Source organism: Sminthopsis crassicaudata, chromosome 2 (genome assembly GCF_048593235.1).
Source record: "Sminthopsis crassicaudata isolate SCR6 chromosome 2, ASM4859323v1, whole genome shotgun sequence".
NCBI lineage: Eukaryota > Metazoa > Chordata > Mammalia > Dasyuromorphia > Dasyuridae > Sminthopsis > Sminthopsis crassicaudata.
The window spans coordinates 45,977,562-46,049,650 of NC_133618.1; positions in this window are offsets into that span (position 1 = coordinate 45,977,562).

Consider the following 72,089-nt stretch of genomic DNA (forward strand, 5'->3'; position numbering starts at 1 on the left):
ATATGTATACATATATACACATATATATACATATGGTATTCAAATATAAGTGTTTATAAACATTGAGGAAGGACTGGGAGTACTGGATATTTCCAAGATCTCAGATATGAACTGTATTAACTGTATTTAAAGAAAATAATTGACATTAAGAAATTAAAGAAATAAAAAAAAGAAATTAAAGAAATAACAGATAATTTATTAAAGAAAATGACAATAAGAAAAAAGCATATTAAAACTTTAAAAATGTGACCAAAGTAGTTTTTAGAGACAAATCTATCTCCAAACATTTTCAATGACAAAAGATAAGACAGATGAATGAATTTGGTGACTTAAAAAAAAAAAAACTAGAAAAGCAACAAATATTTAAAAACTCACATAAATATGAAACCTCCCCCCCCAAAAAAAAAAAAAGAAAGAAAAGGAGGAAAAAAAAATCAAAACAAAAAAAACTCCTACTTAAATTTAAAATTTAAAACTAGCATTGTGTTATTGAGGGGAAGAAGACGAATATATTAGACAAACTATTATTTAATCTAATAAACAAAGAAACAAACAAATTACCAATAAAAAATTAAAATAGCAAAACTTACAACAAATAAACTCTTTGCTGTATGACAGGAAACATGATAATTTAAATAAAATAGATGCATACTTTGCAATATATAAAATGCACAGATTATCAGAAAAACAAATAGAGAGTTTAAATAACCTAATATCAAAGGAAAGATATTAAATTCCTAAAGAGTTATAAGGGGAGCAAATACATTTCTAAAGGGAAAAAAATCCTCCTTCTGTGACACAGTCTTGATATCTAAACCAGGGAGAAATGAGTCAGAGAAAGAAAACTGACAAAAATGATTTTTAAAAATACTGAATATTATCAAATTTTTCATATACTATATTCAGAATAGATTTATGTGAATAATAAAGCAATTGTTCAACATTAAGAAAAGTTATTAGGCCATATTAATAATGAAAACATTAAAATAATAGGATTATATCAATTAAACCTTTTAAAAATATGTATGATCACTGGCAGCTTGATAGAGCACTAGCCCTGAAGTTAGGAGGTCCTGAGTTCAAATTTGGTCTCAGACACTTAACACTTCCTAGCTGTGTGACCCTGGGCAAGTCACTTAATCCCAATTGCCTCAGAGGAAAAATGTGTGATCCTTTTATGTTACTATTATATAAATAAAGCAGAGGAATAATGAAACTTTCTTTAAGATACTAAACAGTATCCCTCCAAAATCTAGAGCAAACATCATCTGTGATGTAGAAATACTAGAGGACTGCCCAATCAGATTAGGGATAAAGGAAAGGTTTCAGTTTTTTCCCACTATTATATCTAAGAATAGGAAAAAAACAACAAAATAATTGCTCTTTATAAATGATACAATGGTTTACTTAAATTTCAACACAAACAGTAATTTCTGCAAAGTAGCAGTATGTAGAATAAACCAACAAAAATCATCAGTTTTTCTGTACATTGCCAAGAAAACCCAGAAAAAGAGGTACAAAAAGGAAATCCATTTAAAAGTACTATAGAATATATAAGATAGTTATTATTCACTTGCCAAAAGAAACACACAAGAATTATATGAATGCAACTTCAAAAAATTTTTGCAGAAATAAAAGATGACAGAGATCACTCACATTTTTAGACATTATTAGACATTCTAATATAATAAAAATGATAATGCTAACTAAATTAATTTATAGATTCAGTGTCATGCCAATCAAACTATCAAAAGGTAGTTTTATAGGACTGGATAAAAGTATAGCAAAATTCATCTTGGGTAACAAAATGTCAAATGTCTCAAGGGAAGTAATTAAACAAAATGTACAGGAAAGAGGGCAATTCCAGATCTCAAACTATTATTGTTCATCCTTCATTTTCAAAGGGGAACAATGACATCATAAGGGTATTTATCTTGACTTAAGAGTGAATTAGAATTCAGTGAGGCAGAGTTATACAAGGTCTTCAGTCTTTCTCTTCCAGAGTCATCAAAGTCCAGTGGCAAGATAAAAAAACAATGTTATTGGCCCAGGATTCAGTCTCCTTGATGTCTGACCAAGCTATTCTATAAAGCAGTAAGCATCTAAATAAGTTTATGCTGGTTTTCTTTTAAATAGAAAATTGATCAATGGAGCACATCAAGTATATAAGATCTAATTGAACACATTAAAATAGTTTGACAAGCCCAAGAACACAAATTCATGAATTAAGGACTCTCTTTTTGACTAAAATCTTTAGGGAATATTGAAAAGCAATCTGGCAGAAAATAGAATTAGATCAACATCTCACACAACATACTCAATAGACTGGTTCCATTTTGTAACCAATATAGATTTAAAAGATCACATCATAAATCAAAATAAAAAGGATTTGTTGCCTCACACAATTATAGTCAATAATCAATTAAACATTCATTAAACACCTACTGTGTCAAGTACTGAGCTAAGATCAGAAGATACAAGCACTAAGCTAACTTCAGAGGACACAACTATGAAAAAGAAAGAAAAAGAAAGTCCTTGGTTTACAGAGAGCTTATAGTCTAATGAGCGAAGATATCACATAAATGAAAGCAAAAAGGAGAAGTGGAGACTAAGCACAGGGGCATAGTAGAGAAGTTTAAAAGTCCATAATAAGAGCAATTGAAGAAGCAAAAGAAATCTAAAATGAGAATAGACAGAAGTCGAAAAAGTTCAAAACTAATGCAGCTGGTTGGAAAATGAGGAGATGCCTATCATATGCTTTCTCCATAAATTGGAAGCTGAGGTGTCCTTGAGGTAAATCAAGTCAGATTCACAGATAAGTATATCACCTGGGATTAGTCCAGCCTTAGTTTATGGAATTTAAGCAAATTTAGCAGACATTTATTGAGTATTTCCTCTATGCAAACACCAGCCTAGCCGCTCATGACACAAAATTAACTGGTCTAATAAAGGAGATTTGATATAGATATATAGAGTATAAAATAGAGGACAAAGTAGAATGTTGTAGAGATAAAAAGGAGGAAAGATAGGCAAAGTGTTTGGGGAAAATCTGAAGAGGAAGAGAACTACCTCCAATTATGGTCATCAGAGAAGGCTTTGTAAAGGATCAGAGGATGATAGCTCTAGGACTTTAGGAAACCTTAAGGCAGCTAACTCAATCTCCATGTTTTACTAAAGAAGAAACTAAGAAGTTAAAAGGCTTGCCCAGGGGTCACACAAGTAGAATATAGCCAGGTCCTCTGATTCAGGTGGTGAAACCAAAGGTGAACCTTTAAGAAAAGGGATTTTGACAGGTTTAAATGAGGAAGACATGCATTACAGAGAAAGATAATTTGCACAAATTCAAAGAAACAAAAGAAAATAGATGCAGTTTGGGAAATAGTGGTCCAGTTTGCCTGGAAGTTAAGATGATAATAATAATATAATATTCCTATAGTTCTTTATGTTATGCAAAGCACTTTACAAATAACATTGTATTTGATTCTCATAACAAACCTGTGGAGTGGATATTATTGTTATTATTCCTATTTCATAGGTAAGGAAACTGACACTGAGTGAGATTAAAGGGATAGGGAGGTGGAACAGATGTTTCCTATGTTATAGGATATAGAATAGATGTTTCCTATGTTATAGGAAAATCATTTGGCCAGTTGAGTAGTGGATAGATTAGAGAGAATTGAGGCAGGGAAATGAATTAGGAGGCTATTGCAATAGTCCAGGAAAGAAATAATAAATTAAATAAGGATGGTGACTATAAGTGGAAAGACCTGTAGAAATTAAAAGATTGGTTAACAGACTGGATATGAGTGAGAGGGAGGGGTCAAGGATGAAAGGGCTATGAATCTGGGTAATATAGTAACCTAGTTACTATATATTACCAGAGTCATCAAATTCTAGTGGCAAGACAAAAAGCAATGTGACTGGCAATGGCCCAGGATAGTGTCCTCAGTATCTGTCCAAAGCAGTAAACATCTAAATAATTTTAGATTAAATTTTTTAAAATTTAAATAGAAAAATGATAGTAACAGGGTAACTTGGAAGAGAGGTGAGGTACGAAGAGGGAGGACATATTCTAAATTTGACATGCCTACAAGGACATCCAAGTCAAGATGAGGTGGCCAAGTGGTACAATAGATAAGAGTCCTTAACATGAAACCAGAAAACTGTTGTTCAGTCATTCTCTTGTGTCCAGTTCTTCATGACGCTTTGGAACATAGTATACCAATGTTGTTCATTTTCTTGGCAAAGAGATTAGAGTGGCCATTTCCTTCTCCAGTGGATTAAGGCAAACAGGTTAAGTGACTTGCCCAGGGTGACCCAGCTAGTGTATCTGAAGCTACATTTGAACTCAGGTCTTCCTGACTCCAGACCCAACACTCTGTCCCCTGAGCCACCCAGCTACCTTGGAAGTCAAAAAGATCTGAATTCAGATCCAGTCATGGACATTTTTAGGATCCTGATCAAATCATTTCATCTCTCTCTGCTTCTGTTTCCTCATTTGTGAAATGGGAATGATAGTAGTACCTATCTCCTGGTGCTGTTTTGAAGATAAAAGAGATAATACTTGTAAAAATTCTTTGTGAACTTTAATGTCCTATGCAGATACTAGTTACTGCTATTATTATTTTATTATGTCTAAAAGTCATATAGTATTGCCTGTTACACAATAGGTGTTTAATAAATGTTTTGTGATTTGATCTTCCAAGAAGTACCAGTGACTTCTTATTGTTTCTAGCATCAAATGCAAGCTTTTCTGTCACCTTCCCACTCATCCTTCTTGACTGTTCAAAATTTTCCTCCATGGTCCACCTTGGAGATCTTTCCTCCTCACTTCCTACCCTCAACCACCACCACCAGCAGAAACTCATCTCCCTTCCATTCCCCCTTCAGAATATAAACTCTTTGAAGGCAAGAACTATTTTTTTGTTTGTATTTATATCTTCACAGTTTAGCATAGTGCCTGGCACATAATAAGTGCCTAATAAGTGCTTATTGACTAGTCTAGCCCTAGCCAGTGCCTGGCTCATAGTAAATGCTTAATAAAATCTTGTTAAGTGATGGATTCCTGAAGGAAAGGAGATCCCACTGTCTCCTGTCACATTTTCTGTAGTTCTAGTGTCCCATCCCCAACATTCCATAAGAGCTCCTCTTCTTTCCACCAGAACCTAGACAACCCTCTTTACCAAGGAGCCAATTAATTGGTTTGTGATAGAATATAGGAGACAGATATATACTGTTTTGATAGTGGCAAGGGAATATTTCTACAGATAAAATGTTTCAACACACACACAAAGATCTGTAAGAGTGCTTAGTAATAGTGAATTTATAGGAATAATGGATAAAATATCAGTTCATAGGAACTCACATAGTGATTGAAAGTTTGAAAACTCTTTACATGCATTTTGTCATTTTATTTGATCCTGAGGAACAATCCTGGAAAATAGCTGCTATTATTATCCCCATTTTACAGATGGGGAAAATGAAAATCAGAAAAAGTTGTTGATTCATCCAGGGTCACCCAGCAATTAAGTATTTGGGCCAGGCCTTTCTGATTCCAAAAACAGTACTCTTTCTACTATCCCACATTGCCTTTCAATATGGTTCTTACAACTAACTGTGTTGAAGTCTAAAGAGTGCAAGCAGTTGTGTGCAAATTTTGCCTACTTAAAACCTAATCCAACAAATTCCATTTAGAAAAAAAAAAACTTCAAGGTCACATAATTCCTTCCTCTGAAAATAGTTCCTAATGGTAGGAGTTTTAGATATAACAAGGATATCAAGTTGGACGTGGAGTCATTTCAATTCAACAACACACAAAAACATGAAATAATCCCTGCCCTCCAGGAGCTTACAATCTACTGAACTTCAGTGGATATGGACATCTCTATCCACCCAGTAGCAAGGAACATGTGGAATGGGAGTCTCATAAGCACAGAGCTCCCGGGATGACCTCCTTGTCAACACATGGTTAGCAGACTGGAACCAGTTACAGAATGTCTACATATGCTCCACACTTTTCCCAAGTCATTTCCCTTGTACATCACCATTATCTTCCCAGGAGCAAATTCCCATGTGGAAAGACCCATTGGCACCAGACCCTTATTACATAAGGAAGAACAGATCACAGGAAATTCCAAAGGGCAAATCAACCTTCCTGCAGTTAACATCCACAGTTTTACAGAGAGTGTTCTGAAGACTGCTCTTAAGAGATAACACTGAAACTTGAAAATGGTTTATTGTTTCTCCTTTTACAGAATGCATAAAAACCATCCTCTCTCCCCTTTCCCAGCAATGAAAAGTTGGAGACTATTTCCATGAGTAATTGAAGAGATCTGACTCTGCAGAAAGTTTGGCAGAAGCTACCCTGTGACCACCTAGAGTTGCTTCCCCTTAATAACACAGCCTTTAAAAAAAAAATCAAACAGCACACTTTAGAAAAAAATGTTAAGACTGACTTTATGGTATTTAAGAATGATTTCTACAATATGATATAGCAACTGCATTGCAAAGCATTAAAAAATGCATATCACTTTAATTTAACCTATATGGCAACCCTAATACCTTCAACTTGTATCTGCAGTGCCAAAAAACAAATCATTATCACTATATAATGGCTGTTTTCAACCAACTGGTAATTGGTGGGGGAGAAGGGAGGTGGTTGGAGAGGTTACATCTGAAAAACTTCATTTAGAAGTGCCCTGAAAATCTGGCACTATATATAAACATGATTATATTGCAGAGAGCATTCAATAAGCCATTTACCAGAGCTAATTACCAGAATACACATTTTAATGAGTTCTATGCTTCATCTTACAAGTCCTTGTATAGTTCTTCTTTCTATCCTTCTCCCAAATAATTTTATAAGATATTTAAAGGAATATTCAAGGATGTTATTGTAGTTATTCTACAGTGTCTAATTCTTTAACATATATTTTAACATATTTAACATATATTGGACTACCTGCCTTCTAGGGGAGGGAGTGGAGGGAAGGAAGGGAAAAGTTGGAACAGAAGGTTTTGCAAGGGTCAATGGTGAAAAAATCACGCATGCATATGTTTTGTAAATAAAAAGTTATAATAATAAAAAAAAATAGTGTCTAATTCTCCATGATCCCATTTGGGGACCTCCTTGGCAAATACTAGAATGGCTTGTTATTTCCTTCTGCAATTCATTTTACAGATGAGGAAACTGAGACAAAGAGGTTTAAGTGACTTGCCCAGAAAGTGCCTGAGGCTTGATTGGAACTCATAAGGATAATTATTCCTGATTCCTAGCCCACTTCTCTGTGTACTATGGCCACCTAGCAGTCTAGCATTCAGATATCCTCCTCATGAAAACATGGTAAAGGAAAGGAATACTTGGTTTCCACCCCAGTTAGGACATTTGCTGACTATGTAACCATTTCTGGGTTTCAATTTCTCTGTGTATAAAATAAAGGAGATGGAATAGAAAATCTCACAAACCCTTTCAAAATCAAAAGCCTATATTCCTAAATGCTCTAACAAAGGAAGGGCATGTTTTTCACACAAGTAGAGTTGCCTTTTTCCTAGACCTTTTATTCCTATGAGACTTCAAAAGTCAGTTTCATTTGACCTTGTCCACAGGTAGACCCAGGAAGATAGGAAAGATCTCATGTATTGCCAAAGATGTATATATATATATATATATATCAGTCAGTCTCTATTAAGCACCCACTATGTGCCAGAAACTGTAATAAATGATGGGGATAGAAAAAGAAGCAAAAGATAGTCCTTGAAGTCAAGAAGCTTACACCTTAATGGGAAAAATAAGATATAAAGAAATATGTAAAAATTAAGCTAAATACAAAATAAATAGGAAATAATGAAAAGAGAGAAGCACTAGAATTAAGAGAAGTCAGGAAAGGTTTCTTATAGAAGGTGGAATTTTAATTGATTTAAAGGAAGTCAAGGAGGACAGTGGACAGCATTTTAGGCATAGGGAATAGTAAAAAAAAAAAATGTCCAGAACCAAGAAAGTCAGGAGGCTTGTGGCACTGGAGTAGGATATGAGAAGACTGGAAAGTAACAGAGGACTAGGTTATGAAGGGCTTTGAATGCCAAACAGAGGGGAAGAAGGGTAACATGATTGATCTGCATTTTAAGAAAATCACTTAGTGACTGAATGGAAAATGAATTGGAATAGGAGATTTGAGGCAGGCAGACCCATTAGAAGGCTATTGCAATAGTCCAAAAGTACGATGAAGAGGACCTGTACTAGAGAGATAGCAGTCAGAGGAAAGAAGGGGACATATTCAGAAGATATTCTAAAAGTGAGATTATCAAACCTTGGAAACAAGGAAACTCTTGAGAGTGAGAGAGAGAGAAATATAGGATGTTTCCTGGGTTGTAAGCCTGAGAAACTAAGAAGATTCCCTCTCCCATAATAGGAAACAAAGGAGGGGGAAAATGAACTCAGTTTTGGAAATACTGAGTTTAAGACATGTGCTGGACATCCAGTTCAAAGTACCTGAAAGGCATTTAGAGATGCAAGATTGGAGGCCAGCAGAAAGGTTGGGGCAGGATAGGACTTCTCTATTGTTAGCATAGAGATGGGAAGAAGAGAAAGGAAGAGAAAGGAAGGGAAGAGAAGGGGAAAGGGAAAGGGAAAGGGAAAGGGAAAGGGAAAGGGAAAGGGAAAGGGAAAGGGAAAGGGAAAGGGAAAGGGAAAAGGAAAGGGAAAGGGAAAGGGAAAGGGAAAGGGGAAAGGAAAGGGAAAGGGAAAAGGAAAGGGAAAGGGAAAGGGAAAAGGAAAGGAAAGGGAAAGAGGGAAAGGAAAGAGGGAAAGGAAAGGGGGGAAAGAGAAAGGGAAAAGGGGGAAAAGGAAAGGGAAAGGGAAAGGGAAAAGGAAAGGGAAAGGGGGAAGGGGAAAGAAGGGGGAAGGAAGGGAGAAGGAAAGGGGAAGGGAGAGGAAGGGAGGGGAGGGAAAAATCGGATCAAGACAGAATTCTGAGGGACACATATGATTGCTGTCATGGGATGAGAGAGAAGAAAGTATTGAGGAGAGTATTGATTAACAGTGACCTGCAGAGAGATCAAAGAAAAGGAGGAGAGTGTAAAGGATCTGACAACTAAGAGATTATTATTAACCTTGGAAAGAGCAGTTTCATCTTCGGTGGAGTGATGAGACTAGAAGTTGTTTTATAAATATAATTGTGTCATTATTGCTACTTCTCTCTTCCATCTACTGTTTATAGGCAGTAAAAAAGAAAGTCTCGTGACTTCCTTGGTATTAAGTTCTAATTGCTTTCCACTTTTCCAATTATGGTCACACCATAACAGATCTGACAGGGCCTAGTACACAGGAGGCACTTAATAATTGTTTATTGATTGAATAACTGATTTAGTTTCTGCAAAAGACATAGAAAAATTCAATTAACATTGGATAGAAAATCAGTGAAACAGAGAAGAACAAATACCCTAAATACATACACACATATGAACATTTTCACATTCCTTACCTTTGGAGGAAAAAATGTCCATTTTTTTTTTCTTTAAAGATCCTTCTCCCTCCAAGAAGCAACTTGATGGGGGAGAAAATTCATCTACTATACAACACTGTCCACATGGATGTAGGATGTCACTTTTTAATGAAAGAGGCAGGATGACATATTGTATGAACTTGGCCTTCAGATTCCTCCTCTGACATTTACTGGTTCTGTAAACCTGGGCGAGTTATTTAACCTCTGGATCCCTCAGGCAACTTGCTAGGACTTATTTGCTCAGGCATTAACAAGTTGGATTCTGCTTTGGTGGAGAGAGTTTAACCTACACTATAAATATGTGTGCGTGCTTTTCATTTGGTCACATATTAAGACAGTATAAATGAGTGATTTTGAGAAATGAGAGGAGGGCATTCATACAGATGCAGTAGTTATATGTAACTGAGATTCAAATATAGAACAAATGATATCATTTGTCTACTTAGGATGATCTTGAAGGGTATTATCTTATGCACAATTAACAGGGTTTTGGAAAGTTGATCATAAAACATTATGATTTTCCTTGTCAACCTAAACTGGGAATTCTTATGAGACCAAAACACATAACCTGTAAGTTTACAAGCAACAATGAGACTTTCTTCTCATAAATATCCCATCTCTTCATAAAAAATTGTAAAGATCAAAATGAACCACATGAGAAACACATCATGACTGGGAATTGATTCTCTTTAAATGTGGCAACATCAACTGGTCTTAAAATATTGGAAATGAAATGATAACCACAACCACATAAACAGATAATACCACTATTAAACATCTTTCCAATGATCCTATTGACACATTTTGGTGTTAGGGAAAAAAAAACAGTCAGACATTTTATTTGCCCCAGTCATGAGTATCCCACTGATAATTATTATTTCAAGATTATAAAGCACTACTGGAGACATCCACATACACACATGACATATGCTCTGCTCTCACATCTGATCTACAGAAAAAAATATAATATCCTCTTTATAACTTTGAAAGCCCTTCACAGTCTGGGCATCCCTACCTTGGCAGTCTTCTTAGATCTTACTACAATGTACTGTGTGATCAAGTAACACTGTTTTCCTGGCTGTTTCTCACACAACACATTCAATCTCCTGAATCCATGCATTTTCACTGACTGTCCCTGTGTCTGAAACTCTCTTAATCTTCATATCCATCTCCTGGCTTCCATGGATTCCTTCCAGTTCAACATAAAGTTTTACCTTGTACATGGAGACTTTCCCAATTCCCCTTAATGCTAGTGCCTTAGCTCTTTGTTTATCTACAATTTATCCTATCTATATTTTCTTTGCACATAGACTTTTCATGTTGTCTCCTCCCCATTAGACTCTGTAAGCTCTTTGAGAGCAAGAACTCTCTTCCTTTCCCTCTCCTTTTTCTTTTCCCTACTCCTCTCTTTCTCTCCTCTTCCTTCTTCTTTTTCCTCTTCTTGTTCTTTTTCTTCTTCTTCCTCTTTCTCTCTATCTTTCTGTTTCACTTTATCTAACTTTTCTTTGAACCCATAATACTTAGTACAGTTCATGACATAGAGTAGGCATTTAAGAAGTGCTTGCTGACTTGACAATTTTAATAATCAATATCTGTATTATTAACATATCAACTGATAAATAGCAATATATTCTAATAGTATTTCTCATATCAACTCATTTGATCATATTTTGCATTCCATGGAAGGAAAATAACTTTTAGACATAAGAGAAAGTATAAGCTAAAGAACTGAATTAGGGAGGAAAAATCAGAAAATCAGATAAAGAGTAGTCTGGTCCAGTGAACCATAGAAATTCTTCTGTGTCTCTCCTGGGAAGTGATATAAAGCATTAATTGATTTGGGAAGACCATTTAGATAGGACATTTTTCCAATTGATTGGAGAGGAAGGCTTGGCAGCTAGGTAGTGCCATAGTGGATACAGTGCCAGGCCTGGAGTCAGGAAAATTTTTCTTCCTGAGTTCAAAATTGGCCCCAGATACATATAAGCTGTGTGACATTAGACAAGTCACATAACTCTATTTACTTCAGGGTTTTCATCAGTAAAATGAGCAGGGGAAGGAAATGGTAAATCATACGAGTATGTTGGCCAAGAAAATCCCAAACGGAGTCATAGAGAGCAAGACATGACTGAAACAACTGAACAATAATAACAATAAGTTCTATTAGGAATGAAAAGGAGAGAAATTGAAAGACATTGCCAAGATAGAATGGCAATAACTGATCAACAAAGAGTGAGGAAGAGAGAGAAAAAGTCAAAAATTATTTCAATGCTTGAATTTGAACTCAGGTCTTAACTCCTGGCTGAGTGATGCTCTATCCTTTGCACCATCTATAATGACATTTCTAAAGCACAGCATGGAAAGAGGCGATTTTCACAACTGAAAGGAGCCATTAGGACATCAAAGATGCATATGTCCAATAGTCAGAGCTTACAAAGAGAAGGACTAGTCCTTTGGAAAGCGGGAACATTTAGGTATGAAGTCTGAAGACTACCAATATCCTGTTCAATTTGAGGAAATAAAACAAGCTATTTTCTTAGGATAATCACAGTCCAGCTAGAGAAACCCTCCTTGGTGAAAGGCTGCATTTGTCTTCTAAACAATTGTTTGTTTATTAAAATAGGAATCCCTAAAGCACCCCACTGCAAAAAGGAACCTGAACCAATGGACAGCTGTTAGAAGTCTAATAGTCATTAAGCACGTGTTGATACCAGCTGTTTTCAGTAACATCAACCCTTGCATAACACAAGCTCCGCTCCCTCCCAAATCCCATCAGGCCAACTGAGAGAAGGACATTTTGTTCACTGCATACCAAAAGCAGGAGGGTATTGGGAAAGACTGCCTAAGACCAAACAGTTACCCAAATAAAAGCCAAGAAATTTCTTCTACTTCAGTGAGAAAACAACCATTTCTCTGGCACATATGCAGTAGTTTCATAATTGTTAGCATACACAAGGTAAATATGGTTGCCCTGTGCTTTTGGAAATGTCCCTTTAAAAAATTTAAAAGCCAGAGCTAGTCTATGGAAAGTACACAATAGGAAATAACACAGTAAGAATCTATTGATACTCCATATAAATCAGCCGGAGAGATCACTAACTCACTCCTTCTGTAAACCTTTCACAACATAATCTTTTTTTCTCATTTTATGAAGCCACACAAAATAAATTCCAGCCACTAACCACATAAAATGTGAGTTATTTGCTAGAGACTTGATAACATTGGGGAGAAAGTCAAACATCTTGCCGAGTGAAAGCATTAAGTAAAAAAACAAAGTCTGACTCTCACACTTACCTTCAAGGTAAAATTAATTATTAATTGGCAAAGCCTGGACATGGAATGATTGTTATCAATATTTTAATACTTTCAGTGCTAATTTCATTCCCACCATCAAGGTTTGGCTGCTGAAGAAGTGAGGAAGATCTATGCCTTTTCAATGAAGTGTGCTATTATGCTTTGAAAATATACCTTTGCTTCAAACAAACTTTTGAGCAATCTTTTTTAGAAATGCCTCTTTTCTTATTAACATTGGATTCAAATGCAGGATAGTTAGCATCTTAATATTAAACATAGAAAAAATTTATTTCTTCTATACAATCTAAAATGAATTCAATTACTGTTGCCTAAAGCTCGTTAGGGACAAGGTTATCAATTAAAAAATAGCACTTTTGTTTTTAATCTTTTCCACTTGTGTTGTCTATTGCACTGGATTCAAACCTGATTTTCATTGCTGATATTTTATTCTGGAGTTCCAGGTTCTGGTAGATGAGTTTTCTCTCTCTTTATCTTGCCTGAAACCAGATTCCCAGGTAATTTCCAAGACACCATATTTCCAGACCATGCTACTAGGTATTCCCCACTTTTCTAGCCCCTATAAGTATCATCTTCTCCCATTAGAACATAAATTCCTTGGGAACAAATACTAACTTGCTGCCATTTATACCTAGTCTCCAATTGGTGTCAATAGTGAATTTTCCTGATACATTTGCATTATTTGAATTCACATCACATATTTCCATTGGGCTAGACCTGATTATCATATTTTTAATTGTTGTTCAATTACTTCCAACTCTTTATAATCCCATTTGGTTTTTCTTAGCATAGATACTACAGTGGCTTGCCATTTTTTTCTCCAGCTCATTTTACAGATGAGGAACTAAAGATTAAGCAGAGTTAAGTGTGCCTGCGGACAAATTTGAACCCATGGAGATGAGACTTTCTGATTCTAAGCCACTGGGCTATTGACTATCCCACCTAGCTACTGTATACTCTATTTTACATAATTATAACTTTGAATAGTGAAAATTCAAATATATGGGTCCTTTTCAAGGGGTTCATTATTTGCACTAATCAGAATTTAGCTTTATTACCAGTACCTGCCACAAAAGATAATGCCTAATAAATAGTTTCTTTTGCTAATTAATTAGCTGGATTCAATACAGGTTGGTAGAGTAGACATTCACATACCCTATAAAAATTACCCTAAATATATATAGGTAACTTTATTAACAAGGAAAAAACTTCATACTTTAAGGGTTGAAAACTAGAGATTTATTCTATGAATATTGGATAATGTGTATAGTGAAGAACAAAAAATACCTAATTCTACAAACCAAGATGTTGTTTGCATTTCTTTATTTTAGGAAAGATGGCCTTTCTCACTCAATTCAATACTGACACTTCCTCACAGTGGGAAATGCAAAGACTGGTCTTCTTGTAATCTATGATTAATTCTATTAGTATATGTGACCAAATAAAGGAATAGTTGAATTTTATATTCTTACACAATCCAGATCTACCCCAATTTTTAATGTAATAAAGAAACATATAGGATCTCTTTAGCAGATAAACATTCTTTAAAATATGCAAGCTAGCTCTCCACAAATTTACTAATTGTTCTTCCCTTCACCAATGATGCCATCTCTGCTACTAATTACCACTATTTGTTTTACAAAGCAATTCCCACTGATTTTAATAGCAGCAGCCTCCACAAAAATTTAATTGTCAGAATATGCAATTTTATAAAACTTCAGCATAGTTAAAATTTTAAATGCTTAGCTTTTCACAAAAATTAGATGGCTGGGAGCATAAACTTCAAGGAAAAGAGCCAAAAAAGGCTTGCAATGAAGAAGAAAAGAGAAATGTGCCTCCCTAAACAGCCTGAGGTAGTTGCATATGGAACACACTGATAAACTCATGGTTTTGTTTGTTTTTAAAGACCTGCAGAAAACAATAGCAAGGGCAATATTTTAAGATGAATAGGAAAGAAGGGTACGATCCTATAAAAATGTTAGAAAGGTTAAATCTCAGAAAGAAAGGCTTACAATAAATGCCAAGGATAACTAAAAGAGCTTTTTCTTATTTTTAGCTGTATTCATTCCAAAGGAAAATGTAAGGAACGGAGAGGACCACTATTTAGGGTAAGTGGGATGGCAATAGGACAGAGATGGACAGATGAAAACAAAAGTGAAGGCCCTCGACTTAGGTTTTGCATTTCTATTCTTTATAAAGAAGAATTAAACTTCATTCTGGGAAGAGGAGATTTTTATAAAATGTTAGAAAGGAAACGGAAGCCAGGTAAAGAGATGACAAGAGAATACCAAGCCATCTCCAATCACATAAGTTCATCTGGCCATTTTGAATTATGTCCCTAGAAAATGAAAGAGTTTGTTGATATGATTGATGAACTGTTGTTCAAGATCAAAGAAAATTCACAGAGAGATGTCTCATTGCTGGTCATATACAAATGTCCTAATTTTCAACTTAGTATCAAGTCATGGCAAAAATGCTAGTAATGTGGTTGAGATACGAAATGATGTGATTGTAGGCTCAAGTCCTGGATGGTGTGTACCAAATGTTGGGGTTCAGTCATGTGAAGAATTCACAATGGCCATTCTCTTTAGCAAAAAGTAGGTTTATTTAGGAGAAGAGGTTCCAGACAAAAATGAAGAGGTACAACAGACACTAAGAGTGGTAAATATGAAATGGAATTGAGCGAGCATAGCATAGACAGGGGTTTTAATAATTAACGATGGAAAAGACAAGTTTCCTAGTGGAACTCACAATTAACAAGGAGAAAGGAAACTTCCCATGAGGTTGGGACATGCCCTTAGCTGGCAGCACCCTAAAAGAATTAGTTAGCTAGAAGGAGAAATACTCTGTAAGGCATGGGGGTAGTTGAGAGGAAATATACCAAATGGCATGGGGAGGAGTGAAGGGAAAAACATCACCTGGTAGACTGCCATGGTCAACTAACAGAAAGGAGTTCAGCAAAGATGGCATGGTCCAGAGGTAGATTTATAGGGGAACTTCAATCCCAAGGACATGGGTGGAGAGGAACTTCCACGGAGGATAAAGTCATTCCTATCAGTGCCTTGCTCCAGAGAGCAATTCTATCAATATTTCATTCTTTTTCTGCCAACCACACCCAGAACCTCATCACTAGTATACATACATTATTTTTAAATTAGCTATTTCATATTATAAGTGGATGTTTTTGAGCACTTAGAGAAAAAGTGCTCACTGTGAGGACATACAGTTTTGCTAGGCTAGCTTAATTTTCTTTTTTGACAAGATTAGCAGATTGGTTGACAATATCTAATATTTATATAACATTATGTTCTATAAAATGTACACACTCTTAGATTTAGAAATGGAAGGGAACTTCAAGATTATCTAATGCTTGGTTTCTTAACCTGGAGTCCACAAACCCTCCAATTCCTAAGGGAGTAACAGATTTCAGGAAATCTGTGATCTTGGATGAGAAAAAAAAAATGTATCTTTATTTCCACTTTGGCTTCTTTTGAAATTCTAGGTATTTTATTTTATGTTTTTAAAAGTATGTCAAAGAAGGAGTCCAGGATACACACACACACACACACACACATACACACAAAATGGTTAAGACTTCTGATTTCTAAAACCTGAATGCAGCCAGCATAATGTCATTTGAAAAGAAGTAGAAAACCTTGCCATCTATTAGGGAATTCCTTTTCCTTATGCAGAACATCCTAAGTAATGGTGGAAAAATCTTTCACAAGTATATGTCCTTCTGTTTTTGCCTCACTTTATATTGTGGCCAAAGAAAGACAAGTCATTTAAGTAAAGGCCTTTCTATGGTTGTATCTGTATATCAAGTAATCCTACAGGATCTTGGAACACCCTTACTCACCAACAGAATGGGATGGAGTAGATAGAGTTCCCTCACAATGATCATCCAGGAATAAGAAATCTGGCTCTAATTAAAATCTGAATTTGCAAGTGAATAGAGCTCTGGGCTTTGAATCAGAAAGAATCATCTTCATGAGTTCCCTAAATGTGTGACCTTGGACAAATCATTTAACCTTGTTTGCCTCAATTTCCTCACCTACAAAAAGAACTAGAGAACAAAATGGCAAATCACTCCAGTATCTTTGCCAAGAAAACCTCAAAATGAGGTATAAAGAATTAGTTAGGACTTAACTCAGCAACAACAAATTATTTGCTATTCGAAACCATGTAGGGAGATGAGAGGAAGATAAAATACATCAAGAGTAGATCAGGGTATTGGAGAAATAAGTAAAAAAAAAAAAAAAAACTGAACCAAGGCCATTGCAAAGAACCATAGGTGGTAAACAGCAGTGATATTAACTATTTGAATATCTTAATGACCAAACTTCTTCCAAAAAATTCAACTAAGTAGCTCATTTTATTTATTGGTAAAATTCTGGACAGTTTTCGTGTATTGTAGGGTTCAGGGTTTTTTATTTGACTTGGGTTCTTCCAAGAGCCTATGACAATTATTAGGTTTTCAATACCTATCCTATCTTCATGATGGGAGGGATCCTATCCCCAATCTTTGAGAGGTACCAATTCCCTTTTGTTTTGCCCCATTTCTTGCTGGATTCTGACTCCCCCCATCCCTAAAAGAGAATCCAGAGGCCCTACTCCACTCTAAATCTTAAATCCATTTCTCTTTCCCCAAATACCATTGATTGTATCTGTCTAGATCACACAGATGCAGAGTGGTTGGATCCATTCACACTATTTTCCTTTTTTCTTTTTCTTTATTAAAGCTTTTTTATTTTCGAAACATATATATAGATAGTTTTCAACATTCATTCTTGCAAAATATTGTGTTTCAATTTTTTCTCTCCCCCTTCCCTTCACCCCCTTCCCTAGATGGAAAATAATCCAATATATGTTAAACATGTGCAATTCTTCTATACATATTTTCACAATTATGATGCTCAAGAAAAATCAGATCAAAATAGGAAAAAATGAGAGAAACAACAAAATGCAAGCAAGCAACAACAGAAAAGTGAGAACACTATGTTGTGATCCATAGTCAGTTCCCACAGTTCTGCCTCTGGGTGCAGATGGGTCTCTCCATCACAAAACCATTGGCCTGAATCACCTTCTTATTGAAAAGAGCCACATCCATAAGAATTGATCATTGCATAAACTTATTGCTGTGTACAATGTTTTCTTGGTTCTATTCACTTCACTTAGCATCAGTTCATGTAAGTCTGTCCAGGTCTCTGAAATCATCCTGCTGATCATTTCTTATAGAACAATAATATTCCATTACATTCATATACTATAACTTACTCAGCCATTCCCCAACTGATGGACATTCACTTAGTTTCCAATTCCTTGCCACTATATAAAGGGCTTCTACAAACATTTATGCATATGTAGGTCCTTTTCCTTTTTTATGATCTTTTTGGGGTACAGGCTCAATAGTGACACTGCTGGATCAAAGGGTATGGACAGTTTTATAGTCCTTTGAGCATAATTCCAAATTGTTCTACAGAATGGTTGGATCCCTTCACAATTCCACCAACAATGCATCAGTGTCTCAGTTTTCCCACATCCCCTCCAACATTCATCATTATCTTTTCCTGTCATCTTAGACAATCTGAGATGTGTATTAGACCTGAGTTGTCTTAATTTGCATTTCTCTGATAAATATTGATTTAGAATGTTTTTATATGACTAGAAATGGTTTTAACTTCTTTATCTGAAAATTGTCTATTCATATTCTTTGACAATTTATCAATTTATCAATTGGAGAATGGCTTATATTCTCATTTGATTCAATTCTCTCTATATTTTAGAAAAGAGGGATTTATCAGAATCTTTGGATATAATTTTTTTCCAGTTTTCTGCTTCCTTTCTAATCTTGTCTGCATTGGTTTTTCTAGTACAAAAGCTTTTTAACTTAATATAATCAAAATTATCCATTTTGCATTCCATAATGTACACTAGTTCTTCTTTGGCCACAAATTCCTTCTTTCTTTATAGAACTTAGAGGTAGCATATCCTTTGTTCTTCTAATTTACCTGGGGTATCACTCTTTATGCTCTAAATCATGAATCCATTTTGACCTTATCTTGGTATAAGGTGTTAGATGTGGGTCCATGCCTAATTTTTGCCTTATTAATTTCCAATTTTCCCAACAATTTTTGTCAAATAGTGAATTCTTATCCTAGAATCTGGGATCTTCGGGTTTATCAAACACTAATTATGATAGTTATTGACTATTGTATCTTGTGAACCTAACCTGTTCCAATGATCAACTACACTATTTCTTAGCCAATACCAAATGGCTTTGATAACCACTGCTTTATAATATAGTTTTAGGTCTAGTACAGCTAGGCCACTTTCATTTGCATTTTTGTCATTAATTCTCTTGAAATCCTTGACTTTTTGTTCTTCCAATGAACTTTATTACTATTGTTTCTAGCTCTATAAAGTAATTTCTTGGGAGTTTGATTGGTATGGCACTGAATAAGTAGATTAATTTAGGTAGTCACACTATTTTCATAAGCAAGGAAATTGCGAATCATAATACTTCCAGCAAGATGGCAGACCATTGGGTTTTACCATCTGCCTTACCATTGTGCCCAAAGAATCATTACGCCAGTGTATTTGCCCTGAGCCTGAACTCTCCTATATGAATTGTCTCTCCCAATTCTAATATGTTTTCTTTGAGAATAGGAGCTGTCTTGCTTTTCTATTTATATTCTGGTGTTTAGCATAAGACTTGGCATTTAGCAAATACAATTAATAAATGCTTATTTATTCATTTGTTCATTCATTCAGATATATATTATATAATATATATATATAGAAAAAAAATATATATATATCTGCCTTTGGAGGCAGGAGATGGACTGTTATCCAGAAAAAGGTGCTATAGAAAGGCACTACTCAGTGACCCAGAAATAGAATACTAAGCCTGGGGTCAGGAAGATCTAAATTCCAATCTAGCCTCAGACTCTTATTAGCTATGTGGCTCTAGGTAGGTCATTTAATTCCTATTTGCCTCAGTTTTCTCATCTGTAAAATGGGCTTATAAAAAGTGTTTATTTCCCAGTATTGTTGGAGTATCAAATTAATGTCTGTAAAGTATCTGACACACAGCAAGCATTCAATAAATATGAGCTACTATTATTACTCAAAAAGGTCCATCTGTTTGTAAAAAGTAGAATAAGTCTACAAGGCAGGCTGAATCCAGTTTGCAGAGATTTATAAATGACAAAGTTTCTATTTTATTCTGAAGGCATTAGGTTCACTGAAGCATCTTGATTTCTTGTGGTTGTTGTTCAGTCATATCTGACTATCTGTGACCCCAGTTGGGGTTTTCTTGGCAGAGACACTGGAATGGCTTGCCATTTTCTTCTCCAGCTTATTTTACAGATGGGGAAACTGAGGCAAACAGAGTGAAGTGACTTGCTCAGACTCACGCAACTAGTAAGGGTCTAAAGCCAAATTTGAATGTAGGAAAATGTGCCTTTCTGACTCCAGGTCTGACACTCTATCCACTATGGCGCCACCTAGCTGCCTACAAGATTCCCTAAATCTTAAATTAGAAAGACTTGGGTCAAGAAACAGATTTTGCCTCTCCTGCAGGAATCAGGCAACCAAAGCTCAGAAAGAGGCAATACATGAAGTTAGAAATGCAGGTGAGGAATTTTTTCTTGGTCGCCTAACTATAAAGTACCTACCACTAGGACATGTAAGGAGGTATGTATAATGGGAAGTGATAATTGATAGGTTGAACGTTCACATTGATGAAATTAAAAATCTGGAAACACTGAAGAAGAAACCAGTCAAAGCAAACAAGCTCTGAAATGGTAATACGTCGAACAAAAGGATGACCAGAAAGATGGCTATTCCTTTTATTAATGTGACTTTTGATTTCATTAATACCTGTGATTTCACTGGAATGGGCCAATGGAATAAATCTCTCTTTTGTAACCTAGAGAAGAGTTACCTATGTTCCTGGTATAAATCATTGTTTTCTCTACAAGTTTGAGTCTTAGTTACAAGTGGGTGGATGAGGAAGAGGAAGAGAGTATATCAAACGTGAGACTTGAACCCAGGTCTTCTTGAGTTAATTGCCAAATCTGCTGCATTTGGCTTTGTTGATCAACTAGTCCTCTTGGATGTTTTCTCCCATGTAGGTTTTTAGGATGTTACTCTCTCGGTTCTCCTCCTTCATGAGTGACCTTACTCCTCCTCCTCCATATTATTTGCTAGTTCATTATCCATGCCATGTTCTTAACCATGGGTGTCTTTCACCTTTTCTCTCTCTTCATTCTTTTATAGCAACCTCATTAGCTCCCATGCTTTTTAACTATCATCCATGCAGAAAATCCACAAATCGATGTGTCTACCCAGGCTCCTACCCAAGCTGATTGAGTCCAGCTGGCATCACTAACTACCTGTAGACATTTCCAAATTGGTCATTCCAGAGACATCTAAAACTCAAAATGTCCAAAACTGGATCCACTATCTTTCCTCCCAAACCTTCCTCTCTTCCAAACTTCCCTATTTTTCTTAGAGAGCCACCATATTTTCAGTGTCCTATGTTCATAATTATAGCATCATCCTCACCTTCTCACTTTCCCTCACCCCACATAACTTATCAGTTACCAAATCTTGCCATTTCTACTATCCCATTTATCACATTTGACTTAGTCCCTCCACTCACCCAGCCCCACCTGCTTTTAGGTCCTTATCATCTCTCACCTATATTATCACAATAACTTCGCAATTAATCCTTCTTCCTCAAGTCTCTCATGATTCGGGTCAGTTCTGTGTATTGCTGCCAATGGTTAACTACAGATTAAATGTACCTATATACCTATTCACTTATGTTTATATGCATGTGTACATATATGAATATAGATAGTAGATACTTGTTGTCTCTCTGTCTTCCCTATTAGAATATAATTAGGAGTAGGGATTGCTAAATTGTGAATACTGTTTGATCTAGCACTGTCACTACTGGGTCTGTATCCCAAAGAGATCATAAAAAGAGGGGAACCACAAGTGCAAAAATGATTGTATCAACAAACAATATTCTTTGTAGTGTCAAGGAACTAGAAATTGAGTGGATGCCCATCAGTTGGGGAATGACTAAGTTATGGTATATGAATGTGATAGAATATTATTGTTCTATTAGAAATGATGAACAGGCTGATTTCAGAAAAGCCTGGAAAGATTTATGTGTATGATGCTGAGTAAAGTAAGCAGAACCACGAGAACATTGTACATAGTAACAGCAGGATTATTTCTCAGCCATGCAGTGACCCAAGATAATTCTAATAGAATTGGAAGGAAAATGTCATCTGCATCCAGAGAGAGAACTATGGAGATTGAATGTGGCTCAAAGCATAATATTTTCACTTTTTTGTTTGTATGTTTGCTTGCTTTTTCTTTCTTGTTGTTTTGTCTCTTTTAGTCCAATTTTTTCTTGCACAACATGACCAATAAGAAAATACATTTTAAATGATTATACATTATAACCTATATCAGATTGCTTACTTACTGTCTTGGGGAGGGGCAGAGGTAAGAGAGAGGAGGAAAAACTGAAACACCAAACCTTATAGAAATAAATGTTAAAAACTATCTTTACATGTATTGGAAAAATAAAATATTATTAAGGGGGGAGAGAAAGGACTATTTCACTGATTGAATTTGTATCCCCAGTACCTAGCACACTGCCTGGTACATAATAGGCATTTACTGAATTTTTGTTGATTAACTCTTGACCAGCTCTTCAGCCACCAGACTGGAATGGAGTAACAGCATTAAAGAGTGGAAAATTAATCACCAGGCCCCTGAAATTCTGGTTAAAGGGAGCAGTGATGGCCTAAGGAGATGCCTTTGCAAATCCTGAGTGACATCACAACACTGCAGAGTTCCTCTTCAGGGGATACATCAGTGATGCAGATACTTAGATATACCTAGCTTGCTGACAGCACCAGCAGGAAAAAATTCACATTATCTTACTATTTTAGAGCTGTAATTTGAGAAGTACTCAAGCTGGAATATGACACTACAGAGTTATGCTGCCTCCAAATGAAAGACATATGATTCTATAGAAAATGGGTTCCCAATGCTTTGAAATCTAACCTCTTTGTCAGTTTACCATTTATAGTTTATTAACAAAATTAGATACAGTCTTCTTTTTTATATCAGCTGTGCATTTTTCTGGTGTTAAATCAACACATTTCCCATTTTTCATTTTGCAGAAAGTAAGAAAATTAAATACACATTTTTCTCTTTGCCATACTCAGACAAATGGTCTTAATGGAAGCATAACATGAAATTTGACACACTAAGATTATTGTATTTATTTTACATGCATAATATTTGCATTCCCAAGCATTAAAATCCTATTTGGTCAGCAAGGATCCTATAGATACATTAAAATATGAATACAATAATTTCTAGTTTTACCTTCACAGATAAAAAGCTCAAGGGAAAGTTACAGGGAATGATTTGCTCAAATTAGGAAAATGTCCAGTTTGCCCAAGTAGTAAGTGACGAGGCTAGATTTGGATCCAGGTTGCCAAACTCTAAGTGCAACCTTCGGTTCTCTGCAGCACAATATCAGTCCCTCTACCACAACCCAATTTCTTAGGAGAAGGAGCAGACTTTAAAAGTACCTTAAAAGACCAAGAAAATTCTCACACCAGTTAAGGAATTTAGTCTTCCTAACATTTAGCCTGAAGTTGACAGACATCCCTCCCCCAAAAAATCTGTGCTTAGATTTCAGAGGATACATAGACTTAGATGGGAAATAAACATCTCTTTACTTCAATATAAATGCTTTCCTTTTAATCCTATATATTTTATTTTATACATTTAGTGCTTTTTCCTTCTTTTTAATTATTTATTTTAATACACATTGCTTTATGATCATGTTGGGAGAGAAAAATCAGATCAAAAGGGAAAAATGATGGGAAAGATTTTTTTAAAAAACAGAAAAAAAGAAGTGGACAAAGCATGCGTTGATTTGCATTCAGTCTCTTTAGTTCTTTTTTGGTATGCAGATGGAATTTTCTGTCCAAAATCTATTGGAATTGCTACTGAGAACTACTGAGAAGAACCAAGTCTTTCATAGCTGATCATTGTATGTTCTTGTTGTTATTGTGTATAATATATTCCTGGTTCTGCTTGTTTCACTCAGTATTAGTTTGTGTAAATTTTTCCAGGCCTTTCTAAAAATCAGTTTGTTCCATCATTTTTTATAGAACAATAATATTCCATTACCTTCATATACCACAACTTATTCATTCCTGAATTGATGGGCATCTACTTATTTTCCAATTCTTTGCTACTACAAAAAGAGCTGCTATAAACATTTTTGCACATATATTGTCTTTTCCCTTCTTTATGATTTCCTTGGTTTGCAGGCCCAGCAATACCACTGTATGGCCAAAAGATGTGCACAGTTTTAGAGCCCTTTAAACATAGTTCTAAATTGCTCTCCAGAATGATTGGATCATTTCACAACTCCACCAACAATGAAGGTATCCCAATTTTCCCATATCCCCTCCAATACTTATCATGATCTTTCCCTGTTGTCTTAGCCAATCTGAGGAGGTAACTTAGAGTTGTTTTAATTTGCATTTCTCTAATCAGTATTGGTTTAGAGCATTTTGTCATATGACTATAGACAGCTTTAATTTCTTCATCTGAAAATTGTCTGTGTAGAATGACTTGTATTCTTAAAAATGTGATAGTTTTTTATGTATTTTAGAAATGATACCTTTATCAGGAACACAGACTGTAAAAATTTTTCCGACTTTGTATTTTTTAATCTTATTTCTGTTGGTTTTGTTTGTGCAAAAACTTTGCAATTTAATGTAATTGCCTTTCATAATGTTCTCTAGTTTGTCTTTGGTCATAAATTTCTCCCTTCTCCAAAAAATCTGATGTCCCTTGCTTTCCTAATTTGTTTATGGTATCATCCTTTATGTTCAAATCATGTACCCATTTTGACCTTATTTGGGTATGGGGTGTGAGATGTAAATTTATGCCAAGTTTCTGACATTATTTTGCAGGTTTCCAAGCAATTTTTGTCAAATAGTGGAGTTTGGTGGTTATCAAATATTAGATTAGTATAGGCTTTGATTATTGTATTATGTGTATCTAATCTATTCCACTGATCTACCACTCTATTTCTTAGCTAGTGCCAAATGATTCTGAGGACTGCTGCTTTATAATACAGTTTTAGGTTTGGTACTGCTAAGCCACCATCCTTTGTATCTTTTTAATTTAATTCTCTTGATATTCTTGACCTTTTGTTTTTCCAGATGAATTTTGTTTTTATAGATCTATAAAATGATTTTTGGCAGTTTGATTGGTATGGCACAAAACAAGTAGACTAATTTAGACAGAATTGTCATTTTTATTATATTAGTTCAGCCTACCCATGAGCAATGGATATTTTTCCAATTCTTTAGATCTGACTTTATTTGTGTAAGAAATGTTTTATAATTGTGTTCATATAGTTCTTGTATTTGTCTTGGCAGATAGACACCCAAATATTTTATTTTGTCTACAGTTATTTTAAATGGAATTTCTCTGTCTTTCTCTGGCTGATGGACTTTGTCAGAAATATATAGAAACATTGATGTTTTGTGGGTTTATTTTATATCCTGCAACTTTGCTAAAGCTGTGAATTGTTTTAAATAGGTTTTTGGATGATTTTCTAGGATTTTTTAAGTAGACCATCATGTCATCTGCAAAGAGGGATAGTTTTATTTCATTGCCTATTCTAATTCCTTTAATATCTTTTTTCTTTTCTTATTGCTAAAGTCAACATTTCTAGTACAATGTTGAATAATAGTGGTGATAATGGGCATCCTTGTTTCGTCCCTGATCTTATTGGCAACGCATTCAGCTTCCCTCCATTAGAATAATGCTTGCTGTTGGTCTTAGATAAATACTGTTTATTATTTAAAGAAAGCTCCCTTTGTCCCTATGTTTTCTAATGTTTTTAATAGGGATGGGTGCTGTATTTTGTCAAAAAAAAATTCTGCATCTGTTGAGATTATCATATGATTTCTGTTGGTTTTGTTATTGATACAGTTGATTATGATAATAGCTTTCCTGATAGAGAACCAGCCCTGCATTCCTGATATAAATCCCACTTGATCAGAGTTTAGACTCTGACCATCATACTGCTCATAAGTTGCTTTACTCTCTTTGCTAATATTTTATTTAAAATTTTGCATCAATATTCATTAGAGAGGTGGGTCTATTATTTTCTTTTTTTGTTTTGAATTAGGTATCAGTACCATATTTGTGTCATAGAATTTTGCAGGATTCCTTCTTTCTATTTTTTCAAATAATTTACATAGTATTGGAATGAATTATTCTTTAAATGTTTGGTAGAATTCACTTATGAATTCATCTGACCTTGGAAATTTTTTTCCTTTTCTGTTAATCTGTGTAATTTATTTTTGTAAATATTCATTCATTTGGTTAGAATTTCAGATTTTCTGCCATACAATTGGGCAAAATAGCTCCTAATTATTGCTTTAATTTCTTTTTCGTTGGTAACCCTTTTCATTTTTCATGCTAGTGATTAGTGTTTTTTTTCCTTTTCTTTTTCTAATCAAATTAAGCAAACATTTATTTTGTTGGCTTTTTTGTAAAACAACTCAATTTTATTTATTGGCTCAATAGTTTTTTGTTTCAATTTTATTAATTTCTCCTTTGAATTTCAGAATTTCTAATTTGGTATTTAATTGAGGGTTTTTGATTTGTTCTTTTTTTAGAGTTTTTATTGACATGCCTAATTCATTGATCTCTTTCTCAATTTTATTCATGTAGCTATTTAGAGATATAAAGTTTCCCCTAAGAACTCTTTTGGCTGCATCCATAGTTTTTGGTATGTTGTCCCATTATTGCCATTTTTCTGTGGTTTGTTGTTTGACCCACTCACTTTCTACAGTTAGATTATTTAATTTCCAATTGGTTTTTAGTCTAGCTTTCCTTGCCCACTTATTGAATATAGTTTATTGAAAAGGAAGCATTTGCTATTTCTGCCTTTCTGCATTTGACTATGAGCTTTTCATGGCCTAATAAATTGTCAGTTTTGGGGTAGGTGCTATGTACTGCCAAGAAAAAGGTATATGCCTTTCTGTTCCTACTCAGTTTTTTTCAGAGGTCTATCTTGTCTAGGTTTTCTAAGATTCTATTAACCTCCCTAATTTCCTTTTTAGTTTGTGGTTAGATTTGTCTGATTTTAAAAGGGGAAGATTGACATCTTCCACTAGCATAGTTTTGCTGTCCTATTTCTTCCTATAACTGGCTTAAAATCTTCTCTAAGAATTTGGCTGCTCTACCACTTGATGCATATACATTTAGAGTCATTCTTTACGGTACCCTTTTTCAAGATGCACTTTCCTTTCTTATCTCTTTTAACAAGATCTATTTTTACTTTTGCTTTATCTGAGATCAGAATTGCCATTCCTGCCCTTTTTTACTTCAGCTGAAGCATAATAAATCCTGTTCCAGCCTTTTATCTTTACTCTGTGTGTGTCTCTCTATGTAGAATGTGTTTCTTGTTAAAAAAAAAAAATCATTTTGAGAAGGGCTTTATAAGTTGACCAAAGGGGTCCATGATGCTAAAAAGATTAAGAATTTCTACTCTAATTTCTGTTTATTTCAAACTTAATTAAAAGTCATTTGGGAGAGAGGCAGCTTCACCTAGCAGATAGAGAGCTGGTCTTGCTGTCAAGATGACTTGGATTAAAGTCACACCCCTGACTCAGATTGACTGGGACACCCTGGCCAAGTCATTTAACCTCAGAGGGCCTTAGACAATTTTCTAAAACTCTAGAGTCCAAGAGGATAACCTAACTGGATTTCTAAAGGGAGTCTGTCAACTGTCAACACTGATGAACCAGAGATGTAGCTTTTTTTTTTAAGTTACAACCATCTGGGAGTTTGGGGGAAAAAAACAAATAGTAATGTGTAAATCTCATTCTGTAGATAAATCTGTAGAATAATTCAAGTTAATAATTTTCATTAAGAGACTCACTCTCCTGTTCAATTGTCCTGGATTACATTGTAAACTAATAATCACTTGGTGATTATAAATTACTAAAAAGGGGTCTAATCACAGCTAAAACGGAAAATATGTTGAAACATATTTCTGGTCCCTCTGCATGCTGTCCCATAGATACCCAACTACTCCTTAGTACATTTATATCATCTCCCTTTCCTCACTTTGGGTCTTAATCCTATAGATTTTAATGTTCTTGTTCACCTCCTATCAATCTAGTTCTATTCTCAGCTAGATTTCCAAAAGTAGAAAAAAAAATTTTAGACAGGTATCAGTGACTGATAAGAACTTATCAGTTTACACTTTCCTAAGACTGCTGACATTTTAATCGAATATTTCTTTCAGATTTGAATACTGAAGAAATTATACTCATTCAAAGGAATTAGTTGTTAACTGTAGGAATTTCAGATAATTAATGGCAACAATTGGTAGAGAGTGATTTGAGGCTGGATAGAGTAGGGTCTAACTACCTTTCAAATCATATATGGGCTTTTGTGTCTTCTGGCAGTGTTGTATCTGATTGGCTTTTCATAAAAATATATAATAGAGGTCATTTATATACTCTAAAATTGATGCATAAATGTTAATAAGATGAAAAAGAAAATCAGTGTTAGAATACACTGATCAAAATATTTTAAAAATAACTTCATGACCCCCACAGTCAAAATTTCTGATGGGAATTCTTCTGTCTTATCTTTCACCATTATGATCATAATCATCATCATCATCATCATCATCATCACAGTTGTCATGACCATTGTAGTTGACGCCATCACCACCATCCCCAACATCCCCTAGAATTTCAGTTTGGAGCTTTTATTAAGAGGAAAAATCTTGGAAAATGCCTCAGTCAGTACATGATAATCAACTTTATGTTCAAACCCTTATGTACTTAGGGTCCTCTCAATGAGCAAAGCAGAATTGAGTTAGCTCAGGAAAAAAACATGAGAGACTATTTGAGTCTGACCTGTGGCAAAACATTTTGAACTTGTATTGTTCTGATCCGCCAGAGTTGGACATATTAATTTGACTTTACAAAGTGAGGTCATTTTGGTCCTCTTTAAGACTGGACAACAACAAACCAACCAACCACATTCCAAAGAAACTCTCCATGAGTCAATGGACACAAGTACTAAAAACTCCTCCTACTAAAAATTAAAAACACCAACCTGGTATTGATAGAGCCTCTTAAAGTTCTCTTAAAGATAGAGCATTGCTTCATCAGGTCCTTACAATAATCCTCTGAAGTAAGTAGTAATGGTATTATTTTACTGATGAAAGAATTAAATTTTGGCTTGACCATGTTCACAAAGCGCCTGGCACTCTTTCCCCTATGGTTTGTTATTTTTCTGTCAGTATAGGCTCCTGATTTGCTTGTCAAGTAGAATCACAGAATGTCAGTTATGTGGATTAAAGAAAAAGCTGAGATTCCATCATTTGGCAATACAAAGACACTTATACTATAATCTCTACATCCCAGATGTCATGAAATCATGGGTTGGCTGATAGAAGTGAGGGCAAAAGTCAGAAAATGCATCAACCAAATAAAATGTCACTGGTACAGTCAGTCCTTCCTTCCCTATTACTAGCATCCATAACCATAATGTCTACATAAATCAGAATTTAAAAAAAACAGTAAACTAAAGAGGACATAAGTGTATAACCATTATCTATGGCATAAAATGTGAAAAGGGGCTTCTGTTAGTGGTCAAAGCTTCAATCATTCATTTTCTTTTTCATATAAAAGTGTTAGCAAGAGGTTTCCTTTTCTCATAGGTTTTTTCTTTTGTTATACAAACAGCTAAGTAAATAGAGCACTGGGCCAAGAGTCAAGGAGATTTGAGTTCAAATCAAGCCTCAGACACTCACTAGCTATGTGACACTGGGCAGGTCACAAACCTGTGTGCCTCAGTTTCCTCATCCATAAAATGAACTAGAGAAAGAAATGGGAAACCACTTCAATATCTTTGTCAAGGAAACCCCAAATAGGGACAGCAAGAGTCAGACAGACTGAGATGACTGAACACATCTTGCCTCATCAGAATGTAAACTCCTTGTTTATAGGTGCTATCTTGAACAAAACATCTAATTACTGTCTGCCTCAGTTTCCTCATTTGTAAAATGGGAACAATAATAGTGACTACTCCATAGGGTTGTTGTGAAGAACAAATGAGATGATATTTATAAAGCACTTTATAAACCTTGAAGGGCTGTATAAATGTTAGCTAAGACCTAACTAAATCACTATTTCCAGTCTTTCCAATTTAGAGAGTTATTGTTTCATTTTCATTCTAACTAAAAGCATTAAAAATATTATTATAATTATGAATGACTCCCTTAGGAGTGATACAGTGATGATTAACTTTAAAACTAAGAAGAGGGAAAGATTTTAATGACACTGGGGAGGGGAAGAAGCCAGGCCCTGAAATTTTTACATTCCAGAGAACTGAGTTTCCTTTCACCCGACACCACTGACTAAAATCCCGTATCCATTTCTTGCATCAGCAAAGCAAGGGGCTCATTCAGCACTAAAAGTTGCAGTAGGAGCAGGGGGCATAGCAGTAACAGAGGGAACAGGCTAGGTAAGACTTGCCTCATCCCATGATTATTCCCCCGCCTATAATCTGGGCATTTCTAGCCTGGGTCAGAAGAGCAGGGCAGGAAGTTTGGGCTTTAGTATCCCTGGTCTCCCTTCTCTGGGTTTTTTATTTTTCTTTCTGAAATTTCTTCTGACATTAGGAATTCAATGACTTCAAATCTCCTCCCTGTTGTTTTTCAAGATCCACTCTCAGGAAAGAATTGGATAGCAGTGATCTATACTTTATGGTGAATTTCGATTGACCTCTAACCTTTACCAAAGATTTTGCATTGTCTCTAGTTTTAAACTAAAATGTTTGATCATTGTTAGAAGAATTACATCTGAGAGAGATATCGGGTATTTGGTGTAGAAAAGAACCTATTTCAAACCTGCAGATGAGGTTGACCTCCACTAAGAGAAAAGACTTTTTAAATGTATTATAATTCCATGCCTCAATTGTCATGGATAATTGAGAGTTGGATATACCCCTCTGGCCAAGTTTGGGAAGGTACTGGAGATGAGAATTTAAACAAAATATAAAAAACTGAAAGTGATATACTTAGAATTCCTTTAGAGTTGTTATATCCATTCCTACTGTGACTAGTGGAATCTCCAATTATTTATTCAAGGAAAGGGTTTATTTTTCTTTGCCAAAACAAATTCCAAGTGGGATTTCCAATGGGGTGGGTGACTATAGATTAAGACTGGAGAAATATATTGATAAAGCAGTCACATTGGAATACACAATATTTTTATTATTATATAATTTTATTATTATAAAGCTCCTTCACTAAGCTAAGCTCTTTATAAATATCATCTTATTTGATTCTCACAGCAATCCTGAGAAGGAGGTACTATTATTATCCCCATTTTACAGTTGAAGAAACTACAAGAAATGGAAATTAAGTGATTTGTCCAAAATCACCAAGATGGTAAATGTCTGAGATCGGATTTTAACTCAGCCCTTCCTAACTCCAAGCTGACTCCTCTATCCACTACACCTGACTATTTCTAATGAGACCTGATGAACACCCAAATTAGCTGACAAAAAAAGAACAGAAGGCTCTAAACTGAACCCTGTGCAAGCAGGGAGATGCTAATATTGCTGAAAGGGTAATTAAAAGTGTAACTAGTAGGAAGGAAACCTGTCAAGCCCAAAGCAATGTGAAAAGTCAAATGTGGAAAGCTTTTGAAAAAGAATCCTGCATCTTATGTCAATCAGAGATTAGAAGGGTTAGAAGAGATAACAATCTGGGGAAATAGGAAGGGCACTATACATTTTTATTTTCTGCAAGTTTTTTTATCAGATCCTTTATAAAAAGTTAAAAGGTTTTTGTGTATTTTTGGATGATAATCCTCCACATGATACCACATTCAGGTATCCCTAAACCCAACTCCCATCTACTACACCACCTAGCTGCTTCTTGATAGTGCTCTGAACACAGTAGGTGCTCAATAAATCCTTGTTAAATTGAATTTGGGGAAACATTTTCAGAAAAAAATTAAAATAGAAGTTTGCAGCATTTAAAAAATAATGGAAGAATAAAGAATAAGGAATCAGCTAAGTTTGAAAATAAAGGGGGAAGATTGACATGATTCTGGGGCAAATGTCATAAAACTTAAAGATTTTCTTTTTTATGTTGCTCACCTGATTTAATCAGTTGATGATTCTGCCTTTTGCACTCATCTTGTTCTTTCTGTTCACAAGACAACCATCCTGGTTCACAGCCCTTCAGCATCTGGACTCTTACAATAGTCTTCTAAAGGGCATCCGTGCTTCTAATTTGTCACTGCTCCAATCAATCTATCAATCCAGCAAGGAGTATTTTTAAAGCAGCTGCAAAGTGCCAAAAAGTATGCTATCACGTCATTAACAAAACCACTCCTGCCCTCATGGAACTTACATTCTACGTGTATGTCTTTACCTATTTGCAAATTATATGCAAAATAGATAAAGTAGTTTTTTGAGAGAAAAGATATTAATATCTAGGGAGGTCAGGAAAGATCTCATGAACAAGATAATATTTGCTCTGAATCCTGAGGTAAGCAAGATAAATGAGGAGAGAACTCATTCCAGATGTGAAGAACAGCTGGGCAAAAGGAAGAAAACAGGAGATAGAATACCATTTGTGGGTAGAAATAGAAGGTCAATAGGACAGACCTGGAGGGTATATGAATTGAAGCTGTGTACAATTAAGCTGGAAAGGTAAATCAAGCTCAGTTTGCAAAGAGTTCTGACCATCAAAGAGAAAAGTTCATAACTGATCCTAAAGATGATAGGGAGTTCTTGGCATTTCTTGAACAGAGGGGAGTGATAGATAGGCCTTCCATTGTGTAAAAAGTCATGTTATCATGAAGGAGGGATGGATGGGAGAAGGAGAGACATGGAGCAGTATGACTATTAGGTCTCTTACAATAGTCAAGGCAGGAGGAGAAAAGGGCCCAAGCTGAGTGTGAGTGTGTGTGTGTGTGTGTGTGTGTGTGTGTGTGTGTGTGTGTGTCTGTGTACAAGACTAGATGATACAAGAAATATTGTGTTTGTAGAAATTCTGTGAATTGTTAACATGATTCAGCAACTGATTGGCTACACGGGGGAGAGAGGGAAAAGTTGAGACAGACCCCCAGCTTGCAAAATTAAGTGCCTCTACATAAAGGCTAAAATTATCTGGAGTAGCTCACCTGTTGGATAAGATACAAACCCCTCAGCCAGGCGTTTGATGCCCTTCACAAACTCTACAGATTTATTTTACACTTTTCCCCTTTATACTTTCCAAAATCCAGTCAAATTGGTCCACTCATCCTTGAATTAAACCCAGGAACCCTTGCCTAAAGCTTTCTCCCACAGCTAGAATACAATCCCCCTTCATCAAAGCTTCTTCTTTCCAGATTTAGTTTAGGTACTTTCTAAGGATCACTTCCTGTTTTCTTGGATCATTAATGCTGTATCTTTTCTAGTACCTGACTCCCCTACAAGTACCTGTACAAGTAACATGGCTCACTTAGCATGTACCTCTTGGAAGGATGGTTACTACTTCATTTTTGCCTCTTACATAGTGCCTTCTTTATAGATAGTAGGTACTTACTAGGTGATCATTCATTTGAATAGAAGAAAAAGAATAATTGGCACAATTTCATGCAAAGGTGCTTAACGAGTATATTAACAAACAAATTTAATAAGCAAATGATTTGGTACAATAGTGGAGAATAGTTTCATTATTTCTTAAGCAAAATCAAGTACATAAAACTTTACACTAGGAATCAATTTGTCCAAATCTTTTTGGTGATTCTTTCCTTGAATAAGAACACAAATTATAGTTCGAGGTTGATGATGATGTGACCAAATGGAATCCCAAAATGACATATTTAAAAATCCACATCAAAGCTGATTTTGAAAGAATGTCCTTCTATTCATGCAAGAGGAACCAATTAAAGGAAATTCACAAGCTGAATGGCACATAAAGGCACAAAAATGGAGACATTTTTTATATAAAATATATAGTATATGGGGATCATAATCTATTGAAATCTATATAGATGTACCTGCAGACACATAGCTATGATTTAAGAGCACAGAACCATATATATCAAGGAAGTTCTTGATCATATTATCTTAGCAACAAGAGTCAAGATTGAGTAGTCTGTGATTGCATTAGACCCTTGAGATATGTGTATAACCTTAGTCACCATTTTCCTGTGATTTATTAAAGTGAATACAGGTTCAACTGATCACTAGATTGAAATGAAAAGTTATGTTTATATTAAGATCCAACAAAAACATTCTTGTATCCTGCTATACCATTATTTCATGGAATATTGTATTGTTTAAGAAATCTTTTATGCCATCTCTAAACCTTTACAAAAATAAAGACAGAGAAAGAAGGAAAGAAAAAAAAAGAATTCTTTTATATTTTAGTACTAGCAATAATACTTTTTAAAATGTTAGTATATTAGAGAATCATATGATTACAGATGGAAGAGATCATAGTAGAGTCCATTTGGTCCAAGACCTTTTCCTAGGGGCCAAAAGACTTTACATGGCTTGCCATAGATCACATGAGGAGAATATAGTAAATTTGAACTTCTGACTCTAAATGTTGTCTTTTCCAGACTCCATAATGGAATTTAATCAACACAATTTATGTAGTCACTAAAAACACAAAAATATTGGACTTTAACTGCCAAGAACAAATGTTTTTTCCTGCATATGACATTACATTTGGCAAGGTGATGATGTCAAAACTTCTTCCTTTAAAAATTTAGAACCTAAAATAGGAAAACACGAGATAAAAATATCTAATGAATGACCTAGGATATGGCAATACACATATATTTATGAATATTTGTACAAACATATATGTCAACATGTATTCATTGAAACAACCATAATTGACTGATAAGAGTATAGGCACAAATGTGAGCCACTCTTCTATGTAATTATCCATCTCTTTTATACCAGAATTATTCTACTGATATTATAGTGTTGTTCAAGAGCCTGTGAAAAAAGATAGCGATGCTGAATGAGGGAGTAGAATTGTTTTGATAATATTTAGATTAGAACCAATGGGATAGAGCAGGTGATCACTGGCCTAAAACACAGGAGGCCAGGTTTCCCTGCTAACTGATTATAAAACCTTATTGGTCTTCTTTTTTGAATCTCAACTTCTCTATCTGTAAAAGGGGGATGATAATACTTGATTTCTCTACTTCACAAAATTATTGTGAGGGAAATATTTTTTAAACTCTAAAATATTATAAAAATGGGAATTACCATCATCATCATTATGGCTCCAAATAATGGATAGCAATTTTCAAAAAATATCCAGAAATAAGGAAATATTCAGTTTATTATATTCTGCCCCAGCCAAGTGACATCTGGAGTTCCAGCTACCAAATTTTTAAAAAATAAATCAACATACCAAAAATTACGGGAATTAATTAAAGCAGTCCTTGAAGTAAAAGAAAAATTTCTGAAACAGATATTTATATGTACACATATATTCATGTATACATATGACATATATGGCTATGTATAATATATTGTGTGCATATAACATACATGTATACATATATGTGTGTGTTGTTTGTACAAATTGAGAAAACCAGAAAAGGAAATCATTCATTAAATGAGAGTACAATTCAAAAAATTAAGACAAAAGAAATGATTAAAATTTTTAAGAACATGAAAATTTAGGAAATCATGAAGATTAAAAGAAAATTTAGTGGTGAGTGTGATAGAAAGAACCTTGGTTGTGGAGTCAGAATTTAGGTTGAAATCCTGCTTCTGGTATTACTTGTGTGACCTTAAGCAAGTCATTTAATCTCTGTGGGCCTCAGTTTCCTTGTTTTCAAAATAAAAGGGTTAGACTAGATGATCTCAGTTGTCCCTTACACATTTAGATCTCTATCCCATATGATCTAGAAACAAAATATATTGAAAAGAAAAAGACCACAAAAATGACAAACAAAACCCAAACCTGTTTTTAAGACTACCAAAATTAATAAACTATTAGCTAACCTGGTTTTGAAAAGTTCTAAAATAATAAAAAGTAGATTCACAGTGAACAAAGAAATAAAAAAGAATTAAGAATTATCCAAAACTATTATATAAAATCATATGTCAGCAAACTCAGAGCTTAAAGGAAATTAATAATAACGTCCCAAAATATAAAATACCCTAATTAGCAAAACAAAAATCTTAAACAGGGAATCTTAAACAATCCAGTTATAGAAAGAGAATTAGAGCAGACCATAAATAAATTCCCAAAGACAAAACCCCTGGACTAGCTTAATTTATAAGTGAATTCTATTTGTTATTTTAAATGCAATTAATGCATATGTTTGAAAAATATTTTCAATAAACAAGAAAGAAAGTATTTTACCAAGCTCCTTTTATGAAACAAAATACCCCTAAAAATTAAACCAGAGAAGGATAAAGCAGAAAAAGAGAACAACCGAACAATTTTATTAATCAAAATCATGCAAAATTTGTAAATAAAATCTTATCACTGAAACTACAGCAATACTACAGTTCAAAAAAAATCATTATAACCAAGTTGGGTTTATCCCAAACATACAAAAATGATTCACCCTTTGAAAAAAAACATTAACATAATTAACCATGCAAATAATAACATAAAACCTCTCCTATTTATATCAAAAAAGTATAGAAAAGACCTTTGACAAAACATAGCACTAATTTATGTGCAAAAATCATTTTTTTACTTCATAAATTTGGAAGAACACATTTATAATATGATTAAAAGTTAGTATACATGCATTATATATGTAGGTATATAAAACCAAGAGTTATTATTACTTGAAATGGTGAAATATTGGAATTTTGAAAACTTTCTCAATTAGCACAAAGGTTAAAAGCAAAGATGTGCCTTATTCCTGAGACTATTTTAAATAGTTTATAAAGCAATGGCAACAAATTAGAGCTATGCACATTGGCAGAGAAAGAGACAGACACACACAGTGTCACAAGGAGAAAGAGAGAGAGAGAGAGAGAGAGAGAGAGAATATTGTAACTTAGAAAACCCCAGAGAATTAGAAAAATTAGAAAAGAGATTGCGGAAATCCAAAATAAACTGACAAGAATCATTATCATTTCTTAACAATATTAACAAAACCCAGGAAGAAATTAGAGAGGAAATCTCATTCAAGGTAATTAAATATATACAAAATATTTGAAAGTCAACATAATGAGACACATTTAAGAGTATAAAAACTTGTTTATAGAAGAAAAATAAGACTTAAATAACTGGAGAGAGGCTTATTATTGTTCATGGTCAGATTACACACTGTAATAAAAATAACCATACTGCTCCAAAAAATTTTCAGACAATACAATCCCAAACAAAATTTCATAGAACTCATAAATCATTGCTTTGTAAGACACAAAGAAGATGAGGAAATCATAGAAACATCAGAAGATTTGAATGAATTGATGAAATGTGAAGTAAGCAGAACAAGAACAATATACGCAATGATGACAATCATGTCAAAGAAAATGAAGAAGGAAACAAGCATCTATTAAACACTTGCTATGTGCTTTATAGTCATTATCTCATTTGATCTTCGCAACAACCTTATGCGAGAGTTGCTATTATTTTAATACCCGTTTTACAGTTAAGGGAACTGAAGGATCAAGAAGTGACTTGCCCAGTATAATAGTGCTAATCTGTGATCTGAATTTGAATCCAGATGTTCCTGATTCCAGATGCAGTAATCTACCCTTTACCATTTAGCTGCTTAAATTCTAAATATAACAATTAATCATAGTTCTGGAAAATTAATGATGCAATACATTTATTGCCTCTAAAAAGACAAGGCAGGGCCCAGATAGTAGGTGTGGGATTCACTTTTGAATGCAGTCAGCCATTCCTGGCTGATTTTGCTTACCTGGTTATCTTTGTTGCAAAGGAGTACTCAACATGGTGGAGTAAGCAGAGGCAGAGATTTAAGTGGAAATTATTTAGTTAAAAAAAAAAGCAACAATATTTTTTTATTTTAATTAAGCTCTTTTTAAAAAGTGGTCATTTTCTAAGATTTGATCTTCTTTCATTTAACTCTCCCTCGAACCAAAGAAAAATAGTTCAACAAAACCAACTGACAAAACAAAAACAAATGACAGGTAAGCAATATTCTACACCAAAATCTTTCTCCTTTCCACTGAAAGAGAGAACACTTATTTTTTTTCAATCTAAGATGAATACTGATCATTGCTATTAAAATAAGATTGGCTGTCATTTAGTGTTGTGTTCATTTATACTACAGCAATCAATATGTATATCATTTCCTTTTTCTGGCATATTTCATTCTACATCAGTTCACTCAAGTCTTATCATGTTTTTTTAAGTCTCTCTTATTCATTATTTCTTGTGGAGCAATCGCAGTTCCATTTCATTTATATGCCATAATTTGTTCAGTTGTTTTCTCTTTTCTTCCCTTTTTATTACTATTTGTCATATTATTATACCAATCTTCCTATCTATTTGTGTTCCTTTTTCCATCCTCACCTCAGTTTCTTCATCTGTTAAAATAGAGGCAGGCTACTTCCAGTTTTAATACCTTATAATTCTATGATGTTATGATTTTCTCCCATACTCTCCTTTGGACCCAAAGTATCTGTTTTGCATCTTAAGAACTATCTCCTGGATCCAAGACTGCCTTTTAAGTTTATCTTCTTAAGAAAGCCTAATAGGATTAAGGCTAGGTTCCAAAAATTGGTCATGTTTTATAATTTAGGGCAACATTTCCCATCCATTCTAATTTTTATTTTTATAAATTTTAAGACAAGCATCATTTTAAATCAAGAAGATTCAAACATTTTGAATAACCCAGCATTCACACAGAAGTTTCCACTTGACATTGACATTGAATTCTAAAGCATAACAGAATATTATACAATAATTGTAAAACAAGATTTAGACAGATTGCTGCTCTAAAAGATATGCATTTGAAATGTAGTAAGATGCTGAAATGGAATTAAAAGGTTGTTCTAAATAGTGTCTAGTTTTAAACACAATCCAACAAAGGGCAAAGAAATATGTGAAATGCTGATCTCAAGCTAGTACAGCAGTGACCGCATAAAAGAATGTAACCTTGAAATTCATGCAGTGGTCACATGGCAGAAGGGCAGAATATCTTTTACTTGAATTTTTCTACCTTCCAGAAATTCCACCAACATCCATTAACCATGATAAGAAATAAACTTAAAAGTCAATGAGGCAGAGGGAACTATGAAAGGCCCTACACAACTGAAAAGTTAGACTAATAAAAAGTCTGGAACATATTGTGAGGGTGAAGAAAGAAGAGAAAAGCCAGATTAAAACCAAAACTTTATAAAGCTGAAAAGTTCAAGCCCTGGGTTAGAAAAGGAGTCAGGAACTATTACTAAAAAATTGTCCTTAATGAGGGCTTTGATGATAATGGATTTTTCCTTTTGTCTTTGTATCCCCAACTCCTTACCCAGGGCTTAGCATAAATTTACTTCTTTGCAAATGTTTGATAAGTTGAGTTGAATTTAATTAAGCTGAATTGGATTAAAAGACTCATGATTTCTTCCCTTTAGGTTCTCCCTCCATGAATATATATGACAATTCTTCCCCAACTTTCACTTCTATAATTCCATAATCCCTCCATAAGGAAACTCCCCAAATTTTGGAAGCCATTATCATCTTTTGATATTCTGGGGCTACCAACATCAACTCAAACTGTCCAGAGATTATCATCCACTCTCACAATATGACTAGTTCTCTCTTTTTATATGGATATGGCCTGTCTAACCATGTCTTTTTTATGCTCAACTCATCACTGGTAAAATGCTGAAGCCTGGTGATGCTCTCCATGCATCCAGTAGCACATACATTGATTGATCATCTCAGTCAATACTCTTCTAAACATTATGACCAGCTGGGATTTACCTGGGTCTTTACCCAGAGAGGTTATGATCAATATTAATTTAATATTAATATTATTCCATATTAATTAATGTCAACTAATTAAATAATACTTTTGGAGTTTTTTCCCCTTTTTCATTTAAGAAACATCATAAACATTCCTGATAGAACCCAAATTCCCAACTGCAGTCATTTAAAAAAATAATAATAATCACCAAGTTTCCCAGACTTTCGAAATTTTAAAAATATAACCTCTTTCCTTTGCATGTGACCAAATTATAAAATGAATATTCTTCTGAAGTAGTCTAGTGATGGATAAGAGACTATGAAGAAGTAGGAAGAGATGCTGAAATAAATGAACAAAAGTCAGAGGACTACGGATTCTTCCACTCTCAAGCCATTCATCATTCTATCCTTTGAGTTGAAAATAGTTGACCACTCCACATCCAAAGAACTTCTCACATCCCTTCCATTGTCTAAAACTCATCTTGAAATGTTTAATCAATTCTACTTATACAAAAAGAATGACTCATTCAAAATTCCTTTCAGCTCATATTTTTGGATAAGCCACTTTCTGGTACTGACTGAATGACATCACAACCAGCCATGGTCTACACAAGCATGTAGCTTCCATTCTCCAGAATAAAAAAATCACAAAGACCAAGATCTAGAAGATTTAGATTCTGCCTTTAATTTAGATAGTAGATTTTTAGCAACTTCTGTCATCGAATTTAAAATTGAAATCAAGAATTAGATCCAGAAGATATCACATAGATCAGAGAGGCATTGCAAACCCACGACATTTTGAATAACTCTTCAAAAGTGTCTTCTAACACATAGAACCGGTCTCCATGTATGTGTTGCCTATTCAATAAAAAAATGTAAATTGCCCCATTGCACACCCAAGCATCTACCAACTAACACTTATATTCAAACCTGATTTCAAATGATTTGGTTCCAGTAGATTACACTAAATGGATACTTCTATAATGGCAGGTCCCCAAACATATTTTATTTCCAGCTTTATTTTTAATGGAACAGAAGCAGCAGGGGGCAACCTAACTTAGGGAACCTGCTGTGATAGCAGCAAGGGCTAAAGCAAGGCTGCATTCTCCAGTCATTTGAAAAATCCCCACTTTGCTGAATACAAAATATGGTGTGTGGAGAAGGAAGAAATATACATCGGAGAGAAGAAATCCAAGGCAGTAAAATAACAGAAGGTGAAGGGTCCACTCTGGGATAAAATAAGATGAAACAAAATGAAATAAATATAAAATAAAATAAAATAAAAAAACCTCATGCAGGCAAAAAGAAATCTGTGAAGGCATATAGACTTACTGGGATTTTTGTTTTAACTTTGCCTGCAGGCACTTTTGAGCCCAAATAACTGCAGATCTGGGAATAACAGGTGTTTATTGATTTCTCTGTGTTTTTTTTTATTTTATTTTATTTTATTTTTCTGCTGTAGTACTAGAACAAAAAGACATATGTATTCCATATGTAACACTTTAGAAAATGAAAGGTAACAGAAACATTGAACAGATGTGGGGAGCGGTGAGTGGGAGCAAGGACTGACACTCCCCCAATATAATTTAATATCTATAACTTTTCCCTAAATCCTTCCTATAAAAAAAATGCAACCCCCAAAAAAATCCCTTTTAAAAGATTGACTCAAAAAGTGATTGAGTGACAATATTAACATCTGTGATTATGAGAAGGTTTTTTTTTTTTCATTTAAGTTGTCTCTTTAAATTAAGTATGAGAAACATCAATCATGCAAAGACAATCAATAGCTGAGCCATTTGAAGAATACAAAAGGAGGAAAGGAGTGTCATGATTTTGAAAACAATTTTTTCAAATGACCATTTTCTTTTCTTTCAATGAATACTATTAAGGACAGTAAGTCAGTCTCATATACAACTCAAATCTCCAAAGACAAGAGAGTCTCTGGGAATATCTCTAGATACCAAACACCATAGACCCAGTGCTGGGATATATACTTAGTAGATATTCACATTCGACCCATTCAGTCAAGCTGGATTTCTCTAAGATACCAAAAGAGCAAAATTTCTGAAAGAGAGCAAATACACAAAGGAAATACATGCTATTTTTAGTGGTGTTTAATTTTAGCAGGACTATTTCTTCATATCCATCTTTTGTTTATTTCTAAATCACAGTACAAAGAAAATGAAATGGTCGGTTATTGGGCCAATAGAATGTAAGCTTCCTGAAAGACAACACCGTTGTTGCTTTTGTGGTTGCTTAATCTTTGTCTTTGAAGGTCCCCACTGCCATCCCAGTGACATGTTCATTTTTGTGTGTGGCCAAACCTGAATTTCCTGAATTTAGAGAAATCACAGGGTGGAAACTCCCTCTATTGATGTACATCAGCAATTCATCTCTAACTTCCAGTCTGACAGAGTCACCCAGAGCATTGAGTGATACAGTAAGTGACTTGTCCATTGTCACACAGCTGGTCTGTGTCAGAGGCAGATCTTCCCGACTTCAAAGCCGGCTTTCTACGCCACAATCATTTTCACAGTAGGTACTCAGCAAATGTTGGTCAGTTTAACTCAGCCAAACCTTTGCAAAAGAGGGAAGAAGGGGAGAACTATCAGTTGAATTGGGTCACCACATTGGTAAGAATGGAGAATAGATTTAAAATAACGAAGGAAATAGGAAAAAATGGGGGCAAAAGGTATAGTAGGAGTGGTATTTTTATGAACCCAGTTCAGATGTCAAATGGAAAACTGTGTGAGGAACCTGGTAAAAAGCAGAAGGGTTCCTTGAGTGTGGATCGAGAGAAGCAACATGCAGGATAAAGGAAAAGAGACGAATAGAGTGGGTCTTGTGAAGTTGGCAGGAAGCACTGTGTTTTCAAAGATGAAACAAACTTCTCTGAAAAAAAAATTTCCAAGAAAAAAAAAGTACTGCTCCATGTGTCATATGGTGAACCTGAGCAGCAAATGAACTGTAGACGAGACTGATGGTGGACAGTGTGGGGCAGGAATGAAACAGTGCAGTGTCCTGCGAAGAAGAATTCATTGTTCGAAAATTACAGTTTCCAAAGACCAGTATTTTTCAAAGACTGCTGCAGCTGCAGTCTGCAGACGTAGATGAAAAAAAAAAACTGAGCAGGAGTCACATTCCCTCATGGCATGACCATATTTTCTATGGCCATAATGCGAGAACCATAAAGGGAGTGGGGGAAAGAAAGGGAGACATAAGGGCAAGAGGTAAATCCAAGACCATTCCAAAAAGAAAATCAGGGTTCTGCAAGGTTACTGAAAGGAATATGCCAGGGTTCTTATTTACCCATTAAATTATGATTTTAAAAAATGATGATAGAAGACTATCCATTTTGAGGGTAGTGAAGATGCCAGTGTGGAGAGAGCAGTGGAAGGGAAGATGACTTATGTCAAAGATTTTTTAATACATTCCTTCCAATCCTGCTGCAGTTTTGAAAAAAAATAATAATACAAAAAGCCTTCTTCAAATTGCTCAGTGCCATACCAATTTCCTGTGTAGACCTGAATATTAGTATATGTTTTTCTGTGTCTCCTAAGTTACCCAAGTTACCTAATGCATGCACAGTGTGAAACATTTTTAAATGAGTTAGTCTTTATTGAATTATGATTTCCAGCAGTCACTAATAACAAAATTCAAATTGTTCCAGCAGACAAGGATTTTCAGAATGCTGGGAAGTCACCGCGTCTTTAAGAGAGCCAAGAAGAGCCACCTACTGCGTGTGTGTGGTAATCGGTGCCTCTTGATGGAATACTTCAAATAGTTAATTAGATTTGCTAAAAAAAAAAAAAAAAAAAAAAAGTACATATATATTATACACACACACACACACACATACATATGGCATTAAGAGTCGACACTCTGGGAGATACTTGATAAAGGACTGTTATTGGCACACCTAGGATGTAGTCAAAAAAGGGCAGAAAAAAATAAAATTTTCTGGTTTTCATCTTATTGTCTCTGCAGTCAGCACAATGCAATTAGCAACACATCAAAAGGAGAGGGAGAAGAACTTTTTTTTTTTATTTTCTTGGCCTTTATGACTTCTTTTTTCTCAGGAATTCCTCTAGGCTTCTTAAAAGGCATTTTGCAATCAAGAATTAATAGGGGTACCTCCAGTGTATCTGAGCTTACCTTGTCCAAGAACACCTGCAACTGAATGCGTCCTATTTTGTTAACCATTTATTTTGTCTTTACTGGGTTTTCAAAGGGAAATGTGATAATCCCACTGTTCTCTACTTGCTCAGCAGGGTGTTTAATCTAATAAAGCTATTACAGCTGAATGGATTAAAGCAACATGGAGCACCAGAAATTGGAGGATGTTTGTGAAAGAATTTTAACATTTGAGCTTGGTGAGTCCAGTCTTTAAAATATTATCAGGGAGATTAAAAAAAAACAAAGAGAGGGCCTAATGTCTACTTTTTCATTTTTCCTTTCCTGAGAAGCTGGTAGCAAGCTGGACAATATTAATCTGTACTTAAAACACTAATGCCCTCACTCACTCTATTTTCAGACCAAGTCTGAAGGTATTGGTACCCACCTAGAAGATAGTGTTCCGGGAAGGAAACAAAAGGTTAATGAAATCAGGGAGGAGTTGTACAGTCATAGATTTATGGCTGAAGGGGATGTTAGAAGTCACTTAATCCAACTTTCTCATTATACAGATGAGAGAACTGAAACCCTTGGGGAACCTGTCCAAAGTCACACCTCTATATATTTTTAACAGAGACTCTTAACCTGGAGTCTGTGAACTTGGGTTTTTTTTTCAAAATTATTTTGATAACTATTTTAAAATAACTTATTTCCTTCCTTTATAATACTATGTATTTAATTTTATACATTTAAGATCATTCTGAGGATTTTATAACCTTAGCCATAGTCACAAAATGGATGCATGAAACAAAAACAAAAAACAAAAACAAAAACAAAACAAAAAAACAAAACTAAGTACCCCTGTTTATATATTCAGATACACTCAGAGCATCTTGGATAAAGATAGGAAAGAGAGAAAACAGGCTTTCATGAATTACATTCTATAGCAGATCCTATCTCTATAATAACATAATTGACTGAAAGGTGCTGAGCACACATGAGTAGCTAAGGCCTATTTACAAGGAATGACTATCTGAAAGAAACTATATTGAGATATCTTTATATATATATGTGTGTGTGTGTATGTGTGTGTGTGTATATGTATATATATATATATATATATATATATATATATATATATATATATATATATATATATCCAGAAAAGGAGGGAGATTAGTAATAGTGAGAGGAAAAGATGATAACCCAATAAATGGCCTGTGTGCTTCACTGATGTTTACCTGATTTCAAGGGGCCAAGAAGGAAGTTTCTAGGAATCTACCTAGGTAGACCCTCTTACTCTTTTGAAGATTTATGGGACTATAGAAACAAGAGATGCACAGGAAGAAAAGATTATGCATGGATTGCAATTTTTTTAGAGGGGATATCCCTAGTTATGAAATCACATATTTAATAGGGAAGTAAAGAAGGTTAAGTAAGCCAGGTACAACACTCCTTTGTTTTGTTCATTTCATGACATCCTGGAAATGAACAGATAATCCTGATTTTTACTTCAGAGTCCTAGGAGAGAAACTTAAACAAGGTGGACCAGGCTAGGAAACAGGTACTGACACTGTGCTAGAGCAGACAGCAGATAGGATATGATGAGTCATTGAATGATCTAGACCAAAAACTCTGCAGGCAGACTATTCATCTCACAGAAAAAGCCAAAATAGGCAAGGGTTCCAAGGACTCTTAGAGATTCTGGTGATAACTTGTGATAACTTGAAGATTTGATTGAGAAAAGGGAAAATAAGGAAATTGTGGTGATTAATTATACTTCTAGCCATAGACCTCAAGAAATGGTAACTGGTGCAGAAGGTTTCAACATGATCAATAAGCTTATCAAAACAATTATGGGAAACAATAGTAGGAAAATTAGAATTCATAAAGAAAAAAAAATCAAGGACTATTTCCCACAAGTTGACTAACAGTCTGTTTATAAGCCCAGTTCATCCTTAATAAACATGAAATAGCTAGAAATATTCTAAATAGAAAGAAGACAATATTGGAAAAATATAAAAGGAAGGAAAGAAGGAAGAAAGAAAGGAAGGAAGGGAGGAAGGAAGGGAGGAAGGAAGAAAGGAAGGAAGGAAGGAAGGAAGGAAGGAAGGAAGGAAGGAAGGAAGGAAGGAAGGAAGGAAGGAAGGAAGGAAGGAAGGAAGGAAGGAAGGAAGGAAGGAAGGAAGGAAGGAAGGAAGGAAGGAAAGAAGGAAGGAAGGAAGGAAGGAAGGAAAGAAGGAAGGAAAGAAGGAAGGAAAGAAGGATAAAGGAAAGTAATCCCCCAAAGAAGCTCCCATAGGAGAAAAAGAAAATAGTGCTGAGACTGAGAAAATAAGTTAACAAAGAAAAGTTTAATTATGATGAATAAATGCTATTAGAAGAAGAAAATCCCAAGACAAAACCTCAGGAGAAAGAATAATTTCATGATAATTATCATTGTAGGCCCAGAAAAGATAATGAAATGGCCATGGAACTCCCAAAGTGGTTAGAGTAAAGGATTTTAAAATTTAAAAATTAAGACAAGAAGTAAAATTAAAGCTTTTAATGAAAACTTTGAGAAATAGAATTATAGTTAGAATAGAAATTGAAAAATCTTAGAAAAACAGTGGATATCTTGGAGGAAATATGGAAAAGACAGTACTTAAAAGATAATCATATGACAAAATGTTAGAAAAAAGTTGAAAGACAATAAAATTGAAATTAAACATGAGATATCTATAATCAAGAAACCTGGAAGATATAAATCAGAAAGATGACCTAAATATATAGGAAGAAACCTATAAAGAAGAAACCTGGAAGATATAAATCAGAAAGATGACATAAAATCACTAATATCCCAGAAAACTATGATAAAATAAAAAACCTAAACTTTATATTTCAGAAAGGCATTAAAGAAAATACTAGGAAAATTTGGAACCAGAACTCATAGTACAGCCTGAGAAACTCATAGGACACTTCCCAGAGAGGAATCCTGGGTTAAACTCACCAATAAATATGGTAACAAGCTCTGGAAAATCTGAGATGAAAGAGAAAATAGAGAAATGCAAGTACATATTATAGAATTCCAACCAAAATTAAATTCCAACCAAAATCTCACAATCAACAGGTAACAAAAGGAAAAAATTAGGATGTGATATGGGGGAAGTAAAAGAAAATGGTCTGTGAAAAAGAATAATTTCTCTTGCAAAGTTGAATATAACTCTAGAATGAGAGAAATGGATTTTTAATAGAATTGATGATTTCCAAGCACTAGTTGGGGAAAAAATAGATATAGGAGTACTTCATGAACCTTATATTTATCTAAATTAACTAAGAGATGATAAAAATTGAGATTGCAATCATTAGAGTATAATAAAGTAGAAGAGTGATTAGATCAGATAGAGAGAGGAAGAAGGAATACTCAGAGCACAGAGTCAAGAAAGGTATCACCTCTGGCAAAACAAAATATCTATGGATGGCTAATTATCAAGAAAAAATGGCAAGACCCAGTGGTTTGATATTGTCTAGTAGAGGAAGGAGATGGGACAAGACAAGATTCAATTAGATTTTAAGTGTTACGAACTTCAATTATCCAGGACAGATTTCATTTAATATAACATGATTGAATATAACAGGCTTTAATTGATAACAAAACAATCATAACTAAACATCAATAAGCAAACAAAGACAGTATGTGGAGAACAATTTAGGACACTATATTTATTTAAATTTCCTGCATAAAAGATACAAACTAAAAATATAAAGATTCATATAGAGAGAAAATGAGAGGTCAGAGTAGAATTTAGAACAATTTAGTTGAATTACAAAAGGAGAAGTAATGATCATTATCACAGACAAGGCAACATTAAAAATAGGTAAGATCAAGATTGACAAGTACAGAAGCTATTTTCCTTACAGATAACTCAGATAATTAAATAATTTCAGTATTAAATACTTCTTTTTCAATGGCATATCACCTGTATAAAGAGAAAAAACTTAATTATATTACTCAAAACTCTAGATAGTAATAAAATATGTTTTGGTAACTTTGACATAACTCTTTCAGGGCTAGGAAAAGCAAATTTTTAAAAATTAAAAGTATAAAAAAGTATTAGAAAACTAAACATGATAGGCTTTTGGCATTTATTGAATGGGAATCTTAAGGAGCTTATTTTTTTTTTTTTTGGTTCTACAGCATTGCACAATATTTTTGCAAAAATCGATCATGTGATAGGGCCTAAGGAATGTATAATGCAATACAGAAAGATAAAAACAACAAATTCATCTGGCAAAAGTCCCTGGATCTGGGTCCTCAAGGTTGTTTTCTCAGTGCATTAATAATGACCTAACTGTCTATTAAGTTCAGCATAGACTACCTCCTTGGATCCTAGATAATTTACACTTGTGACCCTTCAAAGCTCACAAGGATGTAACTATCTCCAATATCCTTCATCTAAGAGCAGGAAAAAATAGTTGCAATAGAGATAGAAGCAAGAACACAGTTCTGGATAAGAGTAGGAACTGGCTCTGGGTGAAGGAGGGTCCAATGACTTTCCCCAACTTGGAGGCCCTCAGTAGCTTGTACTCCTTCTCAGAAGTCAGAAAAAAATGGAAAAATCTCTCACAAGGAACCCAGTGTCACAGTACCTAGCTCCATAAAGTCAGAGACGCTTCTCTATTATTCAAAGACCAGAACCAGATAGTTACAGTCTGTCCAGAGAAAATCACATAGAATAGATTTCCCATCCTCCTACTTCTCTAAAGGCTGACTTCCCAACCTGTTCCATGTGGGGAATTGCACCAATCAAACATGCTGACAACTACTTATCATCCCCAGCCCTCCATTACCCTGGTCCAGATGGATTTCTAAGTCTCTTAAATATTTAAAGAACAAATAATCTCTATGGTACACAAACTATTCTATTCAAAAATATAGGAATTAGGCACCATATAAAATTCCTTTTTTGAAGTAATTATTATGAACAGGGAGGAATAAAGTAAGGAAAGAACTCTATAGATGATAGATTAATTTAATTCAAAATACATAAGAAGCCATAGCAACATTTCCAAGTTAGACAAATATTCGAAATATAAGGATCATCTAGCAGTAGGAAAATGTTTCCATAATTATTTAGATAAGTAACAAAAATGATAGGAATTACATGATTATTTCAATAGATTCAGGTAAAGTATTCAAAGAAATATAGCATACACTTCAATTTAAAAGAAAAAATATTTTATTATATAGGAATAAAAGAATCTTTCCTTAACATGGTTAAAAATATTTCTCTAAAATCAAGGGTTATGTGTAATGGAAAAAACATTGGAATTTTTCCCCAATAAGATCAAGGTGAAACAAGGTTGCCCATTCTCTCCAGTTATTTGACATTATCCTAGAAATGCTAGCTACAGCACTAAGAGAAGAAAAAGAAATGAAGTGTTTGTTGGGAAATGTCTGTTATGTAACAATAAAATTTTAAAGGATCAGCAGGAAAAAAATTAAAATGCCATTCAGTATTAAGTTAATGAAAGAGGCCAAAAGCTTATTAAATTATTTGACATCTTGCAAACCAATGGATATTTACTAAGTATCTACTGTGTGCAAGGCTCTGTGCCAAACAATGATTATGCAAAGATATATTGTAAATGTTTTCTTCAAGAAGATATTTAGAAGGTTCTGAACATGGCAAACACCAAACCTCACAAAAATGAAAATGACTTTATTTTATTAAATAATAGGTGATAATTCATTGACATAGAATGAACTGCCTGTATGCAGGCAGAGCCTCAATTGATTAAAGTAAAGTTCAAAATTAGCAAATTAGAGTAAAGGATACTGAATAGAAAATTTCTGCTACATGGAAGTATAGTGATGCTAACCAGACTACAACGACCATTATAACAAGGAAACCAAAAGATTCAAGAAACTACCTTAATTAGCAAAAACAAGATGAGCAGTCAAGGGTAATACTCACTCAGAATACAAGCTCATTTGAAAAAAAACATTATGAAGGAGAAGAATGGAAGAATACAGGGAGCGTTATCCCACAAAATCACAAAAAGCAGTGAATGGGGAAATCTAACCTACAAAAAGCTTGGTAGGAGATATAATTGAGCCAAATCATCTCATATCATTTATAGAAAAAAACTGAAAGAAGACCACAGACTCCTGTGAAATGGAATCGATTTTTTTTCCTAGCATTTCTAGCGTAATCAGTTTTCATCATTAAAGTTAGTGAAACTAACACTTTTGAACTGTATCACTTCAGGATCTAATGTACTGTAAAGAGATAGAAATGATGAGGAAAAAATTTAAAATTAAGAGAATGTCTGGACCTGACCAATTACATGTACACAAAATTATGCTGGAAAGAACATGATTTTTTAAATAACAAGAGATAAATTTCTAAGGCAAAAATTCTGAAAGAATAGAAAACAATAATAAATGATATTTTCATTTAAAAAGCATAAAATACATACACAAAAAGCTTCATTCTCATTTCTCTCAAACTTTTGAGATAAGGGCCACACATATAGCAAGCATAACTGCAATGAAAATATAGGCGAGTAGGCAGAATTGTATGCACTAATTAATTTAGAAGACCATCTCTTTTTTCACAGTCACAAAATTTAGTGAGCTTTATAGAGACCACAAGTAGTCACCAATAAGTACTAAATAAGCACCTAATATGTCCTTAGAGTCTCTGCCCCCAAGAAACTTATATTCTATCAAGGGAGACATGTAAATATGTCTACATAAATATATATATAATATATACATAGTATTTTATATGTGTTAGATGGATATAATATATTGCTTACATACTTAGAAATAAATATGAATATTTAGATAACACATTATATATATTCTTATAAGTATATGCATACATACACATTTTTAAGTATAAACATATATGCATACATAAGGGAAGTTAGGTGGTACTGTGAATAGAGTAACACACCTAGAGTCAGGAAGATCTGAGTTCAAATGTGGCCCTACACATTAGTTGTGTGACCCTGGAAGAGTTACTTAACCCAATTTATCTTCATTTTCCCTTCTGTAAAATGAGCTAGAAAAGAAAATGGCAAATCATTCCAGTTATCTCTGCCAAGAAAACTCCCAAATAAATTCATACTTAGATATAATTGAAAAAATGACTATATAATTATATATATATATATATATACATATATATATATAAGTATGGATGAATATATATATATACACATGTATGTATGAATGGATATATACATAGACACATATATATATAACTTTGTATAAATAAATAGATATATATTACATAATATATATATATATATATATATATACATTTAAGTACATACATATCTACACACATATATAAGTATGGATGAATATATATATATATATATATATATACACATGTATGTATGAATGGATATATATACATACACACGTATATATAACTTTGTGTAAATAAGTAGATATATATTACATAATATGCATACATTTAAGTACATACATAATATATAACCCACCCACCCCCAAATGTAAGATAAGTGAGGAAGAGACTAGCAATTGGAGAAAAAAACTGATAAGATTGTATCTGAGCTGACTTTTGAAGGATTCTAAAAGACGGAGATGAGGAAGGAGTATTTTCTGGGTATGTAAGGTAGACGATGAAAAGGCACTGAGAATGGAGCTGAAATATCATGTGAAGAATAGCAAGGAAGCCCTATTAATCTTCAACATATTGTGTTTGTGAAAGAAAGTAATCTATGATAAGTCTGGCAAGATAGCTCAGAATCAGATAATAAGGGGCTTGAAATGCCCACAAGAAGGATTTGTATTTGACCTCAGAGCGGATTGTGACTACTGGAGTTTTCTGAGTAGGGGAATATGGTTTAGACATCTGTGGAAAATATGAATTGCCAAGACAAGAGACACAAGTCAGGGAGATCAGTTAGAAACCATTGTAATAGTCCCATAAAAGAGATGAGGCAAGACTAAACTAAGGTGGAAGCAATGTGAGTAGAGAAAAAAAAATAGAAATGGAAAAGCCATTTTGGAATAAAATGCATAAAACCCAATAAATTGTTTGGATATGAGTAGTGAAAGAGAATGAGGAGTTAAAGACTCCAAGATTATAAATCTGCCTGCCTGGGATGTGGATTATGTATAATACACAGAAATGGGTATTCAAAAGAGGTGTGGACCTGGCAGAGGGAGAATGCTAGAGGAAAAGGAATAATGAGTTTTCTTTTGGATATGTTGAGTTTTATATGCCTGTGAAAAATCTTTTGGAAATGTCTAATAGGTAATTATCATGACAGAACAGGAGTTTTAGAGAAAGATTTGGACTAAATATATAAATCTGGAAGTTAACTACATAGAGGTAATAAATAAACTTAAGTGAGTTAATGAGATCTACCCAAGGGGATGTGGAGAGGGTTTCTAGAAAAAGAAAGAGGACCCAGGAGAGAGCCTCATTGGACACCTACAATTAGCAGACAGAACATTATGATCCAACATGAGAGATTGAGAAGGAACAATCAGAAGATATAAGAGGAACCAAAGGAGAAGAGTATTTTGAAATTCAATGTGTTCATAAGATCTATACTACCAAAGATTCATAGACTTAACCTGAGAGGGCACAAACTCAACTAAGCTTATTTTACAGATGACAAAACTGAGGCTTAAAGGAAAAGTTAAGTGACTTGTCTAAGGTCAAATAAGTCATCTCTTTCCAGGTAGTGTATTCTACTCACTGCATCCCATTGCTTCACTATTCCCTCTCTTATTCAGGAGAGTTATATCAGATGCTATAAAAAGATCAAAAACAAGTATTTAGAAAGGTCATGAAGTTTGGGGATTTAGGAATAACTTATCTTTGGAGGTAGCAGTTTCAAATGAGTGATAAGATTGTAAGCCTCTTCATCTGAAAGCCATAAATTCAGTTTTTACACAGTATGCATATAGTATAGTCTGAAAATAGCTGGTGGTATAGTAGAGTACAAGACTTGTGTCAGAAGACTTAGAAGACACATACTAGCTATTTAACTCTGTACAAGTAGCTTAACCTCTCTCAATCACAGTTTCTTCTTCTGGAAAATAAGGAAATTGGATTCAATAATTTAGAAGGCTCTATCCAGCTCTAAACCTATGATCTTGTGAATTATATGGATATAATTACATAAGGATAGATTAAATTACCCAATAAAACAAAAGAGAATTGAGGAATGGCTAATGGAAAAAACTCAACAATTATCCATTTTTTACCTCCTTGTTAACTTTAATATATGCATTGAAGTAAGAGTGCATAACAGAAATTCAGTTTTTCATGCAAGCCTCCTTGTTCTTTGCATACTAAAAGGCTTGGTTTTAATTGATAATTGTTGAATTCATGATAAAAAGGAAAACATTTTAAAGAAATTCATTTAAAACATAACAGAATAAAAAGAGAGGATAAAATAAAATGATTGCTTCAAGAGATTAAAAAAGCAAAAATTATAATCATGATAGCAATAACAAAATTGATAACATCAAAAAATACAATCAAGGAAATTATGTCATGCTCAACAATTTCATAGATAATGAAACAATATCACTAAATATATGTAAACAAAATAGTACATCATCTAAAATCTTTTTTAAAAGTTAGCTAAGTTGCAAAAACACATTGCTAAGTTATAACATAATAAAAATATCATGAAGACATTAATATTCCTCTCTCAGAGCTGGAGAAATCCACCATGAAGATAAATAAAAAGCAAAATAGAGCTGAACTGATTACTGTAAATACATATTTGAAAGACTTGTGAAGATATTTATCAGGAACAACCATACTTTTGCAAAACAACATACATAAATATAAAAAGGCAGAAACAATCAATTTTTCCCTTAAAGACTATAACACAATGAATGTTTCATTGTGTTATAGTCTACAGGGGACAAAATATAAGCAAAATAAGTAGAACTAAGACAGCTAGATGACTCAGTAGATAGAGTACAGAGTCTAGAGTCAGGAAGACCCGAGTTCAAATTCAGTTTCTGAAACTTGCTAGACTAGCTATGTGACCTTGTGCAAGCCACTTAACCCTGTTTACCTCTGTTTCTCTGTCAAATGAGCTAAAGAAAGAATGGCAAACCACTCCAATATCCTTTTCAAAAAAAACAAAAAATAAAAAAAAATTAAAAATAAGGACAGCAATGACGTGCTATGGTCTAAAGGGTCACAAAGAATTGGATACAATTAAACAGCAACAAATAAATAACAAGGAATGACATCCTAAATAATAAGTGAATCCAAGAATAATAGATAGGAAAAAATATAATCATGCCAAAGAAAATTACAATAATGAAAAGTCACATGAAAATGTATAGAATAACTGTAAATCAGAAATCATAAAATATGTTTAAAATGCATATATTACATATGAAGACACTCAACAAATGAACATGTAATTTTATATATATATATATATATATATATATATATATATATATATTCTAAAATATAAACAACACCAAAAGAAGAGAACTTGAAAAAAATTTAATGCATTATAAATCAAATTCAAAAAGATTAAGAAACTGAATAAAACCACAAGCTGGTTTTTAGATTAGATTTTTTTTAAATTAATGGCTAATAAAACCAAAAGAGGGAAAGGGAGAAAAATTAATAAAATCAATGAAGTAAAAATTCACAATTTTATATAGAATCATTTTTTGTGTGTGATTTACACAAGTGGAATTACCAAAAAAAAAAAAAATACTAAAATGGGGTGAGAAAGATTGTTGCTATTGTTCAGTCATATCCTACTCTTTGTCAATCTATGGAGGGGGAGCAAAGATATTATGGTTTCCTTCTCTAGATGATTTTATAGATAAGAAAACAGAGGCAAACAGATTTTTTAAAAATTAAAAGCAGGAATAAAGACAATAGCATTACCAGACCTCTAGTTCTCTTATGAAATACTAATCATCAAAATTCTCTGACCTTAATTTAAAATTGAAAAGTAGATTGATAGAAGAAACTAGGAAAGCAAGAACAAGGGCAAACAAAGTGTCACCAAATGTTCAGGAAATCTAGGGGTGTAGAGATATTTATTGAACAACCAGGTTCTTTCTCTGTCTCTCTCTGTATGTCTCTGTCTCTGTCTCTCTGTCTCTTTCCCTCTGTCTCTCTCTGTCTCTCTCCCTCTGTCTCTGTCTCTCTCTGTCTCTGTCTCTCTCTCTCTCTTTCTCTGTGTGTGTGTGTGTGTGTCTCTCTCTCTCTCTGTCTCTCTCTCTCTCTGTCTCTCTGTCTCTCTCTCTCTCTCTCCCTCTCTCTTCTATATATATATTATAATATACACACATATATTTGTATATTTAATGTAATATATATAACTGTATATATAAGTCATATATATATCTATATATATACTTATGCATTTAATCTGTATCATTAACACTTAAGTCTAGACAGTTTTTTTCATTATAAGTAATCCCTCTATTGGAAAAGGTTTGCAACTGATACAAACCTTCTTATCCTATATAATTTCCTTCTATATTCCAGAGACTCTACCCGAAATACTGGAGCTCTACCATTAAAACTTTTAAAATACATACTAATGTACCTAAAACTTAATATTGAAACTTCTAGGGTCCCTAAAGCCATTTTTCAAATCTTAGTCACCAGTGACCATTAGAAATGTCAATATATAACAATATGTATACATAATGCTATACACATATGAGCATACACATTTAAAAGCAAATCCACAGATATAGAAGGAACTTGAAGAATTCATCTTGTAATATTTTCAATACATTCCAGAAAGAAAGCTAGATACTCTTTTTTTTGGTTTTTAATCACAAACATTCCCACTCATGCATTGTTGATGGAGTTGTGAACGGATCCAATCATTCTGGAGAGCAATTTGGAACTATGCTCAAAAAGTTATCAAACTGTGCATACCCTTTGATCCAGCAGTGTTTCTACTGGGCTTATATCCCAAAGAGATCTTAAAGAAGGGAAAGGGACCTGTATGTGCAAGAATGTTTGTGAATGTTTTGTAGTGACTAGAAACTGGAAAATGAACGGATGCCCATCAATTGGAGAATGGTTGGGTAAATTGTGGTATATGAATGTTATGAAATATTGTTGTTTTGTAAGAAATGACCAGAAGGATGATTTCAGACAGGCCTGGAGAGACTTGCATGAACTGATGCTGAGTGAAATGAGCAGGACCTGGAAATCATTATGCACTTCAACAATGATACTGTATGAGGATCAATTTTGATGGACGTGACTCTCTTCAACAATGAGAGGATCCAAATCAGTTCCAATTGATCAGTAATGAACAGAACCAGCTACACCCAGAGATGGAACATTGGGAAATGAATGTGGACCGCAACATAACATTTACATTCTTTCTGTTATTGTCCACTTGCATTTTTGTTTTTCTTCTCAGGTTATTTTTACCTTCTTTCTAAATTTGATTTTCTTGTGTAGCAAGACAACTGTATAAATATGTATACATATATTGTATTTAACATATACTTTAAAATATTTAACATGTATGGGACCACCTACCATCTAGGAAAGAGGGTGGAGGGAAGGAAGGGAAAAGTTGCAAGCTTTTGCAAGGGTCAGTGTTGAAAAATTACCCATGCATATGTTTTGTCAATAAAAAGCTATAATTAAAAAAAATCTCAGACATTCCAAATGGGAATTCTGTTAGAGCTCATTATTCTACCATTATTATCAATACAGTGCTATCATTGTTATTAGTGAACATACAAGTAAAGCTTCATTAAAATATTCTTGATAATCAGTGATCACTCAACACCCCAACAGGTTTTCCATCTTCTTTTCCCAAATATTTCCTTTTTTTGACCTCAATGTTTTTAGTAGCTACCATTACATGTGTAATTCAAGAAAGACTGGACCCCCAAAATAAATCCATTTTCAAATATTAGATATAGATACCTGGTATTAGTGAAGAGAGAGTAAGATTTTGAGTAGGGAGCAGGGAGGGTTAGTCTTGATTATAATTATTGATCAGAGTACCATTCTTACTCTTAATAGAACCATCTACACATGACAAATGCCTATATGTCAGATCAAATTTCATAATATTATATATACTCAATACTCACTGAATGTCTCAAAGACAGAGTACAAATATCTTTTATTACAATTCATGGGAAATTTCTCATCACAAGCAATGACTTTCTATCACTATTTCCAGCTATAAATTTTCTTAATGTTGTCAACCTATTAAGATGATGTGTTTAATTTAAGAAATTCCTGTCCTGTGAAGATGGAAGGTTTTTCCAACTCACCTTTCAAACATTTCTTTTCCACTAGAAAAACCTTTGTCATTGTCGTAATCTCCCCTTCTCCCAGTCTTTTCTTCTGTTGATCTGTTACAACTTAGGTTTCCTAAAAATGAAGGTTCAGTTCCATTGTTCTACCCTGCAAGAGGAAAAAGCACCAAGAATCATAACAACATATATATTTGTATATACTAATGTAAAATACAGCCTCAAAATAATAAAAAATATATGCACTTCCCCATGATTCTGATACCAGTGAGTTTTAAGGTAAGATTCAGGCTAAACCTTTATGCTTTTAATCATTTATATGAAAAGTTTATTCCTTAATTGAAAAGTTGTGCAGAAAAAGCCTCTGCATTGGTCAATTCACATTAGTTAATGGCAAAACTTAGGGAAAAGAATAACTAGAGATGAGTTGAGTCCACTTCCACTCTCCCCCTTTCCTTTATAATAATTGAAAAAGTAAAAACTAAATTCAGACTAGTTCTGGGAAAGAGCTACAAAGTTGTTTCTCAAACAATGATCAATTTTTTAAAAATCAATATTAACTTGAAAACCAGACAATGAATTAACAATTACCTTTGCTTTGAAATAGTTAATTGGTCAACTGAATTATAAATAAAAAGCTAAAGATGTTGAGAAGGACTTGACTTGCATCTTTCTGGTTTGTATCAAGTAGACATGATTCTTAATTAGGTTAACAAATAGTTCAAAACCAGATTCGTGGTAGGAATTTTATCAGCATAAATGATCTCTTATGAAAATGGTTGTGCATTAACTAATTCAGTGACTGTCTCTGCACATCTGTGCAATAAGGAGTCAATCTTTTCTATAAACTATTAACTGGATAAATGTTTAGTCTTGAGTCACCTAATAAACTCTACTATTCATTGGTATTATTGTAGTGTAATATTTGAAAATAGCAACTGACCAGTGTTATATTGTCCCAAATGATCAAACTCTTATCATAGAATTTTTTCTTTTAATTCAAAGGTAAAATATTTAAAGGCAAATCCATGTCAATATTTCCAGAAATATCATTCTAACTTTTGCAACTTGGACGTAGAAATTTTTATGTTATAAGAAGAAATGCTCAACAATCCCTTATCTGCTGGGATAAGTCTGGATGATCTCCAAAATACTTCTGACCTGTAAGATTCTATGAGAACCAAAGATATGACATCAGACATCCCACAGCCTGGTAGTCACCTTCTATCACGTGAAATGGCAGTAAATGTTATCTGTGTATCCATTATACATTCAGCAACTTGTTGATCCAAAAGAAATAAAAGAGTGAGAGAGTAGCTATGTTGATTAACAAGAGAATTGGATCCATTGATTAGCCTATAACTAACGATAATGTTAACAAGTGATTCTTAATCAAAGGCAAAAGAGAGGTTAGAACCACAGTCACAGAACTGGAAATTATTTCTGAGGTCATTTAGTTCATTTCTTATTTGAACAGGAACCTCCACCATAGTATCCCTGCTAGTTGGTCTTCTTGTCTCCATTTGAAATACCTCCTGGCGTGGTAAACCTACCATCTCCCAAAGCAATCCTTTCTAGTTTTGTACAATACTATTTATCAGAGGTTCTTTCTTAGATCAAATCCATAACTGCCTCTCTCAATCACATTTCTTTTTCGTACATTTGCCCCCTGGAGCCAAACAGAACCCTCTAATCTTTCTCGTCTATCTTTGTTTGATCCCCTACTAGACATTAAGTTTCTTAAAAGCAGAAGTTGTATCTTAAATATTTTTATCTCCAGAAGTGCTGAGCATAGTGTTCTTTACACAATACATATTTGTTAAATTGGATTATGCCTAGAATTTTCTTCAAGTGGAGTGTGTGTACACATACATATTATATATCTAGATAATGCTTGATTGTATATGTTAATGTAGGCTAACTGGTTCAAACTGTAATAAAAGACATTCTGGTATATAAGTGACCATGCAATGTTAATTTTTTTATTTTTTTGCCATTTTATTTTTATTTGATTTGATGCAATTTTAATTTTTTGAAGCCTTAAACATGGGATTTAGTCGCACAGAAGGGCAAAGGAAGGAAATAATGCATTTGTATAATGCCTACTATGTAACAGGAACGGTGCTAAACACTTTACAAATTTATCTCCTTGGATCCACACAACAATCCTGCAAGGTAGGTGCTATTATTACCCCCATTGTGCAGTAAACTGAGGCAAACAGAGGCTAAGTGATTTGCCCAGAATCACACAGCTGGTAAATGTCTAAGGCTGGATTTGAACTCAGTCCTTCCTGATTCCAAACCCAGTGCTCTATCTCTGCTGCACCACCTAAGTGAATAGTAGAGAATAAATACCCTAGAACTTAAAATGAGAACTGAATACATTCTACAGGCAAATATTTATTAGATGTTAAAAATTAGCAATTGGAAAATATTTAGTAGGTCTCCTTATATCCTGGCACTGTGCTGGATGTTATGTGCTATTTTATTTAGCCATTTTCAGTCATATCTTTGTGACCCCATTCCAAGGAAACAATATTTGAATTTGCTATTTCCTTCTCTGGTTCATTTTACAGATGAGGAAACTGAGGCAAACAGGGCTTGCCCAGGGTCACACAGCTAAGAAGTGTCTGAAGCCCAATTTGAAACCAGGAATAGGAGACTTCCTGAATCTAGACCCTCTACCCTATCCATTATGGTACCATCTAGCTGCTCCAAGGGATTATGTAGTACAAAATAAATAGAAGACATAGTCACTACCCATGAAAAAAAATGTGCAAAGATTGTAAAGATTTGTGATTTTGTCCATGTGTGTATCCCTCCTTCCATTTAGAACCCAGTTCTTCCATGCCTTGGTAAAAGGTTTTCATCACATTGTACCGACCCTCTGATCATAACCCTCTCTAAACCCAATCACTGAGTCCATTCCAACTAGTAGAACTTTCAGAGGATCACAGCACCTCCGACATGAATGGGACTTCAGCACATGATTTATCCAGGGCCTGACTTGTCTGAACAAAGAAATCCTTTTATCTCAGTTTTTTGCTTGAAGACTACAGAGGGAAAACTCATTACCTCTTGAAGCAGCTCATTCCCATCTTGGAGAGTTCAAATGATTAGCAATTGTTTACTTACAGAAAGCCTAAATCTGCCTCCTTGTGACTTCTATCCATAATTTATCATTCTGGACTCTCAGGAAAAGCTGCCCCAGGAAAGGCTAATTCTCCCTCATAGGTCTTCAATATGACCATTTGTACAGTATATTATAGTCGGGATTTTTAGTATGGTGCAGATTAGATGGCCACTGAAGTCTCTTTCTATTCTATAATTCTGGAGATCTAGCATCTCTGTGCACATGACAGCCATTCAGATATTAGGGGCTTTGTTTTTATTTCGGGGTTTTGGGAGGTTGGGGATTGTGTTTTGTTTTGAAAGGCAATCGGAGTTAAGTGACTTGCCCAGAGTCATACAGCTTGTGTCAAGTGTTTGAGGTCACATTTGAACTCAGGACCTCCTGACTTCAAGGCCACTGTGTCACGTAGAAGCTTCCTCATTTAGATATTTCAAGGCAGCTACTCCCCTTCCTTCCTGCTAGGCTTCTTTTCTCCAGGTTAATCATCCCCAGGTCAAAATTCCCACTTCATGATCTTGAGGCTCTTCATTACCTTGTTCACTCTTCTCTGGACTTTTTTCAGCTTACCAACATCCTTTCTAAAAGATCTTTTCAAAATGGGAAACAAGGCCAAGATGGAGGAATAGAGGGAACATTCTACCCTAACTGTCCCAGAATTCTCCTCCAAACAACTTTAAAATAAGTCCAGTGTTCCCAGTGAAGCTCTTTTATAACCAAAATTCTTATAGAATCATAATCTACTTTTGCATAATTATGAAATGGAAAATTGTCATCTACTAGGATGTTTTCAATACTATATCGTCTGCTAGTCTCACTGTGTATCCATGTTTTGCTCACACAATAAAGGAGATCCTAGTCTGAATTCCCATCCCCCCCCCAAAAAAATCAAGATCATTGTTTCGCTTCAACACAAGCATTCTCTCCGGATTAGAGATTCTATCTTGACCTTCATGTTCAGCAGATGTGGATCAGCAAACAAGAAGATGATGAATCTGCAACATCCATTTCCTATTCACAAATGCTTCTCAATGAGTAATTGTCTTTGTCTTTTGGCTTGTTTGGTTTTTGGCCAAGGGTGTGATAGGATAACTGTCCAAAAGGCAAGAGGAGATTAGCATGGGTTTATTTAGGTTTGAGAGGTTAAGGGGTTTTTTGGCTCTTGACTGAATTTTAAAACTGAAACAGTGAAGGTGAAAAGCAATCTCTTTGTTAGAGGCAAACATCCCCCAATATTTTTAGAACTATTTGTGTCTGTTTTATTTGTGTTTTTTTGTCATAAAAAAATTGCATCATGCATTGTTCTTTTGTTAGGATCACTTAGCTCAACAACCAAAAAAAAAAAGTAAACTACCTAAATCCAGATAAATGAGTAGAGAGAAGAGGAAAGGAGTGATATTTCTTATATGTAAATGATGTCATGTAAAAGCTCTTTTTGTAAACTGTGAAAGCCATTCAACTTTTATTTCCCTTCCTGCTCCAAACAGACACAGGGAAGAAGGTTTCTTTCTTGAAGAAACTTGAAGAAAGGGATCTTTATTTGTATATTAGCTTAGGATGAATTAAAACAAAAATAAAACATGTTACCCTAAGGATAAATACTCCATTTTTTATGATATAATCATTCCCAGGTCAATATTCCTACTTCATGATCTTGAGACTCTTCCTTACTTTGGTCACTCTTCTCTGGACTTTCTCCAGCTTGCTGTGTAGATGGTGCAGTTCAATTTTAGCAACATATTTAATAATATTTCTCCTGCAAGCCATATAATATGGAGAGATGTAATCTAGGTGATGGGACAGTTAGGTGGATTTAGAACTGTCTAACACCTTCCTTCTCTAAGATGACTAAAATGACAGAACCATGTTAGAGTTGAGCTACAGTGTGTCTGACTGTGACTGATCGGACCAATGAAAGCTTGGGACGCTCTGCTGGTGGTAGGACACAAATAGTCCCTCTGAACATTTGGGATAGCTTCTCTAACTTTGAGTATTTCATGTTTCTTCTGAGCTGATTTAATTCTGCTTTGCTCATAGACACATCACCTTCTCTGTTGAGGGCACTCCATGCTGGGAGGTCCTGTGTCAGTGTCTCTCATGTCATACAATCAATTCTTTTTTTATTATTATAGCTTTTTATTTATAAGATATATGCATAAGTAATTTTACAGCATTGACAATTGCCAAGCCTTTTGTTCCAATTTTTCCTCTCTTTCCCCATACCCCCTCCCCCCCATGGCAGGTTGACCAATACATGTTAATATGTTAAAATATAAATTAAATACCATATTCATACAATCAATTCTAAAGTTAAGAGAGACCTTGAGAGTGTCCTTGTCTTGCTTTTTCTGATATCTTGTGAGTGCTTGCCGTGTGTGAGTTCTCCATAAGATAGTCTTTTTGGCTCAAACAATATTCAAACAATATGGCCAGCCCAATGGAGTTGTGCTTTCTGCAGTAGAGATGGATTGCTTGCTAGTGTTCAGTGGGCCCCAAAGGAAAATGTGCAAGAGGAAAGATATTGGACTGACTGCCAACCAACCTGAAGGTCTACAGTCTCATTATTGTACACCTGTGAAACTTGAACAATCTGCCAGCACAGCTGAATCACTTCCATTTGAATTGTCTTAGGAAAATTCTGAAGATCCTTTGGCAGGACAAGGTATCAGAGACTGAAGCCTTTTTCTGAGCTGAACTACCAAGCAGTCAACTTCAAGTTGGAATAAAATGTCTATTGATGTGTTCCAGATATGTTTATTTGATCCTATGCTATTCAACATTTTGTCAGTTATAAACACTTTCAACAAAGATACAGATGACATGCTTGTCAAATTCATAAATGATATAAAACTCAGAGTGATAGTTCATGTGCTTGGATGCAGATTGCATAACCAAAAAGATCTTGAGAGGCTAGGACAGTACCTGACTCACAGTAGATGCTTAATAAATACTCATTTTCTTGTCTTAATTTCAAACAAAGGGTCAAAATGAAGATGAGGATGTTGATTAGGGGAAAATGAAAAGTTCCACACTTGGGTTCAAAAGGTTTGTAATAAATACATAAACACCAGTTCTTGTGGAAAGATATTTGAGGATTTTAGTGAACAGTAAGCTCCACATGAATCAATGGTATAACATGACTACAAAAAAGTGAATGATAGCTTTAACTGCATTACAAGAAGCATTGCATCCATGTATAACCTATATCAAATTGGGAAGGGGGAAGAGAGAAAGAAAGATAATCTGGAAATCAAAATTTTTAAAATGATAAAATTGTTTTTCATATGTCATTGGGGAAAAAATGGTAAAATATTATTTATTTTTTAAAAAGAAGCATTGTATTTATGAGAAGGGAGATAATTCTGCTATGTTCTGTCATGGTTAAGTAATATTCAAAGTCTGTCTTTAATTTAAGGTACCATGTTTTAAGAAAGACATGGAAAATATGGATAAGATGATAGGACTTAAGAAAAAAATCACAGGAGGAACTAGTGATGGTTTTGCTGGAGAAGAGAAAACTTGGAGGATTGTGATTGCTGTCTTTGCATGTGGAGGGTAGGGAAAGGGAAAAGAAAAGGAAGGTAGATAAGCATTCATTAACCATCTGCTCTGTACAAATAAATAACTATGCAAAGTGTTACACCATATAATCTCTCCTGCCTAGTTTCAGAGTACAAATCTATGAGCAATAGATAAGAGATTACAAAGAGACAAATTAAGACCTAATGTCATTAAATTAATTAATTAATTGGAACTAATAAAAAATTAAATGGTGTTTCTCAGAAGGCAGTTGGGTTTCCCCTCATTGAGGGACTATAAACAGAGTTTGGATGATCACTTATTGGGACTGTTGGGAGGGACTGAACAAGATGAAATCTAAGGTTCTTTTAGCTTTTTGATTCTATAATTCTTTGGTTTCTCCAAGAAGATTCTCTCACTTCTGCTTCTCAACTTGTTTGGGAAAAATTATATATATATACACATACATACACACACACACACACACACACACACACACACACACACACACACACATATATATATATATATATATATATATATATATATATATATATATATATATATATATATATATATATATATATATAAAACACATAAACCATGAGGAATTTATAATGAAAAACACTATAATATAAAGAAAAGAAGACTAAATCTGGGGGGAGGGAGAATTTGACTCAAAGTATGGCTTTGCTATTTGCTATTTACTACCTGGTTGTAAGACTAGAGATCAATTAAGGAAACCAATCCAATTACCCCCCTGTCCAATCAAAGTAAGTGATACCAAAATGAGATGAAAACATGCCTTAACCAATCAAAGACATTAGACTAAGTCCTTGATCTACTACAGTAGTGTTGCATAGAAAGCATAGTTGGATTGGCTGAAAAAACTCAATTATGCCCTAGGAATTGTCTATAAAAATAGACTTGTTGTTTGGTTGTTTTTCAATCTTGTCAAACTCTTAGTGACCCCAATTAAGGATTTTCTTGACAAAGACTGAAGTGGTTTGCCATTTCCTTCTCCAGTTCATTTTACAGATGAGGAAACTGAGGCAAACAGAAGTAAGTGACTTGCCTATAGTCACATAGTAAGTATCTGAGGTTGGATTTGCCTCCAGGAAGAAGAGTCTTCCGGACTTCAGGCCCAGGACTCTATCCACTATACCATCTAGATGCCCCAATTCAGATTTATTAAGAGAAAAAAGGAAAGGGCATTCTAGTTAACCCTTTAAAAAATCAATTGTGGGGAGGAAAAGAGTTCTAAGACCTCAATCTTTTTCTTGTTTTTGGTATCCTCCCTATCCCACCTTGACCAGATGAGGATCCAGAATTTAAGAAATTCAGAGAATTTCCCACTTTCCTATCACCATCTTAGAAGCCCAGTGCCTAAAACATAGTAGACACTTAATTAATACTTGTTGATTGATTGTAAAAGAATAAGTCAAAAACTTTGGCAGGAGGCAGGTGCTTTGTACATTTGTTCTTATTTTACCATCCTTTCCTAAAAGCTAATTGAGCCTGGGTAACTAAATCATATCAAATAAAAAATCACAACAGAAAGCACACCAGTAGGGGCTCAAAAGTATAACACATCAAAAAAAATATCAACTTCATTTCCTCAAATCTAACTCCTAGAATCCTGAAAAGAGATAGCCAGAGATAAGTTCTGGGGACTTAATGAATCAGTATAAGGGGAGTTGCGATAAGCATGCCAGGATACATGTGTATATCAGAGATAGCATGATGAACATGGAGTCTAGAAGACTTGCATTCATTTTCCATCTCAGATACTTCTATGTATGTGGCCCTCAAACTCAGTTTCCTCACCTATAAAACAGGGATAATAATAGCACCTAACTCAATTTGTGAGTATCAAGTGGGGAAAAAAGTCGAGTGTTTTGCAAATATTAAAGTGGAGAGAGAGAGAGAGAGAGAGAGAGAGAGAGAGAGAGAGAGAGAGAGAGAGAGAGAGAGAGAGAGAGGGAGGGAGAGAGAGAGAGAGAGAGAGAGAGAGAGAGAGAGAGAGAGAGAGAGAGAGAGAGAGAGAGGAAAGAGAAAGGGAGAGGGAGAGAGAGAGAGAGAGAGAGAGAGAGGTGTGAAGCAAAGACAGGCAGATAGAGACAGACAAAGAAAGACTGGGATAGACAAACAGACACAGAGAAAGTCAAAGATAGACAGACAGAGATGGCAAAGACAGACTGATGGGAGTCAGAGAGAGATAGAGAAAGAAGAGAAGAAAGAGAGAGAAAGAAGAGGAGAGAGAGAGAGAGAGAGAGAGAGAGAGAGAGAGAGAGAGAGAGAGAGAGAGAGAGAGAGAGAGAGAGAGAGAGAGAGAGAGAGAGGGAGGGAGGGAGGGAGGGAGGGAGGGAGGGAGGGAGGGAGGGAGGGAGGGAGGGAGGGAGGGAGGGAGGGAGAGAGGGAGAGGAGAGGAGAGGGAGAGAGACAAAGAACATGTAGCCATATCTCAACAGATAGATCAATAGACAGACAGACAGATAATTTTTATTTCTCTGGACCTCAGGTTCCTTAAGTGTAAAATGAGAAATTCGGGCTTGATAATGGCTAAAGTAACTTCTATAGTGGTTCTAAGTCCATGATCCAATTAATGACTATTTTGAGAAAAGTTACATTAGCTTCTGTGATAAATGTTCAATATCTCAAAAAAAATTCTCCTCTTGGACTTTTTCTCTGTTGAGTTCACCCCCACATTAAAGAGTAAGATTTTAGAAAATCTGGAGGAGAATCATTTCGCTGCCTTTAAAGAAGTCACCAGAGGAGGTTTTGAAAGCAAGCTGGAACTTATTTGCACAAGCAATTTCAAATGTCTGGACTTGAAGAAGTGGGGAAGGGGTAGGGGGGAGGAGGAGGTGTTTCTAAGCTTTCAGCCAGATTCAGTTTAATGTGCATGCGATTGCCTTAGCATTTGCCATAATGAGATCATCAAAACAGAAACCCAGAGCAGCTATGGAGATGGCAGAAGTGTCCTAGCTGCACCCTGAGTTTACTGTGGGCTAATGTCAGCACACTCTCTGGCATTTGTAGGTTCTGATAAGTACCTAATATGGTCGGCTTCTGAAATGTGGAAGGCACTCTAATTCAGCATGATACACCCTTATCTATTGAGGAATAGAGGCCTGGAGAGCTGGAGAACTGACACCAAATGGTTCGAAATATTCTCTTACTCTCTCCAAGCCAAGTGGCATGAAAAGCTTTCAAAATATGAAGTCCTAGCAAAAGAAGTGACCATAAATTCAGATGGGTTAATGCAAAGCAAGAAAATATAAAAAGCAAGAGAAAAAGTCAATTGATTTACTTCAATACACAGTTACTGGCAACTATCAATCCTAAGCCTCTGTAAAGTTAGCTACATGGCACAGTGTATAGAGCACTGAGTCTGGAATCAGGAAGATTCATCTTCCTGAGTTCAGATCTGGCCTCAGACACTTCCTATCTGTGTGACTCTGGACAAGTCACCTTACTTTGTGTGCCTCAGTTTCCTCATCTATAAAAAGAGCTGGGGAAGGAAATGACAAACCACTCCAGTGTCTATTAAGTATATACCAAGAAAAATACAAATGGGATTATAAAGAGACAGATATGACTAAAAAGCATTTGAGCAACAACAAAGTCTCTGTAGGTATATTAAAAAGCAGAAGATCAGTGAACCTGGAGTTAGGGCAGTCCTGCCGAAAGATCAGACTGAGGGCCTTTAAACTCAGGCAGAGGATTATGGACTTGGCACTCAGCTCACAGGTTCAGCAGTTATGTCTTCATTTCAATATACATGATTAAAGAGAATTTTGTTTGAAGAAAGTTTTGAAACTTCCAATTCAATCTTTCCATAAGAGGGATATCAATACCAATGAAGAATTTCTTTGGTGAATTTGAAAAAAAAAGTTTTTAAGAAGTAAAATGTTTAAATGATTGCTTTTTGTCCACCTGAGACATGCATTTTTTATTAGGCATTTAGCTCTATGAATACCAGAGACATAATAAATTATGCAATTCCTTAGTGCCATATCTAAGATATTTTATATGCAAAACCCTTAAATTAATGCAACTTTATTAGTGTTGCAAATTTAAATGAATAAATAGCCATGTAATAGAATATATTCATCAGGCTAACTAGTGTTTTAAACCCTTCCTAGAGAGTCCTCTATAGCCATGTTTTCAAGTAGGCACAAAATGTAAAAATTAATCTGAATATTACTTATATAACTACTAGATACAAATTATTCCCCATTACTGTCCCTTTTGTCCAAAATTTCCCATCTACCGTCACTCTCATCTATTTACTTGAGATGGAAGAGATGAAGGACAAAAGGATGATTGGATGGATGGATGGATAGATGGGTGGGTGGACAGATAATGAATGAATACCACTTTACAAGGTTCAGTGAGAAGTTGTGATCATGTGAAGGCAAGAGAGAGGGAAATATTGGGAGCCATGGCATTGTGTAAAGAGTGCTTCATCTTTGTTCCTTTTCTTTAGGAATATATTAAATCTGTCATTGACTTGCTAATAACCTATCTTCTTCCTCAGCATTCTCAGGAAATATTCTCAGAAGGAGGATGCTACTAGGGGAAAAAAGTGGAGTTTGTAATGATACCTCTTCCTACCAAATTTAAGTTCTGATTTTCTTTGCTTCTTAGCCTCTACCACTGTCACTGTTCATTCCCTATTTTTTCATATTACAAAGGACACAATAAATTTATAGCTCCTCTTAACCTTCATCCCACTTCACTATTGTCCATGGATGCATGGACAATTAAAGAGCAAGAGGGATGGTGCTTTGATGTATATCCCAAAGAATCAGAGAATTGAGCAGCATGCTATTGGGCAAGGTAGCCTCAGGGTGAAATCAAATAAGAATACATTAGGATTAATGAATGATTTTGTGAAACTGGCCAAATGGGTTTGTATATATTAATTTCATTAATTTCAGGTTATAGGAATGACTGACAAAATATATATGATAACAGGGGCCCAATTAAAAATAGGCTTTGGGATAACCTAAATAAATATTTTATGATGTAAATATTTGGATCAGACCTCAAAACAATTATCATTTTATATATATATATAAGATAAACTTATATATATATATATTTTAAAACTTCATATATTGAATAAAGAGAAGTCATTTGATTTATCTAGTTTCAAACTAGTTCAAAAACAAATTATGTTTCCCTTTTTTAAAAATGATTCAATTTGAGCAAATATTTTAATATTAAATTAGATAGTTCTCTGTGTAAAGTTTTTGTAATTGTATTTTCTTGACCTTATCACTACTGTCTTCCTCCTAGATATGTCACATAAAGGATCTATGATTTCATAATGTCAGGTATGGAAAATCTCAAGTCCATAGCTTAATAGATAAGTATTAAGGAGTTGCTTGAAATATAGATTCAAAATGATTTGACTAGGATCATATATAATCAGTAAGCATCAGAAGCAAGATTTGAATCTAGGTCCCGTCTCCCCCAAGGTGAGCATTCTCATCCACTAAGTCATGCTGCCTCTAGAACTCAGGTGTGCGGTGATGATTAATTAGATAGTGTTTATAAAGCACTCTGAGCTCCTTAGAGAAAAATGCTTCTTAAACAGAAGGAACCAGTGTCCCAGATAGATATAATGACCCCATGTAAATACAACCAGCCTCCCATTTATAAAATAGACTCTCTAAATACACACATAACAAGCCATAGTTAGCACATTCAAACACTATAAAATAAATGATTGGCTTTTTTTCCCTTTGGATCATGCAGTTGGGACTAATTTTGTAAATTTGAAGGTTATCCCTAAATAACCAAATCCTCATTTGCACTGCTAACTAGCTCTTTAGTACATCTGCAAATAGAACATATTACATTCCTATCATCTAACAACTTTCCCATTAGCTACAGTAAATACTCTGCACTTTTGTTACCAATCAGTTCCCCATAGAGTTATGGGTTATAAGTTTAATCGTTTCATTTGCATATCCAGCTGAGGTAAATTAGAAAATTCACCAGTACTCATTACACTTTATTGCTTTACAAACACAGATGTCTACTTTGCCAGGCCTGCTTAACCCTGACCTACTAAAGGAAGAGACTGAAAAAATACAATGAGAAAATTGACACTGTGTTCTCTTGGCTTCCCATCTATGGACTACCCTCAATTTATCAAAAAAAGGGGGAGAACACAGACTTTTTGAAACTCCAACATCATCCTAAAAAATACCCACAAATGGGATTTGACTTAGGCTGGTTTTTCAGACTAGATTAAAGATGGCTTTAAGATTGCTTCCTGGTGATATTCATATAAAGCAGAGGTGTCACACCTCCATGTCATGGACTTCTTCAGCAATATCAGAATAATGTTTGAAAATGCATAAAATAAAATACATATGATTACAAAGAAAACCAACTTTTTTGAAAAACAGCTATGAAAATATTATGTATTCCATGTTCATGGAATCCCTTAAATCTATCCACACACTCCTTATGGATCTGTGAACCTCAAGTTAAGAACTCCCTGTCTGAGCAAAGGAATTATATATATATAGGAAGTTCATTGTTTTTTGTTTTTTTTTTGGAGGGGGAAGGTAATTACCCAAAAAGGGAGGCTAGGGGAACCAACTCGTTATATAATTTGGTGTAAAAGCTGGTAATCTTGCCCCATACAATATAAAGGAAAACCAAATTTTAAAGTTTCATTTAATCATAGATATAAGGGATCTTGAAGATTATCTATTCAAATCAATTCAATAAATACTTATTAGGCATCTATTATGTGCCAGGCTTTGTGCTCTAAGTTGGTGATACAAATGAGAAAAAGACAGTTCTTGTCTTCAATGAGTTTATAATCTAATGGGGTAATTTTAAAATGTTAACAAGGATACTAAAAAACAGGAATGTGGCCACCAGAGGGTTCCTGAAGGCAGAGCTGAAACCAACAGAGTTACTATTGGAAAATGGAGAATTACCTGGAAAGTTCAGATCTGAGCTCCTTATGAAGGAAGACATTAGAAGTAATTTGTTTCTGGAGGAGGAGGAGGAGGAGGAGGAGGAGGAGGAGGAGGAGGAGGAGGAGGAGGAGGAGGAGGAGGAGGAGGAGGAGGAGGAGGAGGAGGAGGAGGAGGAGGAGGAGGAGGAGGAGGAGGAGGAGGAGGAGGAGGAGGAAGAGGAGGAGGAGGAGGAGGAGGAAAGGAAAGGGAAGGGAGGGAAAGGAAAAGGAGAAAGGAAAGGAGAAGAAAGGAAAGGAAAGGAGAGGAGAAGAGGGAGGGAGGAAGGGAGAAAAGAAGGAAGGAGGGAATGGAAGGAAGAAAGAAATATCTAAAAAATTATAAAAGCAGATTTGGAGGAAAGGAAGGCATTGGTCACTAGAAGCATAAAAGTTTCTGATCCATGACAAATAATGGTAAATATATTCAACTTCAAAAGCTGAGTCAATCAGCATGGTTGAAATTTCAGTTAATCATCAGCTTAACCCGGCTAAGACATGATGTCAAAAGCAATCAAAGTATTGGGACATCCAAGATCATTTCTTCAACAATTGCCAGATCCAAAGTAAATGCTTCTGCTAGGATCTCAAATATATGTTTGTATAGATCATAAATTTTCATTTTTTATCCCTCTCTTTGCTTCTTTACATCTTATCTAATTTTCTTAAGATGAACTAAAATAAAAACAAACATGTGGGGAGAGATCATGGATAATAAGAGAGATACTTATAGGACTGAGGAAGTATAAATATTCTACTTTGGAAGAAAAAGAAAGAATTTAGACTCTGTGAATTATAGGCCAATATGGGCTTAACTTCAAATATTTTATTAAATGAATGGTATAGAAGTAAATATAGAATAGTACACTAGAAAGACAAAAAGTACTTTGGAAGAGCACTGGCCTTGAAGTCAGAAGACTTGGATTCATTCATTACAAACTGAAGCACCATGAGGCTATAAAGCAAAGAATATTGCATATCATAACATCAGCAATTTATGTTAGAAAGCACCTTCGAGGCCATTGAACCAATTTTACAATTTTAGACATGATTTTGCAGATGAGAAAACTGAGGTGGAGAGAGAATAAGTGACTTTTCATCCTTTTTGCTTCTTTATATCTTGTTTGCTTTTCTTTTAATGTGTCTTAAAGAGATTGAATGCCGCTCGTACCCAATAAAATTGAATTTGTCTCTTGCTGGATTAGAAAGGAAAACTTTCA